We start from the raw sequence: 69,896 nt of genomic DNA, 5'->3' as shown, positions 1-69,896 counted from the left end.
TTGTGAGCAAACAGAGCATAAATCTTTCTAGACTTAGCTGTTGATATTGAATAGAAGATGATGAAAACTTCCAACTGTTTAAAATAAAGGCAGAAGTAGTGAAGTACACCTCAAATTCCAAGCAAAATTCAAATTCCTTACGGTAAAAAATTATGTGAGCCCCACCATGATGTATGTGTTATATCCACATCGTCCATTCATTTTCTTAGATCGTTTTATGGCATGGGCCTAAGAATGAGGTAGATCCAGAGCTCAAATGGACCACACCACAGAAAACAGTGGGTTCAATGGTGGGTGTCATTATTCCCACTACTTCCTTTGTGTGGTCCAATTGAGTTCTGGATCTGTCCCATTTTTAAACGCTTGTTATAAAATAATATGGCAAAATGAATGGACGGAGTGGATAAAACACATATGTCAAGGTGGGGCCCACATAATTTTGACATGGAAGACAGGGTACTTGCGTCACACAAATCAAATAGCCCCTGTCTGTCAGGTCTCACTAGAGAAAATAGGAAAGTAAATAATTATTACTCATTTACACTAAATTTTCAGCAATTATCAAACAGGCCCAAGCCTGTGCCTAAAAAATGAGCAAGGCCGGGTCTTACCCATCCTGGCTTGAAAGTTGATAAAATACATCACTTGAATCACTTGTAAATACTGGTCAGGAAAGTCCATTATACCCAAGCTAAAAAATACCTGTGGTTGTACTAATTCCATCAAATTTCTTAACTTGAAGATGTGTGGATGGAGAGATTCTGATCAATGAATATTATTTTATAAACCCGCGTGCATAATATTACTCTATGTGAATGTCATGCATAAAAACAAAGTATACATTTATCCATTCATGCACTTAACAACTTAATCAATATTAAAATGATCAAATCTTTATTTCGAATCAGTAAAAATAGTAATTTGGATTGCAAATGACTCACAATCTACACTTCATGATTCATAGGTTACGTTTGCAGTGTATAATATGATGAATAGTACTGATGCCTGAGATGTATGCCATTCAATAGTGGGAATAAGGCCCAGGATAGTAGTTTTGAGTGGGACCTCATTCTGAGAGAGAGAGAGAGAGAGAGAGAGAGAGAGAGAGAGAGAGAGGATAGTAGTTTTGAGTGGGACCTCATTCTGAGAGAGAGAGAGAGAGAGAGAGAGAGAGAGAGAGAGAGAGAGGATAGTAGTTTTGAGTGGGACCTCATTCTGAGAGAGAGAGAGAGAGAGATTTGTTGCATGTCGCTTTCAAAGAGTCGTGATCAAAGTTCGGTAACTTACTTGCTATCAGGTCACTTGGCCCATTCTCACCCATTTAATCAAAACATTAGTGAAGAGACTTTAGGTGGAGTGAAACTATAATACTCGGGAAGAGTGTGATGGATGATGTGCAGGCATGTTGCATGCAAGTCAAATTAAACTGTCCAAATAATGGTTTTGGGTTTAGATGTATCGTGAACCCAAAAGCTTATCTATTATCCGACTATTAGATTGGTGGACATTTATTAGATGGTTAAAAATGAAGAACATAGAATGGTATGCATGAAATGATGATTTTAATTTTTTATTGTAGCCCCCATCTCACACACGCACGCCGTGTGTTTCCATTAGGCCATTTCAGGGTCGAACGGCAGAGGTTTGTTTAAGCTTGGCCTGCAGAGTAAAACCCAGACCCAAGTCCCACCGGAGCCATAGCACGCCTAAATGAACAGGACCGAGCATCGCCCGCAATAATTATGGCCTGAGCCCAATCCCGGCCACCCTCTTCTGTGCAAGATCTAGGACTGTTCATTTGCTGTGCCCAATCATTTTAGGACTGGGTCTAGCCCTTGGGCCTAGTATATAGGCCGGAGCCGGGCCAAGACCTAGAGGCCAGCCTGGCTACCCTGGGTTACAAGCAATTCTTGTACTACACCACATGCGCAATTTCTGAGTGGCTGTGTATCAAGTATCAACCCACGCGAGTATTATATAACTCCTTTAGGCAGGTGAGAGTTTCTTAATGTGATTTTAGCACCTCATTTTCAACTCTTTACACCAAGTTGCCACTCAATTCCATCATTTTTTTTTCTTGGCCCCACCAAACCAAGCATGTTTAGATTTTTAATTGTATTTTTTAATACCATTTATAAAACAAATGTGATAGATGAGCATTGAGGATTTAAGGGTGATGATGTAAGAGATGCAACACAATGCCTTGTCGTCTTCTTTCGTCAACCTTCCCACTTGCCTTTTTTTTTTTTTCTTTTTTTCTTTTTTTTTTAGAGGATGTGTTTGGGTGCAACAAATATCACGATATTTTGCACCAAATTAGACTGATTAGTCAAGAAATATCATGGAAATTCTTGATATTTGTTGCGACCAAACGCGGCATAAATCCTTCTAGACTTGACTGTTAATATTAAATAGAAGACTTGGGTTTGGGTTTTAAACATTGACTTTAGAGAAATGAGAGAGAGAGAGAGGTTTTGATAGAACGTGGGCCCTTGCATCACAGCTACCATTCCGGCTAGGGTCTTGTTCCCACCAAGGTTACCAGTGCGTGGTGCAGGAACAGGTGCGCTGTACACTATTTCCAATACGTGCTACACTACAGGGTGGGATCTAGGGGTTGCAATGGGCCTGCCTGGCCAGACACTTAAGGTCCAGGCCCAAGACCAAGCCCAAAATGGATGGGCCCAGGTCCCACCCATCCCTTCCTGAAAGTCAATAAAATTCCCTATTTTCCATTTGAATGTTCCCAATCTATCCATTGATCAAGTCTGCCACACATGCACACCAAATAGATACCCAGAGGAAAAAAATCAATGGTATGCATTCTAGATGTGCGGGTTGCCTAATCAAAGGGTAGAATGGCATATTGACAAGATATGAAAAACGTACATATGAGTCATGGGTTACAACACTGAGGTCATGGGTTTGAGTGCTCATATAATGTGTATGTCAAAAACGGGAAAAGAGAGGAAAAGAAAAAATACACATAAACTCATACGAGCTAAATTGACTTCAGCCCAAGCCCGACCTAGAAATTGATTGGGCCATGCATGCCAAGCCCATGCCCAGCCTGCTAATAGGTCGAGCCCTGGTCTAAAGCGCCCGACCATTGCCATCCCTATTGGAGTGATATGGATTGCTTCAGTACAAACAATAATTCAATATAATTAAATATACAAATCGATATTATAATCAGTATATGAAAAGATAGATATCATATTATAAATACCACGTACGTCCATAGTATTACTTTATATGAATGTCATGCATAAAAACAAAGTATACATTTATCTACACACTTTACAACCTAATCAATATTAAGATTATCAAACCATAGTTTTTGATATTAATAAAAATAGCAATTTGGATTGCATATCATTCACTGTCAATTTATTGCATAACCCTTTTCAAAGAGTGGTGATGAAAGTTTGGTATCCTGCGCGTGGCGTCCGGTTGCTTGGCTTTGCATGCCTGCACACAATTCATGTTATTTAAAGCCCCACTATCTTGTTTTTCAGCTTCAAGAATATTGAGCCTTTGTCTTTGCGACGGCCAACATGACCTCCCTCTCAAATACATGATCATCGAAGCCAAACACCCAAATGCCAGAAATTCAATTCCAGTTCCCATAAAATAACCAAGATCACATGTCACACATCAATAACATTATTGGTGGTGTGCTCCCACCTTTTGATCAATTATATATATATACTTCACTTTATCCTTTTACCGTTTATTAATTTTCCTTCTTTTATTTTGTTTGTTTTCTGCGATATTTTCAAATGTATCCCGACAAAAATCCTAATTTGGAAATATATTAATAAATTCTTCACTGAGAAATAGGGGTGGCAATGGGGCGGGTTGGCCCGATCTTCTTTTGAGGCTACGCTTGGCCAAGCTTTAAATGAGTTGGGGTTGGTTGAACCATCTCCAACCCGCCAATGTAAGTTATTTATGGGTTGGGTGAGATGATCTGGCCAAAACTCTAAACAACTTATAAGAAGGAATGCATATATGATTTTATTTTTTCAATGCATGCATATATCCAGATCCAGTACTGCTCTCAAGTGTAGGTTAAGCTTATCTTATAAAGAGATTGAATTCGCATTTTCACAAGATACTTGTGATAACTCATCTTTCTCATCCTAATTATAGTTATGACACTAGATTTCGGTGGGCATCTTGAATCGTGAAATGGGGCCTGCCTTAATCAAATCTAGTGATCAATGCAGACAATACTTTTGATCCCGTCCTTCTTTGTCATGAGCCAAAAAATGGAGCTAATCCGAGTAATAGGTGAGCTACAAGAGGTGTCAAAAGTGGATAATTTCTTAACCATTAATAGAAATATATCCAGCGTGGTCCACTTAATCAGTATATGTCTCATTTTTATAGAAATATCAAGATATCATTTGTATATTTCAATGGACAACACAGATTATCACAATTACAGTGATGGGCCATACTGACGTTTTTCCAATGACATGACAAGTTGATGAGGAGTAGATCCAGTTGTTGACACTCGTAGCTCGAGGACCATCTTAATTATTTTATATTATATCGACACCATCCACACCATTTTTTCCATTCATTTTAGTACTTAATTAAAAAACTTAAGCTTATCCAAATATCAATTGGACTACACTACTGAAAACTATGGTTAATTAGCATTAAAATGGGTTTTACTCTTCATCTAGGTCTTTATGACCTTATGAAAATTAATTGATAGCGTAGATGTTCGTTACATACATCCTAATTGGTCCCATAGTTATTGTTGAATTTGTTGGAGCTTGGGATCCTCACAAACCTTCTCACCCACCCATGGTGACGAGGAATATTTTATATTGGAATCTGACCTCTGTGCCCCACTATGTTATATGGCATTCACGCCATCTATCAATTTGTCCAAATATTTTTATGGCATTATCGAAAATTTGGGTCATATTCAAATTTAAGGTGGACTATAGTACAGGAAATAGTGGTGATTGAACTCCTAAAAAGTTTTGTTCAGCCTACAGTAATGCCCCACTAGAATGTTTCCTTTAAATCTAACTTGTTAATAAGGTTAAGCAAACCAATCAAGAGAAAACATAAAGATTAACCTACATGGGGCTTGTTTAAGGCACTGAAACTTAGTTCACCTTAATTTGGCTAAGGAGGGATGAAGTGGGGCTACGTAATTGGATGCGAGCTTAGCTTGAGCTTACTCAGAACATGACAGGCTTACTGGAGAAATTTCATCCTGGATTAGGACCGTCCGAGGTGCCAAAATCGGTGTGACCCTTATCGGACTTTAGAGGGGTGAAGTGGGGTGATGCGGTCTTATGTGACCAATACTTAGTTGGATTCGGTTCTAAAAAGGTTTGGAGCTTTCTCAAACCACAACAGGTGTGCTAGATAAAATTTGGCTTGGATGTGGTCCGTTTTGGCATAACAATTGAGTTCACCCTACTTTGTATTTGGAGGGGTGACGTGGGGTAAAGTGGTCCAATGTGAGCTGAACTTGCTCCCATTCATCTAAAATTGGTGTGTAGCTTAATTAAAATATGAAGGCTTGCCAAAGAAATTTAGTCATGGATGGATCTCGTTTAAGGTGGTGAATCTGAGCTTACCCTAATGGGACTCAGAAATGGTGAAGTGGTGTGATGTGACATTATCTTTGTTCGATTTGACTTGATACTTGTATGAAACTTGCTTGGACTATCTTAGGTATGTCCGTAAAATTTTGGCCTGGGTGGGTTCTGTTTGAGCAGTAAAAACTCAGTTCACACTACTTTGGCTTTAGCGGGGTGAAGTGGTGTGGAGTGGTCTGATGCGAGCTTGACTTATTCTGATTTCACTCAAATTTGATGTGGAACTTAGAACATGATGGGGTTGTTGGAGAAATCTCATCTTGGAGGGGTTTCGTTTGAGATGTTGAAACTAAACTCTCTAATATGGCTCGGGATGAGAGATGTGGCGTAACGTGTATTCGGTTGAACATAGTCGGATTGGTTTGAAATAGTATTAAACCTTCATCAGACCATTATAGGCATGCCTGAAAAAATGAGTTCACGCTGCTTTAGCTCTAGAGGAGTGAATTGTCGCGAAGTGGACTGATGTGAGTGTAACTTATTCTGATTTGGCTCAAAAGTGGTTTGGACCTTACTCATATCATAACAGGCTTGTTGGAGAAATTTCAGCATGAATGGGTCTCGTTTGAGGCACAAAAAGAAGCTGAGGAAGTTCTTAACGGTAGGCATTTCTTTGCCCAATTTTCCTTCTCACGTGGCCTTCTTGAGTTTTGGGTCTGCCTCATTTTTCATGGCATGTCTTAAACTAGTTTGTGAATTGGATGGACAGAGTGGATTTGTCACAAAGAAAATGCAATGCCACACCTACCATTGCGAGATATCCTCACATAAGGTGTGGATTAGTTGTTACACCCTTACCATGTGGGTCCCATGTGGGCCAAGATCGAGCCGAGTTCACCATTGAGGCATTCCCACAAACACCTGGACTGCACCTTCAAAATTCATTTGTTTGTGAAATAGAAGCAATGGTTTTACAGGTATTTTATCAAACACCTTTTAAGCAACATAAAAACCAAGAAAAATCAAGAAAAAAAAAAAGAATATTTGTTTCATGTACATACTTTTTTTTTCTTTTTTTTAGAGGGGTGCGCCTAGCCCATGCAATAGTGCAACGCATAGGCAATGCTCAAGGGTCTCAGTAGCAAGCTATTGTGGTGGGCCCTCCCCCACTAGAAATTAATTTAATATCATGTGGACCGATGGCCCACGTATTAGATATTTGTTTCATGTACATACTTTCCTTGCCACCAACCATACTTTGTTGAGTCATTTTATCAAATACTTGGTGAGCAACATCAATGGAAAAGTAAATGAGTCATTGAACTTGTTTGATCCGAGTTCGATTCAAGCTGGATTCAATTCGAATCGGGTCGAGTCGAGCTGGGGCCTACTCGAACTCGGCTCAAACTCATTTTCAAGCTCAAAAAATCAGCTCGACTCGGCTCGGCTTGAACTCAGCTTTGAACCAAGTCAAATCGAGCTTTTTCGAGTCGAGTTGAGCGAGCTAACCGAGCTAGCTAGTTCGCGTACACCCCAAGGTGTTACCTTTTCTGAATGGACCCAATTTCATGAATGTTTCGTATATCAAGGCCGTCCATCTTAATTTAAAAATCACTAAAATTTACATGGACTACTAAAAATTAAGCATATTAAACAAAAAACATACCAAAATTTGATTCATGTGGACCAAATGAATTGATACAGTTTTAATGGCTAACAATGTCTTATAATCTCTCTGTTATCATGGTCCACTAAAATAACTAAATTGACCAAAATTCAGGCCCTGATTTCAAAGTAGGGTGACTCATGGGGTGGTCCAGGTAAATTTTACACATACATCAAGGTGGCCCACCCCAAAGTTTTCATAGCATACTACGCTTTGACCGCCCTGATTGTACCTTTTAAATGCTCCTCATGCAATGCTTTCAAAAGTCAATTGGCACATGTATTTTCTTGCATCCCCATCATGCTTGTTAGGGCCCACCAGGAAGTATGTGTTTATCCATGCCGTCCATCCATTTTAAATTATTAGTTTAGGACATGAAAAAAAAGTCTGATACAAATTTAAGGAAGACCACACTAGAAGAAAATGTTGATTCAATCCCAACCATTAAAAACATCCTAGGGCCTTTCATTTTTACATTGACTATTGTATGATTATAGATAATATAGTTCAACAATTCCATATATCACTAAAAATTAAACATATAGATAAAAAATCACATGCAAAAATAATTTATGTGGGTCACATAAAGTGACACAGTATCAATATCAAGGCTAACGTTGTCTTACACTCTCTCTGTTAAGCAATCCTAATCATTCCATCCATCAGTATGACTCTCGTAGGGTAGCCCATGAAATGTGTACTGGAATCAATGGATGGATCTGATCGATCAATTAAACTATCCAAAGGACCCAGTGCCACTAGGAGCAATATAACTTGAAGTGCTTCTGGGAGCATTGGCGAATTTTCCTTTTTTGTAAAATATGCTATGCTTAGGAATTTTGGAAATTCGACGGTCGGAATTTGGTTTGCACGTGCGCCACGTGTTCGGTGAATTAGTGTCTGCACCCAACTTGCAGCTTTGGCTGATAGCGTCTGGAAACGACTCAAACGAGGTAAAACGAAGGAGATTCGCGCTTGGATAATGGTGACTGGTCATTGAGTGGCTCGGACCTTGAACATGCCCTGTCCTACAAATCTGGCTAATTCCGCATCATGTGAGTCACATGCGTGTGGAGAAAATGGCAGTTAGAAAATCAACAACCACTGATCTACAGTGAAAATGTGTAGCCCACCTGATGATCAGAACAGTCTGAATTTTGGTATAAGAGGATGGTTACATGGACCCACATCTGGTACATGGTTCCGATAACTCACACGTATGATAATTTGACACATACGAAACGATTCACCATTCTACTCTCTACTCGCGCAAATCGCTGTATAGCTCCAACATACTCTGGCGTTGTAAGCTGGATGATACGCGCTACAGGAAGTTTCCATGGGACGAAGCTATCCGTTAGAAATCCATTCCGTTCATCAGTTTCAGGAGCTCAATTTAAATTATGAGCCCAAAAAATGCAGTAAAAAAATCAAGTGGACCACACGAGAGGAAATTGTGGGGGCCGAAACACCTACGGAGGAACTTGTATATGTAAACGTGCAACATACGTAACTCAAATCAACCGTCCATTACTTATATACTAATCGACCATTTAAATCATCATATCCGTACACTAATTATTATTATTTTTTTTTATAAACCACCTATATTCCGTACACTAATTATTATTATTATTTTTATAAACCACCTATATTTGGCCACGTTATCTGGACGGTTTACCTAAATCATGCTACGTATGTAATTTCTGAGTGCCTGCGTATCATCCATGTACCTCTGCCAGTTCATAATCAGTCGAACCGTCGGCGCGTAGGCGTCGCCGCTGTGTACTCGAGTACATGCAGCGGCTGTATGTAAACTTTCAATACAGCCATTTATTTCCCTCATGTGTAGATATACAAAAAGTGGGCCCACGTCACGATGATCAATGGTATAAAAATAAGGCAGATCCATTCTTCGAACGGGACATAAAATCAAAATCATTGTACAGCCAATGGCATAATTCGGAGCAATCATTTGAAGTACGCAATAAGTTAATTGATCTTATTTTATTCATGTTGATCATCATGATGCGGCCCACTTTTTGGACGGATCAGATATTCTACGCATGTGATCCATTGGGGGAAAGAAATGGCTGTATGTAAAGTTCATCTACAGTCCGCTGTCTGTGATCATTTCTCTTCCGTAAAAGAGAAATTTACGACTGTGGACCCCACCTTTTATCCAGTGGTTTTTATGAAATAATGCAAACTTAACCTACGCACTTAGACCTCCTCGTGCAGGCACCGAATTTGAGGACGAAAATACCCCTGCCTTCCTCTAGCTGGCGTGCAGAGACGAGCGCTTACGGAAGGTCCTGCGATGGGAACTTAAGTGGGGCCCAATATGATGTTTGTGAGAAATCTTCTCAGTATAAGTTCATTCGTAGGGTCACAAAGACCTGAATGAAGAGAAAAAACAAATTTAATAATGATCCAAAACTTCTGTAACCCTTAAAAGGGTTTCTTCAATTCCCCACTACGTTTTACAGTGTGGTCCACTTGATAGTTAGATCTATCTTATTTTTCGTCTCAAGCCTTAATATGAGCTCACCAAATAGATGGACGGTTTGGATATAACACGGACCTCATGATTGGACCCACAAAAGCAACACAGCTAAAAAAAAAAAAACACATACTGCCGCGGTACAGCCGCAATGCCGCAACAGTCTGACAGATTTTTTATTTTTTTTTTGTTTTAGGGAGAACTTTTTCCCTCTTACATTTTTATCTAATATATAATTATGTGTGTATATATATATATATATATATATATATTTATATATAAGTATATAAAAATATTTTTCTATCTTCTAATTCATTTCTTTGTCTAGTTATTTAATAAGTATATCTCCCAAACTAGTATGGTTTACATAACGTACCACATATGATTTTGGGGTAGGAGAAGCTAATTTAACCAACCAACCTAGTTATTTTTCAAGATTCCATCAGGTCGATGGTCGAAAATCCATTTCATTCACTTCGTGGTCAATTTCAATCACTTCGCGATCAAACTGGAAATTGAGCAGGGCAAACATGAAATTGAGCGGGGCAAACTAAAAATTGAGCGGGGCAAACATGAAATTCAGGGAGGCAAACTAGAAATTGAGTGGGGCAAACATAAAATTCAGTGGGGCAAACATCAAAATAAGCGGGGCAAATTAGAAATTCAACGGGGCAAACATGAAATTGAGCGGGGCAAACATGAAATTCAGCGGGGTAAACTATAAATTGAGCGGGGCAAACTAGAAATTCAACAGAGCAAATATGAATTTTAGTGGGGCAAACATGAAATTCAACTGGGCAAACATGAGGTCTGTGTTAGGGACCGAATGCATTTTATATAGAGGAGTAGCTATGGGAGAGAGTCCACCCATTGTAGAACTCTTTCATTTACCCACGTCTTCTCAATTTCTCATGTATAAGGAGAGAAGTCATTCTTCAATACAATTCTATCTTGAGTTGTATATAGTACTTCATGCCTATAAAACTGTATATACGTAATGTGATTAATTTAAACTAATTATTGCATTATCAGATGAAAACATGCCATACAAGGCCAATGATTCCAACATTCTCTAACTTGGGATAATCATGATATTCTTCAATATGTAATGTATTATATGGTAATTCATTAACGATCGAGATTCTACTAGATATTTTAATGGATCTTATAAAGTATCCTGAATTATTTGGTCGATTGGAACTATCGACACTAGACCACGACAATCATCACCTCATTTATCAGAGTGGGACTAGGCGTGATCACAATGTCAGCATTTCCAACGACATAAATACTGAAAACATTAGTGTAAAACATGAAAATCTCATGCTAGGTGTAACCGGCATGCACACTTCTAAGTGGTCCAATCATCTCTATCAAGAGATACCTTAGCTTCACTCATAGTCATTCATAACTTTTCATTTCACCTTATGTATGTATAATGAGTATATCTTAATATACAAAAATCGAAACTTTAATCAGCGATTAAATCTTAATTTACTAAAATGCGTATGCCAACTTAATATTTGTATAACATGAGCATCCTACGATATAATTATCAGATAGGGTTTACAAACAATATTTGACAATTACAGATCATCTTTCTTAAAAAGAACATTAGTGTATGCTCATTTGCACTGCATTACCGATTCAAAGACCCGTGAAAAAAATCATATCTTTTTTTTTCTTCAAAAATCCTTTCAAACTCTCCTTCTTTTTTTTCTTTTTTTTTTGGAGGGAGGGTTGCTTGTTAGTATAATCCACTATCAGTGCACACTCCACTATTAGCCACCCCCACTAGGGAATCGATACCAAGACCTCAATGTTGAAACGAGGTATCTTCACTTAGTCTACCACTTGAGATATGGTCCAGGGTGTAATCCTTTTAAACCCTTAAGCATGTCTAGCACTAACCTTAATATCGATTACACCAATATATATAATCAAAACTAGAAATAGAAACAAATTGCATAAAAGCACTAAAAACTGTGTAACCTATATATCCTTCGAGTTAACCAGTCGAAACGCTTTGATCGATCGGGTTGACATGTTAACTAAAGTTTTTGATATGTCGAAAACTCCAAAAATTGTCTAAATTTTTTTGTTAAAAATTTAAATTTCTTTGATAACTTTCAACCTTCATGTTTGCCTCGCCCAATTTTCAATTTGCCCTACTCAATTTTTAGTTTGCCCCGCTCAATTTCATGTTTGCCCCACCCAAACTAGAAATTGAGCAGGGCATACCAAAAATTGAGCAAAGCAAAGTAGAATTTGAGCGGGGCAAACTGAAAATTGAGCGAGACAAACTAGAAATTGAGTGTGTGGGATCCAATTGTAATGCTGCAGCTTTCAAGGTGACTTGAAAGAAGTATAACTATGGTTTAAATGCTGGTTCCTCAGCATTACTTCTAGGAGACGTCATTATCTTGTAAATGTTTACAATTCAATTCATCTATGCATTGATACAATGAGTCCTATACATTTGAAGGTCTGATGACATTTGGGAAATTCGTTGCTGAAATATTGTTTTCTGATGACACCTTGTGTATTCAGGAACTCTAGACTCTCTAATGGTGAGTATTGTGTACTTTAGATAGCTCCTCTCATTGAATAACCAAATTACTTATAGCAATTATTGATGCTTAGTGTGGACACAATGCACAACAAAATACTGCTAAGATGCTTGAGGAGGTTGGGAGGTATGGATAAATATCAACCACATTTTAATACTTGTCTTTTTTAATACATCATATATTAAGTCATTTCAATCAAAATGTTAGGATTCTCAAGGACAGAGGAATCTATGTTCTGGTATGTGTCTTATTCTTTAATCGTTGGAACTTAAGAACTGTTCTTCCTATAAATAGTTCGAGTTAACATATGAGCTGTGTTTAAATGCAAAATGGAAATAGATTGAATTGCAAGCATTAGTTTAATTAAGAAGAAATGGTGAAACTAATGATGTTTTCCATATGTTCATAATGAAGTAGTCCTCCAATTTCTAATTTGCCTTGCTCAATTTCTAGTTTGCCCTGCTCAATTTTTAGTTTGCCCTACTCAATTCCTAGTTTGTCCCGCTCAATTTCTGGTTTACCCCACTCAATATCTAGTTTGCCCCGCTCAATTTCCGGTTTGCCCTGCTCAATTTCTATTTTGCCTCGCTTAATTTTTAGTTCGCCTCGCTCAATTTCTAGTTTGTCTCGCTCAATATTCAGTTTGGCCTGCTCAATTTCTAGTTTGCCTCGCTCAATTTCTGGTTTGCCCCACTCAATTTTCGGTTTGTCTTGCTCAATTTCTAGTTTGCCCCGCTCAATTTTCGGTTTGCCTCGCTCAATTTCTAGTTTGCCCCGCTCTATTTTCAGTTTGCCCCGTTCAAATTCTAGTTTGCCCTGTTCAATTTCTGGTTTGCCCCGCTCAATTTCTAGTTTACCCCACTCAATTTCCGGTTTGCCCCGCTCAATTTTAGTTTACCTCGCTCAATTTTCAGTTTGTCCCACTCAATTTCTAGTTTGCCTCGCTCAATTTTCAGTTTGCCCCGCTCAATTTTCGGTTTGTCCCGCTTAATTTTTAGTTTCCCCCCTCTCAATTTCCGGTTTGTCCCGCTCAATTTCTAGTTTGCCTTGCTCAATTTCCGGTTTACCACGCTCAATTTTAGTTTGCCTCGCTCAATTTTCAGTTTGCCCCGCTTAATTTCTAGTTTGCCTCGCTCAATTTTCAGTTTGCTCCGTTAAAATTTCAGTTTGCCCCGCTCAATTTTTGGTTTGCCCCACTTAATTTTCAGTTTGTCCCGCTCAATTTCTAGTTTGCCCCATTCAATTTCTAGTTTAGCCAGCTCAAATTTCAGTTTATCTCGCTCAATTTACTATTTGACCATGATTTAATTGAAATTGACCGCGAAGAGAATGAAATGGATTTTTGACTATTGACCCGTTGGAATCTTGGAAAATAACTACGTTAGTTGGCTAAATTAGCTTCTCCTACGTCAAAATCATATGTGGTATTTTAAGTAACTCATTCTAATTTAGGAGATATGCTTGTTAAATAAATAGACAAATAAATGAATTAAAAGATAAAAAAATATTTTTATACACTTATATATATATATTTACATAATTATGTATTAGAGAAAAGGGGGAAAAAGTTCTCCCCGTTAAAAAAAATAAAAGAATCTGCCGGACTGCCACGACGGCAATGTGTTTTTTTTTTTTCGCTATGTTGCTTTTGTGGGTCCTATCATGAAGTCTGTGTTATATCCAAACTGTCCATCTATTTGGCGAGCTCATATTAAGGCTTGAGACTAAAAATAAGATAAATCTAACTATCAAATGGACCACATTGTAAAAGGCAATGGAGAATTGAATGTCTACCATTGAAACCCTTTTAAGAGTTACAAAAGTTTTGAATCTTTATGAAATTTCTTTTTTCAGCCAGGTTTTTGTGACCCTGTGAATGAACTTAGAAGGGAAGGATTTCTCACAAACATCACAGTGGGCCCCGCCTGAGTTCCCATCGCAGGACCGTCCGTCAGCGCTCGTCTCTGCACGCCAGCCAGAGGAAGGAGGGGTATTTTCGTAGTCAAATTCGGTGTCCGTACGAGGAGGTCAAAGTGCGTATGTTAAGTTCGCATTTCTTCATAAAAAGCACTGGATAAAAGGTGGGAGCAATAGTCGTAAATTTCTCTCCTAAAAGTCACATGCTAAAGCTACATGCTAAAGCTAGTCGGGCATCTGGAACAGGAAGGAAGTAGAGAGTCTTTATCTCTATAGATACCACCTTTTACTCAGGTTTTTTTCACCCATCCAAAACCTTTGTTATGTACACGTGCAACATACGTAACTCAAATCAACCGTCCATTACTTATCTACTAATCGGCCATTTAAATCATCATATCCGTACACTAATTATTATTATTATTTTTATAAACCACCTATATTTGGCCACATTATCTGGACGGTTTACCTAAATCATGCTACGTATGTAATTTCTGAGTGCCCGCGTATCATCCACGTCCCTCTGCCAGTTCATAATCAGTCGAACCGTCGGCGAGTAGGCGTCGCCGCTGTGTACTCGAGTACATGCAGCGGCTGTATGTAAACTTTCAATACAGCCATTTATTTCCCGCATGTGTAGATATACGAAAAGTGGGCCCACGTCACGATGATCAATGGTATAAAAATAAGGCAGATCCATTCTTCGAACGGGACACAAAATCAAAATCATTGTACAGCCAATGGTATAATTCGGTCCAATCGTTTGAAGTACGTAATAATTTAATTGATCTGATTTATTCATGTTGATCATCATGATCCGGCCCACTTTTTGGACGGATCAGATATTCTACTCATATGACCATTGGGAGGAAAGAAATGGCTGCATGTAAAGTTCATCTACAGCCGCTGTCTGTGATCATTTCTCTTCCTAAAAATCACATGGTCGGGCATCTGGAACTGGAAGGGAGTAGAGAGTCTTTATCACTGTAGATACCACCTTTTACTCAGTTTTTTTTACCCATCCAAAACCTTTATTACGAAAGTAGACTCCTTACGTACGGATTAGCAATTTACGGACGAAAATACCCCTCCTTTTAACAACTTTCGACTCACTTTTGCTTTAAAAAAAAAAAAAAGACTCACTTTTGAAAAAAAAACAGGGGCAATTACGTCCCAAAGTGCAACTTCGTAACGTAAAGTTTGGGGACGTTGCCTAATCAGGCTGGGAAAAAGGCAGCGTCTAAAGCCACAATTGGTTGAGACTAAAATGCCCTTCCATTCCATTGAAACGAGCTTTGCTATAATACATCTCGACGTACTGCTATTTTCTACGCAGCACTGTAGCCGTTGGATCTAGGTTCATGTTGAAATGATCAAAACGGTTCATACGATGGATCACCGTTTATAAGTACGTGCAAAATTTTTTAAAAAAGAAAAACTTCGATACTCTAGCAAAGTGTGATGGATGATACGCAGTCACTTATATTGCCTACACGGATGCCATTAAGTCAAATGTAACTATCGAAACTGTCAGTCTCATTTTACATGTTTCATGAATAAAAAATTAAGAATATATCACTATCTGATTATCAGATTGGTTGACATTTATTGGACGGTTCACATGACAAATATCAAGCTACCCGGATCCTTACTGTTGCTCGGTTGGCAGACTCCAGGGAGTTTCAGGTTAAGGGTTCGAGTATCCATACGTGGTGAAATTCCACTAGCGTGTGTGTGTGCGTGCGTTAAAAAAAAGAAATTAAATTTTTTTTTTTTATCAAGCTACCCTGTTCCAACAAACGAGTGTCCACGAATCATAGGTTAGGATTGTTCCAACAATCTGATTTCAGGACTGCTGCCGAAAAACAGTGGGTTCTACAATTTAGCCGGTCAAATTTGAGTTAATATATGACACGTATGCAAAATCTAATGCCTGATTATCAAGGGAGATCATCTGCAAGAGTATCAAATAACTCCCCTAACTTTCGGTCAGAACCGCCCTAGCGTAACTGTCATCGGTACCTGAACCTAACCTCGGGTGAGGTACCTACCGCTAACCTAGTCACGTGGGTAGAACTTTCATGAGATCCACACCGTTTATCGGATACCCTGCCTCATCTTCACCCTGTAATGGACGGCGTTGATTTTACGCTCTTTTCCCGACGTCTGAGAAAGTTACTCGGGTAGGTACGCACGCGAGGTACGCAAGATTTTTCCGTTCGTCCATGTACAGTCCGAAAACGACAATTTCGACATTCTGGAAATACGGGAGGGGTAATATCGGCATTTTGACTGAAAATACGAACTCCACTGCCATTTTCTCCGTTTTTCCTTCCCCACCCGACATCGCGCTCTTCCTATCATTCTCTCCTTTCTCTCTCTCTCCTTTTTTTTTTGTTTGTTTGTTTGTTTTTTTTATTTTACTAACGGTATGTCTTCCTTCATTTTCCATTTCCCGCTATTTATTGCGTACGACGAACATTAGAAAAAACCTGTTATTTAAGATTCCCGTTTTTTCAGGTTATATATATATATATATATATATATATATATATATATATAATTTTATTTTTATTTTTCTTTTCTGCGGAAACCCTAGATTGAAATTTAAATCGAAGAGTTCTTTCGACTGTCTTGTAATTGATTTCTCTGTTTCATGTTACAGAGAATCGTGAATTGAGGTAACATGGTTTTCTTTCGAAGCGTTTCTGCGCTTTCCAAGCTCCGTTCTCGTCTCGTAAGTAACATGATTATTCTCATATCATAGAATCGTTTTTTATTTTTATTTTTATTTTATTTAAATTCTGTGTTGCTGCACTAAAATTTGAATAATTCATTGGAAGAATAGAGACTGAATAGTGATGGATTATCGAATTTTATCTCTTTGAATTTGTTTGTTTGATTCATTGTTGCAGGTTCAGCAACCTAGTTTTTTAAATGGATCCGTCCGATGGCTGCAAATGCAAAGTTCTTCGGAGCTTGTAAGATTCCGCTTCCTTTTATTTGAAGTGAAAACAGTTTTAAAAAAAGAGAAATCATAGATGTGGAGCGGATTTAAGCTTTTCTTGAAAAATCTGAGAGAAGACTGTGCTGAAATAATGAAGAGGCAATATACAATCGCCGTTCTGAAACAGCTGTGTTTTTTTTCCCCCTTTCTTTCTTTGATTATAGTTCGGGCCAATGCTCCACACAGGCGGGTCTCACCTTTGTCTCTGGTGTGCTTGGCATTTTGGTGGGCAATGCTGCGAAAATACACATGTCAGACCATCCTACCCATCTGATTATTATGCAATAATGGGAGAAGGCCCATCAGTCGGGCTCCATTGCCCATCCATGGTGGGCCCCACCAGACAAAGGTCTGGACCGCTGAGATGCCGCTTTCGTCTGTACTGAGTGCAGGCATGAGCAAAAATGCCGCTGATGTTGCCTGGGCATTCTAAAATACCTCCAACTAAAACATATATACTGATCTTTTCTTCGTTGTGCTTCTGTTCGTCTCCAATTCCTGCTATTTATATGGCTACTGTGAGTGGAAAGCAAACATGGTTATGTGGCTACTTGACTTGGCAATTTTTTGAAACTTGATGTTCATATACTCAGAGGTCTACATTTCAGATTTCGGAAGCTATAACATCCCAATACTTGCAATTTGTTATTGTCAAGCAGCATCTAGGTGGATCAGCATCATACTGTTTTTGATGGTTCTTTGTTTGTCATGCCTTTGTGTGTGAGTGCGGGAATGAACGTCCTTTTTGCTGTCCTCCAAGGCTCTAACCATATTGATCATACAATTTACTTTACACCATGCAGGATCTTCATTCACAATTGAAGGATCTGATTCCAGAACAACAGGTTTGTGTTAGCTCTTTCCACTACAGAAACTTATTCCTGATCTGAGAGGTTCTGATTAGTTGTTCATATATGAGACTTTGAAGAACATTGATTATCTGAGTTCTATTCCTGATTTGTTTATCTTCCACGAGGATTTTAGGTTTTGCTTCATACGGGCGCTTTAGCTCATGGCCATTTCAGCAGTAGAGAAAAATATTTTGCAATTTTGGACTTTCTACTGTTAGTAGAATTGTTGTTGTCCTACAAACAGAGAGTTTGTTGAGTGACTGATTTTGCTCTGTAAAACAAATAAAATAATATTCACACTTTTGTTATAACCCTGTAGTCTAAATTTAGAACTAATGATACAATTATATTCTCCTAATGAAGTGATTTGAGATTCAGCATTAATTCTGTTTGGGAAAAAAAAAATCATGCACAGATCATGCCATTTAGGTCAATATAGAATGATGTAGGGCTTAGCCAAGGATTGCAAGGTTTTATGGATTGAAGGGAGATGAATTGGAACTGCCAGTAAAATACTAAGCCTGGATTCTTTCAGACAACCAGGTGTTCAAGATATGTTTATGTAGTTTATTGAAACATATAAATGCCATGAATTGTTATGGCTTGAAAAAAGTTTGATGTAGAATATTAGACATTTGTTCAGCCATGTATCATTACCCACATATATATTTTTCAACAATGTACATTCTTTTGGAAAAATACTTCAAAAGAATTTGAGGACATCATTGATGTAAGTCTAGCGGTGTTCTGAGCATGATTATTTTACTTTGTGAGAGAAATGTAAAAAGTTTTGTAGGTCTATTTTGCTATCCAACACATTTCAGTGAAGCTGTAACTCTGTGATTCTCTGTTCACTGATGATGATCCCCATTGTATTTCTGTTGCTGCTTTCAGAATACCTGTAACCCTTTCTTTATTTCTTAAATTGCCACAGTTCCGTCTGTGCTTCAATCATGTTTTAAGAGTGTCTAAATAATGCGTTTGAGTTGTATAGTTGGATACTTAACAGGATTGGTGACTTTTAACGCCTTCTTAAAGAACTTCATTTTTTAAAGGATTCTTAAAGAACTTAAAAGTTGAGATATTCGATTTCTCTTCATTTTCTATAACCTCAGTTGACCCATTCTGTTTTGTTACAGGAGCGTCTTAAGAAACTGAAATCAGAACATGGGAAGGTTCAGCTTGGGAACATTACTGTTGATATGGTAAAACCTTATGATAATTTATTATTAATTATTTGGGAACAGGATTGTTGAAGCCACTAATTTCTGCATTAAATTTTTTGTGAATTTACAATCTTAGAGCACCCATTATTTTGATTCTACAACTTCACACTGACTTATTTGTGGTTTGCCACTTTAAAGGTAGTTGGTGGGATGAGAGGAATGACAGGCTTGCTATGGGAAACCTCATTACTTGATCCAGATGAGGTATTCTCTCTCCTATTTCATCTGTGAATACTGTAGGGAATACAAAATCATTGTGATTGGTTTTTAGGTTTACTTGATTTCCTTTGGATGCTCTGAAAGTTGGGCAACCTTTTTATCTTCTGATCAAAATTGTTTACTCTATTTTCTACTCTTCAGGGAATTCGTTTTAGGGGTCTCTCAATTCCTGAATGCCAGAAGGTACTACCAACTGCAAACCCCGGGGGAGAACCGTTGCCTGAGGGCCTGCTATGGCTGCTTCTGACTGGGAAGGTGATCATTTTCCTCGATATCGTTATACTATCTTTAATCTCTTTTTGATTGGGTATACTTTTTGCACAAAACAAATGATGTATGATCACCTTGCTTGACTTCATTATACTATCTTTAATAGCTCATTTTGGTTGGGTATCCTTTCTGCAAATATAAATGATGTATGCTCGATGCCAATCTAAAATGAAGACGAGCTATCTGCTCTGTGGAAAATTTAAATTCATTTGGATGGAGGAATTGTCATGTCCTTTACTAACTAGATGCGTATGCCCAGTCATGGGAAATGTTTCTGTAGGTCTCTTATCATGTTTAAATATGAAACTGAGGACTCGAGCACATCTACTCAGATCTTCTGGTTAGATGATATTGGAGAATGACTTGCATCCATGACATGTTTTGTACCTACGCTATCTATGAGAATTCGCATAATTATATAATAACTTCCTTGTATCTTCATGTAGAGTTAACATGTTTAATACTGGCAACATTTAGACCAGTTCGTTCTCTTTCATGATTCATCCACGACTTCTCTTCTGAGCATTGCATCTGTTTTATAAATATCCTGGCAGGATGCTTGGTCATGGATCTCAATAGTGAAAACTAGATTCTCCATTATTTACCACCTATCTCGCAGTTAAAGTAGCGTTGTCTTTTTGAGAGATCAGGACATGGGAATTACTGGATCCCTCCAATAAAAAGCAACCCTTCATTTGGAAAGCACCACCTTTGCCTTTTCGTCTACCTACTTTCTCCACCCCCTCCACTAGGGTAGGAGATTCTGTTTTCTGCTTCATGAAAGTTAAGCTGATCTTCCCAAAGGTGCATTAAGTGGTTCTTCAATGGTACGCAAACGTTGGGTGGAAGTACATTGGAGAACCCTTTATGATGCCTGTCTGTAGGACATGAATTTGCTGAAGGGGGGGAATTGAATTTTGAAACTTCAGGAAGGTGGGTGTTGAGCAACTTTATATTGACCAAAATATCTAATGGTATCAAGCAATATTATCTCTTAGGTAAGTAGGAAGGAAGAGGACCACTATGAGATTGCTGAAGTTTACAAGAATACCAATAAGAAATAAGAAATAAGTGTGTCACTTTTTCATGGGGGTTTTGAATCCGGTGAGCGACTTGAGCTCAGAAGAATGGAATCCTCCGAAGTTGGCGACCCACGAGCGACTCATGTGAAAATTGGAGCCACCTTTGACAACAAACAAGAGAAGGGAATCCACTTTCTTCTTTCTTACAATGCAATGAAGGCATTTATGATAAACACCCAACCATAATCATTATAGGCCATTCATTCTACATCTTTACTTCTAATCCTAACCATCTACTAAACACCTAATCTTAGTCAGTTAGGTTATTTGTTCTATATCATAACTTCTAATCCTAACAATCTATTTCAACAACATATTGAGTATGACAAAATGAAAATCAATGGTGGAGATTGGTTTAGTCCAGATGCTCGCCTGCATCAGATTGCCATGGTTGGAGAAAACTTGTCATCTAGTTTTGCTTCTGAGGTTGCCATAAAATGTAACGCATGCCATCCCAATTGTGCGGATAGATGGTTGATAATTCATATGCAATCCATGGTGCCATCTGATCTCTTACAAAAGGTGCTAGGCAGCTAGTGTGACATCATCTTCTTCCACAGCGAAATCAGACGCATTGTCGTTTATGTTCTCTTGAACATAGCTATCAATTATTGCGCCAATCGGATGTGAGAATGCGAACACTCCTTGAGTGCCCTTTAATCACACTGATTTTGTTCTTGTGGCTGTTATCATTGATGGTTGAGTCCCTTCGGCTGTCCTTGGCTGAGATCCAAAGCTTTTCATAATTATCAGCACATCTTCAAGCCTGAAGACTTGATCCATTCAGGTTAGAGCTATTTAGGGTTTGATGAATCATATGGACTGGATAGTGAAGGGTGATGAATGATGATGGTATCGACAAGTAGTGGCGGCGGCGGCGGTGATGGGTGCTGAAGATGGTTGATGATGATGATGGAGGTGAAGGAAGAATGGAGGATAAACAGGTACCTAGATGTGACTCTACTTTGATACCACTTAATGCAACGGAGGATGAGGTAAATCCACTACATGAGTGGCTGTGAGCGAGGACTTTGAATCCGGCAAGCGACTTGAGCATAGAAGAATGGAATCCACCAAGGATGGGATACCTGCAGCAATGCAGGCGAAGATCGAACCCAACTTGAAGAACAAGAGAAGGTGATCCACCCTCTTGTTCTTCCTTTTTTCTCAAAGAGAAAACTTTAATTCATTAATTCAAAAACCATGAAGTATAATGCAAAGAAGGTATTTATACTAAACACCTGACCCTAATCAATCAAGGCCATTCATTGTACATCCTAACTTCTAATCCCTTCAATATATTTCATTAAAATATTGTAAATGACAAAAAACATGCCTTAACTCCATCGCGACCACACAAACATGCAGAAAATTAGCCATAACTTAGTAATACAGTGTTGGAATTGCATGATCTTACACTCATTACAATGCTAACTTAATATGCTTTCAAACGGGTCAATTTCATGTTGTTTTGACGCCGTTTGATATCTCAATGTGAGCCGAAAGATAAGTGATGGAAACAGTAATTAGGACATTTTTAATGGTAATTAGCACATTTGAATTTGATTCTAAGTAACTCAAAAGTAGGAGAAAATATCTCTAAAAGAAACTAGCATGAGTTGGGAGTCACTCAACCATAGGACTCCTCATGTGGGGCCAACAATGGCCCGCTCTTCACACGATCAAGATAATGGTCCTCTAGGGACAAAAATTGACGATCCATGAATGAATCCTTGATAATTTCGGCTGTTGAACAGTTTGATTGTGGGTTGTGTGAAAATCAACAGTGGATATTGGTTCAATTTGGATGCTGCTTGTATTAGTTGTGTAACTGACAAGAAACCAGGGGAAAGTTTTGCAAGCCAGTGTAGTAATTTTGCACTATTGGCTGCTCTACCTTTTTTGGTGTTGGGTAGCCTGTATGTATTCTGTCTTCAACATATCCTTTTGCCTTTGGGAAAAAAGTTGAGGAAGAAAAAGTAAACAAAAGAAATGGCCATTTTACTTGAACATGCTATGCAAATCTTTTGTTTGCACTTGATACAAATCATTATCTCAACTATCTTATCTTACGCATTTAACCTTCCTATCTTGCACAAAGGATTTGACGTGCCTGCTACACAACTCTGATTTGTACTTGTCCTGAAATTGGCTAATCTTACCTTGTTTGGTGGAGTTAATGCAGGGAATATATTCACCATATCTTCCTTACATTGTTTGAACTAAGCAATTTCTTTCTGTAATGTAGTTACCGAGCAAAGAGCAAGTCAATGCACTGTCCAAAGAATTGCAAAATCGTGCGACTGTTCCAGGTTTGTTAGCCAATCATCTTGTCATATATTCCTCAAAGTTTAGTTCTTTTTTATAAATAAGTAGTCATTGCTTAGATTCTTGTGAATTAGTTGTGTATGGGTGAGAGGGGCTTTCTCTTGGGGATTCTAAATAATGTATTTAAGGAAATTAGAGCAAATTCTGTTGGTTTAAACTGTTTGTTTTCCTATAGGAATTTTGAACCCCCCTTTCCCATATTCGAAAAAAGATTGTTCTGCAACTAGCTGGAAGACAAAGAAAGTCGCCCAGTAATGAACCTATTTACTTGACTATTAAATAGCTTGATTGTAATAAACTCTATTACATTTTGCTTGTGGGCGTTTCGTGCTCTTATTGCTGTCCCAAGCTTGCATAAAGAAGGGTTGTGTCAGGTCGGCAGCTGCTGTCAAACTCATGCCATAACTTCTATCATGAATTTGAACAATCTGACAGATGATGGACGGCATAAACACAACTAGATATGGATGGATGCTTTAAAATCTAATGGATTTAAAATTAGCTGGATTAAAACAGAATATATGGAGTGCAATGGTAACAATAGGAGTGAAAATGAGGAATTAGTTAAGATCGTTGACCAAGGAGTTTCCCAAAATGACCACTTATGATACCTTGGGTCAATAGTTCATGAGAGTGGAGAGATTGAAAAAGATGGAATTCAAGTTGGGTGGAAGATATGGAGAGGTGCCTCTGGAGATTTTTGTGATTGTCATGTACCACTCAAAACTGTAAGGGAAAATTTATATGATAGTGATAAGACCAACCATGCTTTATGCAACAAGATGTTGGGCAGTTAAAGAACATCTTCATAGGATGAGTGTGGCAAAAATGAGGATGTTGAGATACATGAGTGGCAAGACGAGGGGGGATGGAAATAGAAATGAATGCATTTGAGGGAACCTATGAGTGGTACCGATCAGTAATAAGATGAGGGAAAGTAGACTGAGGTGGTTTGGTCATGTGCAACGGAGACCAAGAATTGTGCCGGGTAGAAGTGAGTTGGTACAAGTTGAAGGCTCTAAAAGGGCAAGGGGTAGGCCCAAAAGGACGTGGACGGAGGTGTTAAGAAAAGACTTGATGATCTATCATCTCACATAGGTCTGGCCGTTGATAGAGTGGAATGATGGAACATGATTCATGTAGCCAACCCCAATTAATTGGGATAAGGCTGAGATGATGATGGTGGTGGTGGTGGGTTTACACATCACTGCTCCTGCACACCATTGCTACTAGGCTTTCTTTTCAGCCTTCATTTGCTGGTGCTAGCCTAACTATTTAGGGCTTTTTGGCATTGACTCGGCCTCCTCATATAATATGATAAGGCCCATCAAAGTCAGTTTGTTTGAAGGGAAAGGCCCAACCAATGCTCATCCATAAGAGGGAGGGAGATTTACTGCCAATCATGGATTTATAGTGTTTTCGGAGTGCGACTTGCATGGGGACCAAATATGCTAGGACTCACCTTCGCTTGTCCATTTTGGTTGGTCTTGGTTGGCTTGGGTACTTGTTTGGTCTGGTGACTCATTTGGTTGCAGACTGTAACTGATAGAACTTGGATGAAATCAAGTCATGCTGGAAACAAAATTTAAACCTTGTTTATCAGTGCAGCTGTACAATTGGGACATATATGCGTGGTGCGGGAAATGGAAATGAGGTGTTTGACCTGACAACCTGTAAAAACCTTTTGAGTTAAAATGTTCTTACTCATCATCTCGTCATTTTATTGGTGTTTGCTAAAGTAATGTAATGATGTAAACATGAAGTTCACAAAAATATGTAAAGATACATGCTAAGACCATGTCTGGATATGATGGCAAATAGTTAACATATTACAAGAATACCAAAGTACGAGAAAATGTTTGTTCATGGTAAGTGTTCGCCACATAAATATGCATTTATATCTAATTCCCTTTTCGCTTTTATGATACTCGTGGGGGTGTTTTTCATTTATTTTTGCTTTGATGCAGGACATGGAAAATTAAATATGATATGCAAGATTGTAGGCTTAGATCACACCAATTCAGAAACAATCACACAAATTCCACATCCCACATGAAAATCCAAACATTCAATTAAAGGGGAATCTATGCGGGTCCAAGCTGACACAGGCTAAGACTGGACTAATAAAATTATAAACCAAACAATGTCAAAGGGAAATAAAATCAACTACTCATGCATAAAAATCAGTCCCTAATCCAAGGGATTCCCTAATTTCAATTCAAGGAACCCTAAGGTGATAAAAAGGGGCAAATCAATTAGGGATCATGTAATATAGGGTTAGGATTCATGAAAAAAACGGCTATGAGAGGATAAAAGAAGATAAAAACCTGAACCAAAAGATGATCCCGCGTGTGGACAGCAACAATGGTCCAGATGGACGTGTGTGATCCTGGTCGCACGTGTGTGGGGCCCACTATTCAGAAAAAGGCCACCTTGGCCCTGGTCGGCCAGGGATGGACTCCAAAACCTCCAAATTTCAGCTCGATCCGATGTACGGTTTGTGCGTAGTGCTCCGCCGAAGTTTCAGCTCGCCTGCGGGCTGAAATCTGAAAACCTGCTTCAATGAAGAAATCTGATGCAACAAAAGGACAAATTTGACATATGGATGGTGGAGGAAGATGAAAAAAAAAAGATGATGGAAGATGGGGGTGAATTGGGATCGATGTGGCTTCGCACCACGGTAGTTAGCCCTTCGAAAAGGGAGGGCTTCACACCCACTTTTGAATTCTTCCACAACTCACGAAGAGAGCAGAAAAATAAAGCAGGAATTTTTTTATTAACTTCAATGAATGAAAAGAACTACAAAGGGTGCCTATTTATAGGGAGAACCCTATACCCAAAAACTCGCACCATGTGCGACACCTATTACTTGGCGATTAAGTAAACTAAAATAAAAATCAAACAAGAAAATCTAAAGCGTTCACGATGTTCTAAATAATAACAATAAGCAAAACTTAAAATATAAAACCAATCCGACGAGTGGGCCACGATTATGAGATCTCATGGTGGGCTTTTCTTGACTATCGGGCCACTTTTCTGAACCAAAACTTGTCTTCTAGCTAGGAGGCCCTCCCTGGACGTCGTCATCGAGCCAGATCGATGGTGGGGTCCTCCTTCTGCGTACGTACGTGCGTAGGGGTGGTGGTGTGCGGGCGTGCGTGTGCACGATGTCCTCATCAACTCTCCCCGGCTGCGAAGATTTCGCCACTGGCGAAATAAAACTCCTAAACCGCTCTAGGATGTCTGGATCAAGTCTCTGAAGCTCCTCCTCAGTGAGCCACGTGCTGTCCGAAGTTGGGCGTGACTTCCATTTAACTAGGTATTTCTGAAACCCGCCATCCGACGTGGAAATTATCTCATGGTCCAAGATATCCTCTATTTCCTCTCTGGGTGTGTGAAGGCTAGGTATGGAAGGCAGAGGCTGAGATGAAAGGTCGGGAAGAGGCCATGGATCAAAGGGTAAGGTTGGGACATCAGGATGGGTGGGCGAAGGGCTGGACAAAGTATCCGTGGGTCCCTGAAAAGCAACTAGATCCTCCACGTTGAATGTGGAACTAATTCCCATGGAAGGTGGAAGATCTACCTCATACGCATTGAGACCGTTTCGCTTTATAATTTTGAAGGGCCCAGCGCTACGCGCGTGTAACTTACGAATGGCCCCTGGAGGGTACCGCTCGGGCTTGATACGGACCATCACAGAGTCCCCAATATTGAACTCTTTGAAACGTTTATGTAGGTCTGCAGAAAATTTGTAATGCTCATTACTAGTAGTGATCTTTTGCCTAATTTCTTGATGCAATGAATGTATGTGATGCGCAAAAGACTCTACAGACTCTGATGGCCTATGAGACAATGACATGGGGATAAGATCAATAGGTTTCCTAGGCTTATAACCAGTAACGACTTCAAAAGGACTTAGACCTGTGGACCTATTGACAGAACTATTGTATGCAAACTCGGCTATGGGTAGTACGGCGTCCCATGTCCTGGTATGCTCCCCCACTAAACATCGAAGTAAACTCCCTAGGCTCCTATTAACCACCTCAGTCTGGCCATCGGTCTGAGGGTGGTAGGCAGAAGAAAATTGGAGCCTAGTATTCATCATGTGCCATAGTGTCTTCCAAAAGTAACTCATAAATCTCACGTCACGGTCAGACACTATGGTTTTTGGTAACCCATGCAGTTTGACAACCTCACTAAAGAATAGCTTGGCAACATGAGAGGCGTCGGAGGTCTTAGAACAAGGAATGAAGTGGGCCATTTTAGAGAAACGGTCCACGACAACGAATATGGAGTCATGCTTTCGAATAGTCTTTGGAAGTCCAAGCATGAAGTCCATACTGATGTCCTGCCAAGGGATGAATGGGACTAGCAAAGGTGTATATAATCCTGTATTCTGTTTCCTTTGCTTTGCCAGTTGACAAGTACGACATTGCCCTATAATTTTGGCCACGTCCCGCTTGAGGCTTGGCCAATGAAATCTATCCTCCACTAGGGCAATGGTCTTGTCACGACCGAAATGACCTGCAACCCCCCCTGAATGTAACTCCCAGACAAGAAAATCACGAAGGGAGGTGCGTGGTATGCACAAGTGGTCACTCCTAAACAAATATCCGTCCAAAATCAAATACTCACTGTTAGCTCCTGATGGACTCTCTGATAAAGACGTATACACAACTCCAAAATCTGGACAGTCAGAATACTCTTCTTTGATGCGCTCAAGGCCCGTAACTTCAACGTTCATGGAGTTGAGTAATGCGACTCGACGACTCAACGCGTCGGCAGGTTTATTCTCTACACCGGCCTTGTGCTTAAGCACAAAAGTGTACTCTTGAAGGAATTGAACCCACTTAGTGTGCCTGGGGCTTAATTTCTTTTGAGAGTTTAAGTATTTTAAGGCCTCGTGATCTGAGAATAAGACGAATTCTTGCGGTAATAGGTAATGTCGCTAATGGCGTAGTGATTGCACTACCGCGTAGAATTCCTTGTCATAGGTGGAATATCTTTGCTTCGCCTCATTCAGTTTCTCACTAAAAAAGGCGACAGGGTGCCCTTCCTGGCTAAGTACTCCTATGCCGACTCCTGACGCGTCACATGCGACTTCAAAAGCTTTTGAAAAATTTGGAAGTCGCGTGACTGGAGCTTCGGTCATCTTGACCTTTATCTCCTTGAAAGCCTTCGAGGCGGCCTTTGTCCATTGAAACTCTCCCTTTTTTATGCAGTCCGTGATGGGAGCCACAATGGAACTGAAGCCTCGAATGAACCGCCTATAAAAGGTGGCTAAGCCATGAAAGCTGCGCACCTCATGAATATTGCGGGGTTCAGGCCAATTAACGATGGCCTTGACCTTCTCAGGATCCGCCGATACGCCCTCAGCTGACACAATAAAACCTAAGAAGATCACACTACTAGACAAGAACGCGCACTTCTTTAGGTTGGCGTACAACTTCTCGGCCCTAAGGATCCCACAAACCTGCCTCAAATGGTTGAGGTGTTGCTCCTTAGTCATGCTATAAATCAAGATATCATCAAAGTATACGACCAGGAACTTCCCCATGAAGGGTCTCAACACTTGGGTCATCACACGCATGAAAGTGCTTGGGGCATTAGTTAACCCAAAAGGCATAACTAGCCACTCATATAGCCCATCCTTCGTCTTGAAGGCCGTCTTCCACTCATCACCAGGGCGTATACGGATTTGGTGATACCCACTTTTGAGGTCGATTTTTGAGAAGATAGTAGCATTAGCCATCATATCTAGCATGTCATCAAGACGCGGTATGGGAAATCGATACTTGATTGTAATTTTGTTGATGGCCCTACTATCAACACACATCCTCCATGTGCCATCCTTCTTAGGTGTAAGAAGGGCGGGCACGGCACACGGACTCATGCTCTCTCGAATGAAACCCTTCTCTAGGAGTTCATCAATCTGCCTCTTCAACTCAGCGTGCTCCTTCGGGTTCATTCTGTAATGTGGGAGGTTTGGTAGAGTTGCCCCAGGGATTAAATCAATGGCATGCTGTATATCCCTCATAGGGGGAAGCTCATTCGGTAAATCATCAGGAAAAACATCACGAAACTCATGTACTACCTGAATGGCCTCAGTGGGTAACTCTACGCTAGTATCTGGTACACTCTCCCTAGCCACAAGGGCGTATATCATCGAGTCCGCCTCCGTCTCTCGCTCAAAGTCTTTGGCATTCAAAATATGGAGTGGTTTGGACTTGGACTTCGACTCCTTCACTTCTTTTGGGCCGCTCACACCACTCTGTGTGGTGAACTCCTTTCCAGTTGTATTCTTGGGTGGTAGAGGATTTAGCTTGACCTTCTTGCCCTCAAACCAGAATGTACACACATTTGAACGACCAAATATGGTAACATCCCTGTCATAGAGCCACGGCCTACCCAGAATGACATGGCCCACATCCATAGGAACAACATCACACCAAATTGTGTCTTTATAAGATCCGAACTGAATAGGGACAAGACAGCGGTGCGAGACTGGAATGGATGTTTCATCAACCCAGGAGACTCTATAGGGCTGAGGATGGGCTTCCAGCTTCAAGCCCAAACGACTCACAGTGCTAGTGGATGCCACGTTGGCACAACTACCACTATCCACGATCATCTTACAGCTCTTTTCCCCACATTTTGCATAAGTGTAGAAGATCGTGTTGTGGCGCCAGTCATCAGTGTTCTTGGCTTGAGCTAGGGTGCAACGCACAATTGCGAGGGTCAAAGACTCTTGTGCTCCCTTTTCCTCATCACTAGGGGTTCCGACTGGCTCATATTCCTCCTCCTCACTATCACTCTCTGGGGGCACTACTTCTACTTGCCCATCAATAAGGAGTACTTTGGTGCCCTCTCTCGTGCCGCACTGGTGAGCAAAGTGACCAAACCCCTAACACCTAAAACACCTAGTGGCCCTACTTCCACGTGAACTAGACCCGACAATCTCTTTACCCTTATCATCCTTAGGTCTGGGCTGAACATTAGGGGAATGTTTGTTTTGGAATCCTGTGTTAGGTCTAGCCCCAGAGGGGTTGGCCTTAGTACCAGATTCTTGAAAGTCAAACCGCCTTCCCACAGATGCTTTAAGGTATTGCTCGACATCTAACACTAGTTGGTACAACTGTTCGATAGTGTCTATGTCTTTGGCGAGCAATTCTCTCCTAATGTCAGGACGGAGGCCCATTTTAAAACGAGCAAGGGTGAGTACGGGGTCCTCATCAACCTCACAGCGGGTCGAGTACTCTTCAAATTTCTCAATATAGTCAGCAACACTCATGGAACCCTGTCGAAGAGACTGCCACTCCTCAATCAACCGCATGCGATAAGAGAAAGGGAGGTACTTCTCTTTCAACGTTTCTTTCATTTCTCCCCAATGGACTATTGGAAGTTCCCTCGCTCTTTCTTTTTTTCGCTCAACCGTCGCCCAAAACCTCTTTGCTTGACCCACAAGCTTCATCTTGGCGAATCGGACTCGTCGAGCATCCGACATATCATACCACTCAAAATAGTGGTCTTTATGTCTCTCATGGGGTGGGTGTCCGGGTGCACACCCATAATTGATTCCTTGACCAACTCCATTCATTAGTGTATCCTCCAGGCCACCTGCTTGAGATTGGACATCTACCCCAATGGTGGGGTTTGTCCTAGCGATGGTCTTTAGTCTGGTAATGTGTACATCAAGCTGTTCACAGCATTGGTCCATTTCCAAGCGCTTAATCATAGACTCCAACGTCTGAGATATCTTGTTTAGTGACTCTTGCAATTGTTCCATGTTTAGTGTAGGGTGCAAACCGAAACTGCGACCCGTACGTGTGGGCATATAGTGACTTGCTCAACCTAAAGATCTTCTATGACAACTATATGCGTCTAAAAACTAAATGACCCTACGAGACTCTATATGAAGGAGACTACATACTATTACTAAAATTCAGCTATATATGATGGACTGAATGCATGAAGGACTCAAACAAACTAAACCCTAAATATGTGGTGAATTCCCCTATAAGAACCCTAGGCTCTGATACCAAATTTGATGCAGGACATGGAAAATTAAATATGATATGCAAGATTGCAGGCTTAGATCACACCAATTCAGAAACAATCACACAAATTCCACATCCCACATGAAAATCCAAACATTCAATTAAAGGGGAATCTATGCGGGTCCAAGCCGACACAGGCTAGGACTGGACCAATAAAATTATAAACCAAACAATGTCAAAGGGAAATAAAATCAACTACTCATGCATAAAAATCAGTCCCTAATCCAAGGGATTCCCTAATTTCAATTTAAGGAACCCTAAGGTGATAAAAAGGGGCAAATCAATTAGGGATCATGTAATATAGGGTTAGGATTCATGAAAAAAACGGCTATGAGAGGATAAAAGAAGATAAAAACCTGAACCAAAAGATGATCCCGCGTGTGGACAGCAACAATGTCCAGATGGACGTGTGTGTGATCCCGGCCGCACGTGTGTGGGGCCTACTATTCGAAAAAGGCCACCTTGGCCCCTGGTCGGCCAGGATGGACTCCAAAACCTCCAAATTTCAGCTCGATCCAGACGGTTTGTGCGTAGTGCTCCGCCGAAGTTTAAGCCCTCGAAATCTGAAAACCCGCTTCAATGAAGAAATCGATGCAACAAAAGGCCAAATTTGACATATGGATGGTGGGGGAAGATGAAAAAAAAAGATGATGGAAGATGGGGGTGAATTGGGATCGATGTGGCTTCGCACCACGGTAGTTAGCCCTTCGAAAAGGGAAGGCTTCACACCCACTTTTGAATTCTTCCACAACTCACGAAGAGAGCAGAAAAATAAAGCAGGAATTTTTTTATTAACTTCAATGAATGAAAAGAACTACAAAGGGTGCCTATTTATAGGGAGAACCCTATACCCAAAAACTCGTACCATGTGCGACACCTATTACTTGGCGATTAAGTAAACTAAAATAAAAATCAAACAAGAAAATCTAAAGCGTTCACGATGTTCTAAATAATAACAATAAGCAAAACTTAAAATATAAAACCAATCCGACGAGTGGGCCACGATCATGAGATCTCATGGTGGGCTTTTCTTGACTATCGGGCCACTTTTCTGAACCAAAACTTGTCTTCTAGCTAGGAGGCCCTCCCTGGACGTCGTCATCGAGCCAGATTGATGGTGGGGTCCTCCTTCTGCGTACGTACGTGCGTAGGGGTGGTGGTGTGCGGGCGTGCGTGTGCACGATGTCCTCATCATGCTTGCTTGAGAGTTGAGAGTTTCCTCTCTTGATTGTCTGTTTGGAAGTGATGTTTGTTCTTATAGTTCATGCTAATAAAAGGAAACCATGTTACCTTTCAAAAAGAATAAAAAAATTAAAAGGTAACTATGTTTATATATATATATATATATATGTATGTATGTATATATATATATATATATATATATATATATATATATATATATATATATATATATGTATGTATGTATATAATGATCATGAAGGTTTTAATGGGTGGGTAACCCCTCTAAACTGTTGTATGTAGTGTGGCCCACCTAAGTCATGGATTCAATCTGATTTTTAAGCCTGTGGCCCACCATGGAATGGTGCACCTGACTGATGGGGTAGATGTTCGGCACACATCACGGTGGGGTCCACACAGCTCCATCTCATGGGAAGTTCCCATGAAGTCGACCTCATAGTACCACCATTTCCCATATATATATATATAGAGAGAGAGAGAGAGAGAGAGAGAGAGAGAGAGAGAGAGAGAGAGAGAGATGCTCACACACAACTAGTTGGACAATTCAAATTGGTCCAGCTAGCTATGCATTAAATTACTGATATATATATATATATATATATATATATATATTATCTACATGTAATGCCTACTTATGAAGGCCACCTGACACCAAGTATTACATGGGTATGTTGGGAACACGTGTCAAAGATCTAGCTCGTTTATCAAACATGACCCACTAATTAAATTTTATTTGCCAAAAATTAGTAAACGGACGTTATAGTTGAATCCACACATGTAAGTTGAAACTAGATTCTCGAAATGGGTTTCTAACAACCCACTTTTCTTGTATAAAAATATTATGTACTATTGATTAGAAAAATTGTATTTTATACCTTTTATATACGTACAAAGAACTCTATTTGATTAACGGATTGGATTTCTTACACATTTGATTCATTATCCAAACCCATCACATGTGCACACCTTCTATAGTTATCTCACTTTTTTTTGGAAACAAACCTCTTCCTTCTTCCTCTCTCTCCACATTTAATGTTCTCCCTCTGTGTCGCTGGAAACGGACGTCAATTGCCTCTTAGCCTTCCGTAACTTCCTGCCATAGGAAGCTAGTGTATCCCGTATCGGTATCGGTTGGCGTAACGGTGTCCTCCAAAACCGATACGGATACGGGGGCGTAACGGTGATACGGGGGCGTAACGGCCCGTAACGGCGCAAAAATTTTTTTTTGCCAAAAAAATATGAAAAAATATGGATTAAATCCAGAATATTCTAAGCATTCCAAATATGCATTCATTTATAAATTGGAACATGTTTATGGTGGTGTAACGGTCCACTCTTTGGTGAGAAGTTGTATCGGACTGTCTGATGAATTTATGAACCAGATAACCTGAATTTGACTACAAAATTCATATATTTAATTTTCTAACTATCTACTATCAATGATAGATATATTAGAATGAATGTAAAATGAAAATATCTTACATCAGGTGTTTGCAATTATTTTTGAGGAATTTCTCGAACATACCTGTGGTCCTGTGCAGTGTGGTGCACGTGACTGTGATAGTGTGATTCCTGTCTATGACCTGTCATCCTCAAGTCAAGAATATTAAAAAAAAAAATTAGTAGTGTCTGATATACTCCCCTGCAACTTGATTAAGGATTACTTGATTGGTTGTCAGGGGAGCTATTTTAAATACAAGTTCGGCAGTGTCAAGTGTGTGCATGGCTTCTTGCAATAATACTGTTGTGAGCTGTCTGCTGCAACAAATACTTACCTTAACACAAATATATACTCACAAGTCACAATCACAAGTCACCACCAAAATGAAAATCGCTTTTTGTGGTTGCTCGACCTCCACATCATCGTCATCGTCACCATCAGGCCGAGGCTATCCAATAGGTGTAGGTGCTACATATCCATAATATCCAACACCGGAAGGAAATACTAGATCAACGAAACTAGAGGATGATTGATCCTAACTAGGCAACGACTCGACCGGAATAAGGATATCCACCATTGCGTCGAATAGCCATATTGGTGCCCATACTCAGGCTGTTGAGAATCTTGAGATTGAGAGTGCGTCTGCTGTGATGAGTAACTTGGATTTGGATCTGGATATCTATAATCATATGGATATTGATCAGGAGGGCTACTCCAACATGAATGTGATGGAACAGGCTCAGTATAACCATCATAATTCAATTCACCATAAGAATATCCATCATAATAACCAAGACCATGAGCCTGCTGATGTTCCGAACCTCTCGGACCCGGTGCACCACTAGATGTACCCACATGCTGGCTGTATCGTGACTCGGTACACTCATAAGTCCGACCTCGTGTACCACCTCGTCGCTGTTCATCGACATCGTGATCTGTAGACGGCTGTATAGGGCACTGAGCAACACCAGAAGTGCCAGCACCAGGGGCAGGGGGGTCATTGTCTATATCCGACACGGTCACGCTACCACTGCTCGTACTCTTTTGTTGATCTTGAGCCGTATCTGTACGTGGTATAAACGCTGCCCCTCTTACTGGGTCCAACACATCTGCACGACTATCTTGTTGCGCTCTGCGTATTTCTGGGTCATCAATTTCCAATTCTTCACTATCCTCTTCAATTTGTTTTTCCCTTGTTTCCAACCAAGGTAGAAGTGGGTCATCCTCATCATAAATATTATCCAAGTTTATTGGACAGTAGTCTCCGTCATCAGTAGCTGTAATGCTCCTATGATGTCGTCGCATTCTTAGTTTTATATTGTAGTGCATGAAGACAAGTCTATCTAATGTTCTAGTCTGCAATCTATTCCTATTCTTTGAATGAATGAGCGCAAAACAACTCCAATTCCTTTCGCAGTTAGAGGAAGATGTTGTCTGGCTCAAAACTTTTACTGCAATTTTTTGGAGAGCCTTCGTACTCTCTCCGAAATTAATTCACCATTCGGCCGGTTGCAATCTAGATACTGCATGCCGTGCAAGAGCATCTCCAAAGCTACCAAGGCGATTTCCAAATGTATCTAATTCATTTAATACCTTTATTTGCAGATCTAAGTCAGGCTCTAATCTCTTTATCACATTTTTTAGCCCGACACGAACTTCATCATCCGCAACAAATGATTGGGCATATCTATACCTAGGATTTAGGTAGTAACCTGCTGCATGAAGATCGTGATGGAGTTGGTTTGTCCATCTCTTGTCGATCATCTTCCAATAAGTCTGCCAACTTCTACAATTACGTTGAATTGCAAGTTTTACCTTATCCATGGCATCATATAGGAAGCCCATGGTAGGTGCTTCATCGGATTCAACAAGACGGAGTACCCTCATTAGTGGCTCCATCACCTTTAGGATCGCCTTGACCTTCTTCCAATATTTGTTGTCCCGTATGGTGTTCACAACTTCGACCGGTATTCCTGATGTCTTCTTCCCATGTTTTGTGTTGAGCCATTCTCGGGAAGCGAACATCTCACTCAACTCTTCTCTATGCTGGAATAAACTCTCTAATGCTATAAAGTTTGTTGCGAATCTAGTCGCCGCAGGCCTCAACAACTCTCGTCCTTTCGTAAACTTTCTCATTATTGCAACTACTTGATTATGGTTGTAAATAAACGTCGTCACTTCCCTTGCCCTTTCGACCATTTCCTTAACATTCTTCTTCTTCCCAATATCTTCCAATATAAGATCAATACAATGGGCAGCACATGGTGACCAAAAAAGATGTTTTCTCTTATCCATCAACATGTCCTGCAAGCTTATATGTTGCTTCATTATCTGTCACAATCTGCACTATATTCTCCTCTCCAATCTCGTCCACAACTTTATCCATTAGTCCATTAATATAAGTAGAATTTTTTGTTGCCTCTGAGGCATCAATTGACTTGTGGTATATAGTTCTTAAGTGGCTACACCATAAAGTTGATCATGCTGCGTCTGGTTAGGCCAGTCCAACCATCACACATGATTGTGCATCCTCTGGTTTGTCATACAGGTTTAAAGGTAGTCACGTATGCTTTTACATCCGTATACTCTGCATCTGTCCATTTCTCTCTAATCTCCTTAGCCGTGGGAGCTTTTATTCCTTCACCTGCTTCTGCTGCTGCATCAATTACCACCTGCCATATGGAGAATTGGCTACGTTAGGAGGTATGTTGGCATGTATAAATAACTTTGCTGTTGCTCTACCTAATTTCTCAACGGAAGTTCTACTCCACATTCGTTTTATCTTCTTTTGTTTAGTTGATTCTTTCTTAAATAGGATTGGATCAATAGAGGGTCTCCTAGGCTCATTTACTTCTTCATCCAAACGTATAGGGGCATCACTTGAAGATGTTTGTCATCGGCTCCCAAACATACGTCGTAACCCACCAAACCTACTCCCCCACCACTACCGTTGCACTTCCAGTTGCACTCCCACTCCCACTCCTACTGCCCCCCTTATCACGCATTGACCCATACGTGCCAAACATGCGGCGACGTTCTTCCTCTTCACGAGCTAGACGCAAGCTCTCTCTCCTAGCTATAGTAAGTTCTCGATCTGAATCTTCGTCAGAATCAATAATATCTTCATCACGAATGCCCATATATTCAGGACCAAACACTTTCTGTCAAGCTGCATCCAAAATATCATCTTTCTTCTTTTGTACAGCAGCACGTTTACCCTTCGACTCAGCCAGACTAGCTTGCATTAAAAGCATTATCTCTTTCGGTACTCTACTACATGGCGTAACTTGACCCTTTCGATGTGCCAAATGTTGTTTGAGACGGGTAATTCCACTAGTCACTAGTCTATCACAATACTTGCACTTCATTTGGTGCCTAGTACCACCAACCCTCTCACAATGTTGCCATCCAATATCATCACTTACTTGTTGTTGGCCAGATCCAGACATTTCTTTAGGCTTAGGTAGACACTAGATAATTAGATTTGAGTATGAGTGTATGACCTATGTTAATAAAGATGATTTTATATTCTAACTAAACCCTAAGAAGCTCCAAGGCAAAACCTGTCCAATATAAGCAAATAAAAACATAAAGTCACTAATTCAAAAATAGAAAAAAATTATAAAATGACACCCCAAATCTGTAAAATACACATTAACATGTTCTACTATGATTAACATATCACATGGCATGATTAAAACAGTAAAACAATCATTAAAAAATTATTTTTTAAATTTAAAAAAGAAGGGCCATAATTAATGCGTAAATAGAAAAAAATATTAAAAAATTATAAAATGGCACCCCAAATCTGTAAAATGCACATTAACATATTCTACTATGATTAACACATCATATGGCATGATTAAAACAGTAATACAACCATTAAAAATTGATTTTTCGAATTTTTAAAAAAAGGGGCAAAATTCATGCGTAAATAGAAAAAAATATTTAAAAAATATAAAATGAACCCCAAATCTGTAAAATGCACATTAACATGTTCTACTATGATTAACACATCATATGGAGTGATTAAAACAGCAAAACAATCATTAAAAATTGATTTTTCGAATTTTAAAAAAAAGGGGCAAAATTCATGCGTAAATAGAAAAAAATATTTAAAAATATAAAATGGGACCCCAAATCTGTAAAATGCACATTAACATGTTCTACTATGATTAAAACATCATATGGAGTGATTAAAACAGCAAAACAATCATTAAAAATTGATTTTTTGAATTTTAAAAAAAGGGGCAAAATTCATGCGTAAATAGAAAAAAATATTTAAAAATATAAAATGGGACCCCAAATCTGTAAAATGCACATTAACATGTTCTACTATGATTAACACATCATATGGAGTGATTAAAACAGCAAAACAATCATTAAAAATTGATTTTTTGAATTTTAAAAAAAGGGGCAAAATTCATGCGTAAATAGAAAAAAATATTTAAAAATATAAAATGGGTCCCCAAATCTGTAAAATGCACATTAACATGTTCTACTATGATTAACACATCATATGGAGTGATTAAAACAGCAAAACAATCATTAAAAATTGATTTTTTGAATTTTAAAAAAAAGGGGCAAAATTCATGCGTAAATAGAAAAAAATATTAAAAAAATATTAAATGGTACCCCAAATCTGTAAAATGCATATTAACATGTTCTACTATGATTAACACATCATATGAGATAATTAAAACAGCAAAACATATTAAAAAAAGTATAAATACCTATTTTTGACAAATTTATGAAAAATGGCCCACCAAGCTTTGATTCAACAAAATCCGCCAATATAATGTGTTTTTTCCTCAAATATCCAGCCAAGGTTGGACGAAATTAGCAGTAGAAGGAGTGAGAAGGAGTTTGGAAGCAAGAAGTTTCGAAAAAACATCAAAAACGGACCTTAAAATGCAAAAAAAAATGGCCGTTTTTCGACCGTTACGGCGCTGACCGTTACGGGTGACCGTTACGCCCGTATCGGCCCCGTATCGGCCGATACGGGTACAAAAATTGGAATCGGCCGTTTCGGCCCTGAATCGGGTAACGGTGCGTACCGTTACCATTACGTATCGGCCGTATCGGCCGATACGTAACCGATTTGGCATTCCCTGAGTGGGGCCCACTATGATGTTTGGGATAAATCTATCCCATCCATCAGTTTTTCTATATCATGTTAGGACATGGGCCCAAAAATAAGACAAATCCAAAACTCTAGTGGCCACACAATAGGAATAACTGCATACTGAACATCCATTGTTGAAACATTCGTCGGGCCACAAAAGTTTTGGATCAAGCTAATATTTTTGTATTTTCAATTCATCCTAGTAGGAAATGACCTTATGAACAGTATGGATGGTATATAAACATCATGGTGTGGACCTATGGAGGTTTCAACATAGGCTTTTCTCTTAACCACTTTACCCTGTCGCACAACCCATATGAGCCGTGGATCTACCTTATTTTTCGGCCCCTGTCCTACCATGATCTGGTATAACAGTGGATAGGGTCTTTGAGTGCATGGTACTCTTCTAGAGTGTTTTCAAAGGGGAGTGGATTGGATGTTACCTTGACCGTGGGGCCCACCTTGATAAACATGCTATAAATCCACCCTATCCATTAGTTTTTATTGATCATTTTAGGACTTGTTCTCAACACTTAAGCAGATCCAAATCTCAAGTGGACAACATCATTGGAAACATTGTTTATTTAATGCTCACCATAAAAAACTACTTAGGAACCACCTATGGCCCACTGCAATGTTTATTTTCCATCTAACCTTTTGATAAGGTCAGATAGACCTGGATGAAGGAAAAATACAAAGATCAACCTAATCTAAAAATTTATGGTCCACAGTAAGTTTTTAATGGTCAATCACCATTGTTTCTAGTTGTGTAGTCCACTTTAGGTTTGGATCTTCTTAAGTTTCGGGATCAAGCCATAAAATGCGATGAAAGAATGGATGGACAACATGGATATACAATAACATTCATCAAGGTGGGCCCCATATGGTCAGGGTAACACCCACTCATGTACTACCCGGTGACACCTAATCCACTCTCATTTGGACAGAAGTGTAAAAGAGGGCGCGGATTGGGTATTACCCCCACTGGACCTATCTAAGACGGATGGTCATGTCAAAGGCTCTTTGAGCCCAACGTGATCTATATATTTTATCAACTCCGTTCATCGATTTTCATAGATCATTTTATCCCATGATCCAAAAGAAAAAAAGGTAGATTGGACGCTCAAGTGGACCACATTACATGAAGTAGTGGGGATTGAACTCTTAGTATTGAAAACTTCCTAAGACCCACCGTCATGTTTATTTGCCATCCAACCTGTTCACAAGGTCACATAGACCTTTACGAAGGGAAAACATAAATATCAGCTTGATCTAAAACTTTTGTGGCCCCCAACAGGTTTTCAATGGTAGGCTATAAATCCCTTCTACTCATGTGGTGTGGTCCACTTAATCCTTTGATATTCCTCTTTTTTTAGCCCATGTCTTAACACGATCTAGAAAAACTGATGGACGGGATAGATTTGTCACAAACGTCATAGTGGGCCCCACCTAGCTTCCTATAGCTTAGGGGTAGAGATGACATTAATTGAGAAGAGATAACATTAAATGAAGAGAGATAGAGAGGAGGAAGAGGCTTTTTCCCAAAGAAAATAGGATGAGGAGACAAGCACTACATGCGTGAGGTATTTGAGTAATGCACCACGTGTGTAAAAAAATCTAGTTCGTTAATTAGGTAAGGTTGTTTGCAAGCATGTGAATGACATAAAATATTATTTTTTGCAATCAATAGTATGATATATTTATACTAGAAAAGTAAGTTGTTAAAAATCCATTCTATTCAAATTCAACTTGCATATATGAATCCGATGGTAAGGTTCATTTACTAATTTTTTGCAAATAAAATTTAATTAGTAGTTCATATTTGATGAACAGTGTAGATCTTTGGCACATATTCTTCTTGTTATACCTATATAAGACTTGGATGTTACATACTCTCTCATGAGTGGGCATTATATGTAAATAAAGAAGGATATTTATGTAATTTAATGTACAACTAGTTGGACCAATTTGAGTGGTCCAACTAGTCGTGCGTGAGCATTTCTCATATATATATATATATATATGAGAAATGCTCACACACAACTAGATATATATATATATATATATATATGATATATATATATATATATATATATATATATATATATATATATATATATATATATATATATATGAGAAATGCTCACACACAACTAGTTGGATGTCCGACTAGTTACCTAATTTAGGAATCAAATCAATGTTAGTGAATGTCGGGGAGAGAAGTTATTTCACATCACTTTGCAAATGGAGTGGCTGGCTTGGGTGGGCCCGACCATAGCGTTAATGTGAAATCCACCCCAACCATCAAGTGAGTCACCCCATGCTTGACCTAAGGCTCAAAAATCAGTCCCATCTGTGGTTCAGTTGGACCACACGATTGGTAAGTGTACCGGGAAAAACTCACCCTCCGCATTGCTTCCCTTAGTGTGGCCCACTTGAATTGTGTATGAGCTTGATTTTCGGGCCTTAGGCCTAGCTTTTGGTGTCGAATGGATTTTAGATACTCATCACAGTGGGCCCTGTAAAATTCAAGGGTGGACGTCTCTCTCCCAACCCTTCCCTTTGGTGTGCCCCAATCGAATCATAGATCATCCTGAATTTTTGGCTCTAGGCTTAGCATGGGATTACACATTTAATGGTCAGAGTGGATCTCACATACACCTCATGGTGGTCTCATGAAAAAATCATTGATGGCATCCGTCTCGCATCAATTCCAAGAAAACAACACCAGTTTTGAGAAAAGACCCATATATTCCAAAAGGAGCTTGGATTGCATAGTGTAGAACGCAACACTGATGGATATACATGGCAAAGCTCTGTAGGCTCCACCATGATGTATGTGTTTTATGCATTACGTCCATCCATTTTGCTAGATCATTTGAGGGCACGAGCCCATAAATGAGGTTGATCCAAACCTTAAGTGGATCACACCACGGAAAACAATGGGGGCAATGATGCCCGCAAATGAAACCTTCCTAGGGCCCACCATGATGTTTATTTGCCATCCAACCATTCATAAGGTCATATAGACCTAGATGAAGGGAATACACAAATATCAGCTTGATCAAAAACTTTTGTGGCCCCCAAGAAGTTTTCAATGGTAGGCGTTCAGTCCCCATTGTTTCATGTGGCGTGGTTCACTTGAGCTTTGGATCTGCCTCATGTTTGGGCTCATGCCCTAAAATGATGTGGAAATATGGATGGTGGAGGTTGTATCTATTAGTGGGGTTGTGGGTTCTTTGGAAGGAAAGAAATTTCCAATGCTTCTGGGACATCGGTAGAGATCCTATAGGGGTGTTTTGTTCTACTAGGTCCCTTGTTTTTCAGTGGATGGTGGTCCATCCTTGGACCGAGGATTGTGGGTGGGGGTGGGTGTGTTGGGCCTTGTAGTGGGGGTTTCTTGTTGTATTTGCTTGTTTTTCTTTTCTTTTGTATTCTTTCGGTCTTGCCGCTTTTTAATAAATTGTCATCCTTCAAAAAAAAGAAAAAGAAGAAGACCACATTGTTACAAGATATGCCTAACCTATGCTAAGACATCATATTTCTGCAAACTTGGATATAATTGAGAATTTGTTGCTTTGGCTGCAGATCATGTCTATAAAGCCATCAATGCTCTACCTGTAACAGCTCATCCTATGACGCAATTTGCAACAGGCATTATGGCACTTCAGGTTAATAAATAAACTTGTCGTTTTGTCTAGTTTTATGTTGTTGCAAATTATTGAGTTAACGTTTGAGTGCATTTGTGCATGATTGGGTACATAAGCATCTGTTAGCATGCTGGCTGGCAGACATATTTGCCTTCTCTGGGGCAAGTAATCACATGCTACTGCTCATGCATGTGTGCCTGCATCTGACCATGCATGCACCCCTCCCCCCCCCGGTGAATCTGTAGATTGGAAAGACGAATAAACCTTTATCTCTGTTAAAAACTGGAATTGATGGACAGATAAATAATTATGCATAAGAGCTGTCCAATTGACACGTTGCAAAATGCAAGTTGCTCCACTCATCTATGGACCACAATTTACATAGAGCATTGACACCTTAATGTTCATTAATTTCAATGGAAGGCCTGATGATCAAAACCTGATCTTCTAGCCTGGTTATTTTGATGGTGAACCCATTGAAAAAACAAACCGATATGATAAATAATACTGCCAATATATAGTCTTCAATTTGTTCTTACTCTTGGGGTGACTGGTGAGACAGGTTAAGTTTAGAGTAGTTATCTTAAGTGTTTACTCATGGACACAGAATGGTAGAATGGGAGCAAAAATAGCAGACGTGTAGGAAGAGGAGAATAAATAGAAAAGTCGAACTTGAGAGATGTTTGGGGAATTATTTCATATTATACTCTAGCATTTGTGCGGTAAATAGTGGGTACAACACCTCAAATATGTTGGGTCCACTTTGTCATGTGCTTGACATCCACTCCATCCATCATGTGCGAGCCTCAATTGTATGCACTAGGTCAAAAATTATTTCTGTTCCAAACCTCGGGTGGGCCACACAACACAGAAAATGAAGAGGGGCCACCAAGTATAGGTTTGTGTCCAGGGCCCACCATGGTGTATACATTTCATCCAACCTATTCATCGAATGCAACACGATGAAGGGATGGTCTAAAAAATCGGGCTGATACAAAACATAAGGGTGCTACATTGCATGAACTTTAAGAGGTTTTAGATGTGAGTTTACACTATCTCCTTGGTGAGGCAATCTGAGCTGTCTTTCATGGGGGTCTTTGGTCCTTAAGATGAGCATAATGAGGCATGACTGATGGATGGCATAGATGTAACACCACAGCAAAGCAGGCCCCACAAACTCATGTGTCCTAAATCCTCTGTAATTGTTGTAGAGGATTCCAGTCTGCGAGTGCATGCGTGAGGTGGAGAAGGGGAGTGCAGATATAAAAAAAGGAAAAAAGCAGAATGGAGAGGCTACGCAAGGTTTCTTGGAGGGCATGCCATGGTGTTTATATGTCAGAAAATCAGCCTGATTCAAATGTCAAGACAGCCACACACTGAGTGAACTTTAATGTTTTAGGCGTGATTTACATTGTTTCTTATGAAGTGGCCCACCTGAGTTTTAGATCAAGTTGGTTTTTTATATGTATGGCAAACATGAGAAGACGCTCTTGAGAGCGGAGTGGATGTTACAGTTACCACATTGTATGCCAAACAATGTAACATGTTGAGCAGTTCATGTGTAGAACGTGCGTGTTTGGGATGATTTCAGTGAGAAGAGAGAGGAAAGGGGAGAGCATAAAGAAGAAAATCTTAAAAATTCTTAAAAAAGTATTCTCGAAGGGTAAGGATGCCATGCCACACCGACAGCCATGTCCTTGAACCCTATTTCTCTTCTAGTATTTAGATTAGGTGGCATATCTGTGAGAAATTATGGTTCTTTGACTCTTTCAGTTGAGTAAAAAATATAGAACTAAGGGTCTTAAGTACCAAGAACAGGGTGTCCCTTTACCATATTTCTCCAATTGGGATCTCATTAACATATGGAACTCATCCTTCTTGCATCATACTTCAAAAAATGGAAAAGGGTTCGATATGGAAGTCTGGTATACTTATGTGCTAAAGATATGCATATAGATCTTTCTTTTATTCACATGTAAGAAATTGATGCATGCACTCGCATTTCAAACAAAGTCCTCATGAGAAAGCCAATTGAAATTCATCCATTTCATAGTGTGCCGTAATGGCCATTATGGAGCCATAAAGGCCGTTTCGTAACGGTCAATGGCAACCATTACACGTTACATGGTCATAAAGGCCGTAATGGAAAAAATGACCCGCAACAGCTGTTACGTAACAGTCACAGTGGCAACCATTACGCGTTACAGGGTCGTAACGGCCGTTACAGAAAAAAAGACCCGCAATGGCTGTTACAACTCCTGTAACGGCCTGTTACACTCCTCATAAAGGCCGTAATGATTCCGTGACGTCCATTATGTGGTCGATACATGCTTTTCCAGTTTTTTTTTTTCAATAAAAAAAGACTGTAACGGCCATTACAGGGGCCATTACGGCTGTTACAGCCCATATCGTAAAGGCAATGGTGATGGCCATTATGGCCACCGTTACCGTTAGTGAATACCTTGAATTCCATTCGCATATCAGATACCCTGGAATTACATTCCATTTTGGATTTAACTACCCAAAACCAGTGTAACCCATCAGGATATACGATATCTATTGGCACAGCCATGCAAATCCAACTGAAGTATCCTGCTAATGAAGTGTAAGAGAAAAAAGTGCATTGGTTTGCGATGAACCAAATTGCTTTACACATGTCCATCAGGTGTCATATATACTGTGAGAGTTTCATATCTTATTCATACATTATAGTCAAGCAAGGTAGAAAATATCATCATAGCCTCATAGGTGCACTTATAAATATCAACCCTCCATTTTCTTTGAAGGAGTAGAGATACATAGTATCTTTTTATCCCTGTCGGCATTGATACTCTTGAATGTTCTCCTAGCATAACTATCAATGGTCTTTCTTCATTTGCTATCCATCTTTCAGGTGCAAAGTGAATTTCAGAAGGCATATGAGAAGGGGATTCATAAATCAAAGTTAGTATCTGAACAGGTGTTCTTACAGCTTATCCATCTTCAAGTGGTACATTAAGCTTTTACCTAACTTATTCTTCTTATTTGTTTTAGGTTTTGGGAGCCCACATATGAGGACTCCCTCAATTTAATTGCTCAAGTCCCAGTTGTGGCTTCTTTTGTTTATCGAAGGTAAATAAAACTGGTTTACCACATTTGCCATTCTCATCCCATATGTTTTCAACATGGTTATTTCATGAACAAATAATTTGCACACACGAATTTGTTCAGATGAAAATTGATGTGAAGCTCACAAAGCTTACATCAAAGCTGATTTTATTTAAGGGTTTTTACCAGAAAATTCCCTTTAAATATCAATTTTACCATAAAATGCCTTTAAATGGTATATTCACCAAATCATGCTTCCTACTTTATAGGTGGGTGTAAAAAGACATCCTTTTGCCTCTCCATTCTCATCCATCCACTCACCCGGAGATTGCTACACTCGAATCGTGCTAGCTAGATTTGTAAATCATGCCAGCTAGACTTGTAAAGGCCTAAAGGGTTTCCCAAAGGGGTCGGCTGTGTGGGGTGGGACCCGTTTCCAAAATCCACTTCAACCATCAAGTGCTGGACCCATTTTTAGGTGTAGGGCTCAAAACTTAGCCCTATCTATGATTGAGGTGGACCATATGATTGGAAACAATGTATAGGTCGGTGTGGCCCACTTAAATCACGAATTGTCTTGATTTTTGGGCCCTCAGCCTAAATTATTTTGTGGCATCTAATGGTTTGAGTGGATTTCACATGTTGACCATTACAGTGTGCCCTATAAAAATTCAAAAATGGAGATGTCTCTCTCCTAACCATTTCCTTTGGTGTGGCCCATCTGAATCACATGCCAGCTTGATTTTATGGACTTAAGCCTAACATGGGATTACGCATCTAATGGTCAGAGTGGATTTCACATACACATCAAGGGTGCGCTCGGGTGGGTGTATATATATATATATATAAAACATAGGACGGAAATCTTTGAAGTGGATTGCCTTCAGCGCCCGCCAAAAGGATATCCATGTGGCTAGATGTGGGCCAAACTATGTGGGGCCCACCATGATGTATTTTTTTTATCATGCCGTCCAATTCTTTTGCCAGATCATTTTAGGGCATGAGCCCAAAAATGATGTAGATCTAAACCTCAAAAAGACCACGCCACAGAAAACAGTGGGGATTGAACGCCCACCGTTGAAAACTTCATGTGGGCCACAAAGTTTTTAAATCGAGTCCCTTCATCCAGGTCTTTGTGACCTTATGAACAGGTTGGATGGCAAATTAAACATCACGATGGGCCTCAAGGTTTCAATGGTGGACATGCAATTCCCACTATTTTTTCGTGGTGTGGTCCACTTGAGCTTTGTATCTACATCATTATTGGGCTTATGCCCTAGAATGAGTTGGAAAAACATATGGATGGTGTGGATAAAACCAATACATCATGATGGGACCTGAGCTTGGGTCATGTCACCACAAGATATCCCCGCAGCGGGTGCTACACACAATTCCTCTTGAAAATCTCGTCAAACACCTCGGAGAGGGACCCTCCACCCACTTTTGGCTAGGCCCACCGAGTATGTGAAATCCATTCCAACTATTAGATATGTATACCCACATTAGGTTTGCGACCAGAAGATCAAGAGAACCTGTGGTTCAAATGGGTCATACCAAAGGAGACAATTGGGAGAGAGATGTCCACCGTTGATTTTCTACGGAGCCCACGTTGATGATTATGTGAAATACACTCGAACCATTAGATGCCAAAAAAAAACATTCAAGCTAGGGGTCCAAAATTCATGACAATCTGTGATTCGGGTGGGCCACACTAAGGGAAGCACTTTGAAGGGTGGATCGTCTTGTGCATTGTTTCCAATCATATAGATCACCTGAATCACAGATGGGGCTGGGTTTTGAGATCTGCACATAAAATTGGGCTATGTGACTAGTGATTGGATTCGATTTCAAAAACACATCAGGTTAGGACCCAAATAGGGTTCATTTTTCATAGTCCTAATTATCCTCAACGCTTGGTGAGGCTTTTGGGTCCGCTAATTCCTTATGTGGGTAAATTAGACTTTTAACCCACCATCCGTACTGCTATAGGAATGTTTTGGTAAATATGAAAAGGCAAAGCACGTTTTTGGAATATCATATACTCGGAGGAATTTTTGAGTAAAAACCCCTTTTATTGATAAGGAAAGCTTGGAAGGACGTTCCAACAATGGTACTTGGATGTGGCACAGGTGCCAAGTGCCGAAGTGTACCGAAGTGTCTAACATGGCAAACTTTAAAAGTCTTGGCACGGGGATGCTTCCATGCACAAACAAATTAATTTATTTAAACAAATAAAATAAAATAGGAAAAAGAAATGGAAACATTAAAATGAATGAAAATTTGAAAATGATATTCATATAGTTCCAATAAAATCCAATTACTTTCAGTATAAACTAATAGATAATTGACAAACAAAACATCGAAAATCATGCATGATCATCTCAAGAATTTTTTATTTTTATTTTTTGTGCAAGCATAACTCTTTAAAATTGTCGAAAACCCGAATGAAAGAACAAAAAATTAACAAGGATGGACAATGTAAATTGGTGTTTTTTCAGGGTCGCCATTATATACAGATGACTTACATTCTGAGTAACTTCTTGTGTGGTTTTGAAGGGCCTATAAGGATGGACAAATTATACCTGCAGATGATTCTCTAGATTACGGTGGAAACTTCTCTCACATGCTTGGATTTGATAGTCCCAAAATGCAGGAGCTTATGCGACTGTATGTCACTATCCACAGGTGGGTGTTTCCCATGTCACTGCCGATGCCCAAATAATCATTATGTTGCTGCAGACTTCTAAAAAAACAGAGAGAAAAACAGACAAGAAAAAAAGCTGCAGGCTTGTTTCATTAGTTATCTTCTTCTTTCCCTCCAAAGGCTTCTTATACATGCACTGGGATGATTTAACTTCAATTCATGACTGCAAACCAACACTTTTCATCTGATTTTTATTTCGCAGTGACCATGAAGGTGGCAACGTTAGTGCTCATACTGCCCATCTGGTAAGTCATGCTGAACTTGATGAGTATGGTAACAATTTGTTTGACCACACTGCATCTGTCCTCTGTATGTTCGAACATTTCATATTCCTGACAATTCAGTTATGTTCTTGGTAGTAAGATAACATAAAGCCGGAAGCTATACTCCATTTGCTTCTCATGTTCTTAGCATTTGGATCTTGATATGTTTGATGGTTGTGCTGTATGCACACACTGTTACATTCATACGTAAATTCAGTTAAGCATATCTGTGTCTTCTGAAACCATGCTGAATTTGCATTTGCAGGTTGCTAGTGCCCTTTCAGATCCCTACCTCTCGTTTGCAGCTGCTCTAAATGGTTTAGCTGGGCCACTCCATGGCTTGGCCAATCAGGTACTTCAATCTCTATTGGTGCACTTTTCCTTTTTCTTTTTTATAATTCTTACCGATGTGTTATCTTGACACAGTTTTTTTTTTTCCCTTATAACTATTGATATTTCATTTGTTGAAACATTTTGTCAAATACATTGAGGCGGAACATCATTCACCAATTCTCCATCTGCGTGCACTAGAGAGTTTCAGAAACACGATGGCAATCATGCAGAGTTCAAGACCTTGGACTTTTCTGGGAAAACATGTGTTTCTGGGTGATTGTTGTGATGTCCTCCAGGGCCTGTTAGTCACAATGTGGTTTCTCTTGCAAGCAGTTTCATAAATATAACCACTCCTATGTTAGATTGGAGCTTCTGGTTGTAAAACTTTTGCCCAAAAATCATAAGAATCTGTGTTGAGTATGTTGGTGATACAAATTCAGAAAAACCAACGCCAAATAGATAGGACAGGGCTAGGTGATGATGATGATATCGTATTTATGCTGTATCTTTACTTGCGGTGTACTTGGATTACAGGAAGTCTTATTATGGATCAAATCTGTAGTGGAGGAGTGTGGGGATAACATAACGACTGAAGAGTTGAAGGAATATGTCTGGAAAACATTAAATAGCGGCAAGGTATGGAATGATCACTTCTGCTCAACTCGTATTCCATTGATTCAATAGCTTAGTTAAGCATTTACATGGCTGCATTTTACTTAGCTAATGTTCATTGGGTACAAGGTATTCGAGAACAGTTATGTAGCGGCTGTTACAATCGTTTTGTAATGGTAAGGGTAGGAAACATTACGCAGTACTGGGCCGTAACAGCCATTACGGAGAAATAGCCCGTAACTGGGCCGATGCAGTTTGTTTTTTTCAAATGGCTGTAACGGCCAGTATCATAACAGTAATCACAGGTAACCGTTACCATTATTGAATACCTTGATTGGGTATGCTAACTTCTAATACAACCATGTTCTACCATATGAGGATAAGTCGTCATGAAATTTATCGTTCTTCAAATGGTATGCTTGTGGGGTCAAGTGACCCACATGGTGGAAGCCATTTGGGAATTTTTTTTATGATGGGCGGAAGACATTATGAGATCTGGTCTTAAGATCTCCAGTAGGTAACCTATCATGTTTAGGAATTTCAGCAATTTCAATGCGTGTTTTTTTGGTTCTCATTGGAAGTGATGTTTACAAATTTTTGTTGACATCATGTTCTGTTTGCAACCTAATTTCCATCTAAAACATTAAAAATGTTTGACATAGGTTGTTCCTGGATTTGGGCATGGAGTTTTGCGTAAAACAGATCCGAGATACACTTGCCAGAGGGAGTTTGCATTGAAGCACTTGCCTGATGACCCGCTTTTCCAGCTGGTATACTATTTGATCCTTCCATTATTTAAGCGCTGCATTGACTTACTTTATATCTGATTTTCTGGTACTTGAGGCTATTTTTTCCCCCCTTTACAGGTCTCAAAGCTTTATGAAGTTGTTCCTCCAATACTTACTGAGCTAGGCAAGGTAAAATTATCGAATGGGTATTGGTTTTCTTCTCATTCTTTAAGGGAAGGGAATCTACATATTGTTCTGTTTTGTTATTGTGGCTTGTTGTTTTAACATGTGATAACTGATTAAGGCGTTTTAAATGTTTGATCTCATGTTGGTAAATTTTCATAATCTTCAATTATCTGAAGACAAAAAATAACAATCCTCTTTTTTCTTTTATTACCAGGACCTGATTCTTTTAGAGGTTTGTGATTAACTTGCCACCACTTGGGGTGCTTAAATAATGAAAAGTAATTTGTTTGCTTCGGATGCACTATTCCTATGGGATTTACATGCTTCTCCTAATTAGATCTGTTAGAAATCGATGTTAATACATCAAGGGGGTAGATACTACAGGTGAAAAAGTATCTCCTCTGCAAGGGTTCTTCAAGAGCACCGCACCCACTATAGAGGAAAACTGTACAGAGGTTAGGCCCGTAGCTCAATGGATGGCTGATGCAAGAAAGACCGTTTGATCAATGCTTAGGGTCCACTAGCGGACCCACTGATATTCGAGAAAGATCGGTCCATTATTTGTGGTCAGATTGGACTGTGGGCCCACAGTCCAATCTGGTGAACCATCCCATGTTCCTTTTGATATGTGGGGCTGGATATAATGTTTTGGTTATATATGCATGCCATACAGCTTAATACACCATATGGTTGTGTATACGCAACCCATATGGTAGGAGAAAAGCTCCAGTGCTCTCAGAGCAGTATTAGTTATAGTGCTCCTAGTTGCATCTTCACTTGGACAGTCCAACCAATCAATTTGAACTGTGCATTAAGTTTAGAACACATTTCACGGGCTACCATGCCAAAATCACTGATTAAATGATCCAATCCATTCTTGATTTGGCCTTATTTTCTATAGCCATCCTTTTTCCAAGCCATGGATGAGATGGCTAGATTGCCTGACAGAAGTGATTCTTTAAAATCATAAGCAATCCATAATAGTTTCTCGCACATAGATGGATCAAATTGTTGCTTAGACATATTTTTATGTAAATGACCTTGACCATCTATATTTAAGGCCATTTATCAAATGGTCAATATGTCATATCAGTGCAATGTTTTAGAGGTAGCCCATAAAATGTACCTTGGACTTGATGAACAGTCTAAACCTATGGATTAGACTGTCCAAGTGTCCCAATGCAACTAGGAGCATTATAACTTATAGTGCTCTGAGAGCACTGGAGCATTAGAATTTGGACTTATCTTTAAATTTCCTTATTTTGACACTTTGAATTCAAGTTGAGATATTTTAGGAGAGTTTTATGTGTGAGCGGAGGGGGTTGTAATATCAGTTGATTTGAGTTAGCAGTTAGCACTCAGTACTTTTTGTATGGTTTTAAAGTCAGTTATTAGATCATGATGTTGTTTCTGAGTGAATAAATTGGTTTTTCTTGTTTCCTGCAATGAGCTTCAAAACCCTACAGTAGTGATTCTTCTAGAAACCCTTCGGTTTTATTCCTTGGGCCCTCCTGCAAACTGAGATGGCACATTTATTTTTATTTGCTGTTATTTCCTCATTTCTTGGCGACTATTGGATTAATTGGAAACATATTGGAGCATCTAATGTGAAATCGATCATGTCATCCAGATCTCCATTTTGAGTTTCAGCTCCTTATTTTGACAAAAGGATATTCCTTGGGCTTCATGCAGGTAAAAAATCCATGGCCTAATGTCGATGCTCATAGCGGGGTGTTGCTGAACCATTTTGGTTTAACAGAGGCAAGGTAAGCAGTTCCAAACCTCTCTTAACAGAGGAGATTCAGAAGGGTAAAAAAAAAAGAACCAAAGAAACAAGGAAAAGATCAAACTATTAGAAGTTGGGTATGATTTCTGGTGACAGTGTGCACTAAGAGTTGGTGCACAACCTAAAAATGATAGGTTATATGAAGAAAAAATGGCGATGGGATTTTAAAAATCTATTTTTGAAATACATTTAGGGCCTCTTTGTTAGCCACTCTCAAAAAGAATTTTTTTGATGCATATTTCTATGAAAAGCAAATTATGAAAACTTAGTTCCAGAAATTTGATTTTATTTTGAAGGTTGTTTGGTTGGCACTGCTTATTTTTCTGTCTTCATAGACATTGATCAAAAGCATCATCCATTATGATCAATAAGGACATCCATTTTGAGTCCATGATTGGATTCTTAGGATCATCAAGTGTTGTGGCAAATTCATGTCCCTCCTGAATCCAAATGATCCCAACATGATTCAGGTTATTTGGATTCAACATGGACTGTCCATTGCCTTCTGTCCCACCAAGCATGATCTAGGTCATTAATATGTAAAAGCTACCACCTAGGGTCTACAAGAATCTTGATGGCCTCTGTCCATATCAATGTGAATTAGGAATAACGATTGAGATTACAACACGTATACATCGATAATGACGGTGTTTTTAATCACTGAAAGTTTAGTCAGAGAAACAATTTAGGTGGGATCTGACAAATGAGCAGTCTGGATCATCTCTTGGCAGAAGGGGAGCCTTGTGGGAAATCTAAAAAAAGTATATAGGGTAGGATTTTGGAAAGCTGTACGTGAATTTCCAAGAACTCTTAGCACGTGTAACAAAAAGTAATGCGGGGCCTACTGTGATGTTTCTGTGACACCTATTCCATCCATCAGCTGTCCCAGCTTATGTTAGGATATGAGCCCAAAAGCAGGCAAATCCAGAACTCTAGTGGGCCACACCACAGGAAACAGTGGGGGATGGAAACTCCCACCATTGGAACCTTTCTAGTGCTTGCCATGATGTTTATATGCCATCCAATCCATTAACAAGTTTGACTCCCACAAGGATGAAGGGCAAAACACAATCAGCCTGATACAAAACTTCTGTAGGGCCCAAGAAGGTTTGGACGGTGGGTGTTCAATCCTTCTTTTGGTGCGACTCAATTGAGTTTTGGATCTGCCTATTTTTGGGCTCACCTCCTAATATGAGCTGGAGAAACTGAGGGATGCAGTGGATGTCATACAGAAATTGCAGTGGCCCCATGACGCTTTTGAGTTACATGGCCTCCATTAAAATGGTGACACCAAAACGCACTTGCAAGGAGGCACTCGCTGTTTTTATCACATCCAATTTTAATGTTATGTTTAAACAAATATGTCAAGTATAGAAAGTGGCTACCAAACGTAATGCTTTCAGAAAATTAGTTTCGGAGAAAGGCGAAAAAGCAGGGAGCACATTTTTAGGCATCTACCAAACAAGCCGTTATGATTCCTGCCTATCATTTGTAGGCAGTGGTAGATATGTGCACAACAGCTCTTGGGTCCTATCTGTGCACACAAACATCTCTAAAATTTCATCAATTTAGGCTGCATTTGGATGCCGTAGCAAATTAAATTAACAACATTCAGTTAAGTCGATGTGCACAAAAGCTAATGATGTTTCCTAGTAGTCATGGCAAGTTTGCCCCAACTTGCAGTTAGACGTTCCTTTCATTTCCAAATTGAAACTACCATAACTGCAATTTGGAGCCAAGATCTTCAATATGAATGCCATGGAAGATTACAATTTGGTTAATTCCCCTTTCTAACCAATTACTGCAATCGAATTTGATTGTGCATCCAAACACACCCTTGCTGCAATTGAATACCTAAAATGCTAATGCATCTTTCTTTCCTAATTCCATTCTCGTAACTTGAATCAAAGACGATACTGCAATTAAATACCAAAAATGCATATGCATTATTCCTTTTCTAACTCTATTCTTGTAACTTCAATCAAAGATGGTAACATCATTGTGCAATCGTGTCATGGGCAGATACTTCACTGTTCTGTTTGGCGTATCAAGAAGCATAGGAATATGCTCCCAGGTACTTGTGATCCCTTCAGTTTTCCTTTTCCTTCTTTTCAGCTGATCATTTAACAGATGAAAAGGGTCATTTTCTTCTCTATTAGTCTAAGATCGATGATCCTGGTGCAGCTAATATGGGACCGTGCTCTTGGCTTGGCGCTTGAAAGGCCAAAAAGTGTGACAATGGACTGGCTTGACAGTTACTGCAAGAAGGCGGCTTGAGGCCGAAAGCAAAGCAACTGAAGCTGAATCATTGTATTGATTTTCCCAAGCAATAATAGCGAGAAGAGAGGACACGTTGGAAGTGGGCCATGTTGGTGTGCTTTGGCCTGTAAGATGGTCCGACCTCATTCTTTTTTAGTGTTTCTTCTCAGATTTTGAAAGGCTTCTATTGTGATTGTTATTTGAATTGGTCATACCAAACTGATATATTGCTGACGGGCCAGGGGAGCTTCAAAGCTAATACAATTTATTTATTTTGTGGTCATTGAAATAAAAGAAAAACAGCAAAAAAATCAACGGAAGGTTGCTACGTCTTTCTTGCATATAAGTAAATTTGAGCACCTGTGCTGAATGAATGTATGTGTTTGAGATGGAAAAATAAATTGCAACAAAGTAAAACAAAGAAAAAGGAGATTTAAAACTCAAGTGGGCTACACGACAAGAAATAATGGGGATCGGACATCCCCTATTGAAACCTTTGTAGGACCTACAGAATTTTTTGGATTGGCTGATCTTTGTGCTTTCCCTTCATCTTAGTGGGCAGTGATTAAAATATCAATATTGGCTGATACTATTGATATTGTACGTTGCTGATGTGATATACAAGGGAAGTTATTAAATTCTCCTGTATTTCACAAAATATCGCAATTGCTGATATATTGCGATACATCAATACATCGCTATATTTTTCCAAAAATCCTTAATAAAAGTCCCTTGTATCCTTGGTACATGCAATGCATTCTCCTATCAAAAATTCAATAATAATAATAATAAACAACTAAAATTCACAAAAACCTCAATAAATATTCATTTCCTCTTAATTTTATTTGGGGACCGTACAAAAGAAGCTTATGTGCATGCTTCTTCTTTTTTTTTTTGTGATTATTTATTTATCTTATTAATTCAAGTGTGTAATCTTGTCTCTCTCAATATAGCCTAAAGTTTTATTGAAAAATTCCACTAGTTTAGAATCCTCCCTCAAACAGCCATACATTCACCGATTCATGCAATATTTCCCATGCGATACCAATATGTTTCTGTATCCCAGGGTGCAATAAGTTCATTGCTACCTATATTTAAATCACTGCTAGTAGGAACAACCTAATTAGTGGGTTGGATCGCATACAAACAGAATGTGCATTTTGTACATGTACTGAATACGGTGAATGGTTGTGGTTCACATGGCAGGCTGCAGGTAGGGCTTTTTTATATTAATGGCCTAAAAGATAAGCATTTATGGCACTGGACCAAAAGACTGGTTTTACATATGAAACCCCTAAAATATAGAATTGCTGTGTTCATAGGAAACACACAAAGGGATGAGCTTTATTTTTATTTTTATTTTGTTTATATGTGCAATGGCACAGGGAGGTTTAAGGTTTAGTGGTTGATCCAGCACGCCTCATCATGGAATGGACCCACCTGAATATCTTCCCTATTAAGCCATTGTAGCCATCTAATGAAAATGGACGAACAGTTACCACCAATGGTCCACATTTAACAGAATCCAGTAGGATGAATCAGATCATCTGATAGGGATTTTTTTTATTTTTTATTTGGAATATCCCATCTACCATGAGGCCCATCTTGCAACAGATTTGAGTCATCAGTTGGGTGGACCCAAGTACTGTTGAGGTCCTGTAGATAACAGTTATTTGGGAGTCCGACTCCCAATCCGTCCTCTTGCAGGTGAATCAGAAGTAGAGTATGCTGAGATGAATTTCGTTGCACTTATTTCCTTGTGAGAAAAGCTTACAAGGAATTTATTGGATTATGAGTGGATGCGAATTTCCTATAGCACTTGATGTAAGGTGCCATGCAAAAAATAAAAAAAGAAAGAAAACTTTGGGGCCCACCATTATGTCTGTGTGACTTTTTTCCGTTCATCAGTTTTGCCAGCTCATGTTATTTTGTAAGTGAAAAATAGGCCTATCTAGAGCTTACGCAAACCACACCATGGAATAGTGAATGAGGATGCGCACCTTTCAAACCTTCCTAATGCCTGTGATGATACTTGTATGTAGAGCTGGGCACAGGATGACTCGACTCGGCAGACTTCACTTGTCCAACTTGTTTAGACCCGACTGTACCTGAACCAAGTGGGTGATTCGATTCGAACGGAGTAGATTTCTTTCAATCCGAACTCAAACCAAGTCGAGTTTGGGTCACCCAGTGACTCGACTCAACTCGACCTGAAATCCTTCTCGACACTAACTTGACTCAATAAGAAACCTGACTTGTAAATTTTTTTTAAAAAAACCCAGATTTGACGTTTCAGATCTGAGATGCCATGTAGCTGATGGGGAGGCTGCAATTCCGGCAGGTGCACCTAGGTTCTGAGTTGTGATTTCAGCCCGTGGATACCCGCCACACCCGACCTGACTCGGTGCTGACTCGACCCAACTCACTACCAAGTAGGGTCAAGTTCGGGTCAGGTCTATTTCAAACCAGGTCGAGTCGGGTCAGCCATAACTCAGTCCGACTCAACTTGGGCATATACCATCTAACTCCATGAGGTGATCTGTGTGTGGCCATATGCTTTATTATTTCTTCACTAAAAGGTAGCAGAATGAGACTCCTACAATAATTGGGAAAGACTTGGTCAAGTAAGAAAATGATCGAATACAACTTCTTCAGTCGGCAACATTTATGAACCTTAATTAATGGCTAGAATCCTACATCTATATAAACCAAGTGCACATATATACCATAATTCTGTATCTATATAAACAAATGCACATAGCCAGCGGGGTGTGATATAAACATAAAAAGGGAGTGCTTGTGTTAAGTTAGAATACTAGCTTGAGGGAAAACTGTCTAACTGGCGATCCAACGCCCAACAACAATCCAGCTTCTTTCGACCATTGATCTTTGATCAAGTTTCCTTCTAAACTTGTTGTAATTGAAACCCCATATATACTACTCAAAGATGCAGCTCATCCCTCGTATAATTCCCAGGCCAAATTAAACTTATCTGTGGATTTTGATTCTCTGAACTGTACATCTCTCGATTGCTTATAATAGGTGGGAATCATGGTTAAAAGACTCTGATGAATCGGTCTAAATCAGCCTGACTTGTTCAATGAGAATTGAATCGTTGGGGTGACTCATGGTGATAGTCAGATCGAGTCTGATTGAGTCTGAGTGAGCTTGGACAAGTCGCATTCAACTTGCCTGAGTCTATAAACCATGGCGGGAAGCAAGCCTCTCCTCATGGGTCTGTCTATAGTGCCTTTTCAAGTGGTAGACTGAGTGAAAGATACCATGTTTCAACACTGAGGTCATGGTATCGATTCCCGAGTGGGGGTGGCTAACAGTGAAGTGTGAACTCACAGTAGGTTTACTAACAAGCTAACAAAAAAAAAATAAAAAATAGTGCCTTTTGGGCTTACTAGAAGAAATATTACAATATTTCAACAGGTTTTGAAAGTGGACCTCCCCTGCCATACTAATATTATTTTATTATGATGGGTGAAAACTCAAAAAGGCATCCAATAAAGATTGTGTCATGGAGTTTAAACGAAAAGCAATTGTGTTTTTCAAAATTATTTCAAAGAAATGAGAGATAAGACCTAAGAGAGATTTAGAGGGAAAAAATGGTACATGTAATATAGAAAGACAATGAAAAAGAGCGTGTGCTAGCTACATGGACACAGAGAGAAAAGATAATGAATTAAATCGAGCAAGTAAAATTTTAACTAAAAAAAACTTAATTGTAAGTTGACAAGCAATGATATTCTTTAAGTTATCAAAATACCTTTTATCTTTAATTTAAATGTCTTTTTATATCATTTATATGTTTGAAGTTTAGTGCTTTTAGAAAACTAATTGCGTGGATAGAATCATGTATTGCTGCTTGTATTATATGTACTAGAAATTGTTTTCCTTCTGATTGAAAGGGATACCTTCGAATGATAAAGGCCCTTAAGAATGCAAGGCTAGCCCATTGGAGATTGTTAATGAAATGTATGATTGCATGGACTATTCTTACACACGGTTTTGGACGAGAGAGAGAGAGAGAGAGAGAGAGAGAGAGAGAGAGAGTTCTCTTTTCGACTCTGACTCTCTAACTCCAGTTATTACTTTTCTTTATGTTATTTTCAAAATAATTACTTTAGCTTTTTCACTCTGTCCTCCACTCTTCACTTTGGTGTGGCCCACCTGAGTTATTGATCAGACTGGATTTCCTAAATTATTAGGGCTGTTAATGGGCCGGGCCAGGCAATATTGTAATTTTGACTAGGCCCAACTCATACGGCCCATTAACAGCCCTAGAAATTATGCCTAACATGGGTTGCATCGAATAAACGGGTTGGATGGCACTCAAATATCATGGTCGGGCCCACATAGCTCGGACCTACGTGTGTGATCATTCCCCTCTTTGGGTCTTGGGTCATGGGTCTATGCATGGTAAGATCCATTAGATCACAGTATTAAGATAGATGTTGGTATGGGTACAACCGTCCAATTGATTTGGCTCATCTCTTAGTTATTGTTAAGATATAGACCGTTCATATATTTTGTGATTCTCTCAACACAATGCATCTGAGCCATTTACTATGTGGCCCCCACAATCATCACAAGAACGTGGCCCACCTGTACTGTCCTGATCCCACCCTTGTGTAAATAACTCTTTCATGCATCATTGCTTTTATTTAAATATCTACATATTTCCATGCATACATGAAGAGGAAGAAGAAGGAAAAAAAAAGAAGAAAAAGTTCTGGAATGTTTTACAGCCTCAAGCTCAAATCCAATCCGTCAGGTTTCACTTCAGTGGCCCCGATATTACTGCCTTCCATTGGAGGCCCAGGCACAACCCAAGGACCCGAAACAACCCTCCTCTCCAACTGGTCCAGATGCATGTGCATGTATACATTCGCACGTGGCATGTACGATCTATCCCGGCCCTCCACTTGTCTCAGTCCATCACCAACCATCAGGCCCGAATCGGGTCCAAACCCATGTTCGGGTCGGGGTCGGAGTCTAGGCCCGTGCATGGTAGGTTCAGGTACTGACCCGGGTCGGCACGAGGGTGTGAGCGCGTGTGGGGTGATCTTGGGTGGTCCGGAGTTGTAAAGTTCCTCGTTGTAGGCTTTCATGCGCGCGTCTCTCTCCTTTCGGTGCGAGTTCTGGTGGCCACCCATGGCTTGTGGGCTCTTGAAGGTTCTTGGGCAAAACGGGCATGGCCAGTCCACCATCAGTCGATGGTATTCGTTTGATATTCCTCCACCTAACGCTGGTGGCCCACTTGGGTGGGACCCAGATTCGTCACTCGGGCCTGGGCTAGAACCATTGGAGGCTTTGGCTTCCATGGTATTGGTGGGTGGGGAGAGAGCGAGAGAGACTGTCAATGGAATCGGCCTTACCATTTCGATTTAGAAAAATACATCAAATACAGAAAAATATGACTAGTACTCGTTTCCTTGCACCAGTCTTTGAAATGATAGTGACTCATCCACTGTACACGTGGCGGCAAAGTAAAGTTAATCCAGACGGTCCAAACTCTGGGCACATTATGGATGGAGTGGGTGGGACCCCTGACTGTGGGGCCTACTGTAATTTTTTGACTATATCCACGCCGTCCATCCTGTACTATGGTTCATCTGGGATTTGGAACTGCTTCATTTTTTGAATCATGCAATAAAATAAGCTTTAAAAATGGTTGGACGGTGTGGATACATCACTGTGGATCCGGGCTCTCACCTATTCCGCTCCCGGATGGAGCATACCCTCAAATTTTACACTGATTTAAGTCAATCCAGACGGTCCAAAATCTGGGCCAATTGTGGATGGAGCTTACACCTAAATTTACAGCGATTGAAGTCAATCCAGACGGTCCAAACTCTGGGCCAATTGTGGATGGAGCATGCCTCTAAAATTTATACCGATTAAAATCAATCCAGACGGTCCAAACTCTGGGCCAACCGTGGATGGAGGATACCCCTAAAATTGACACCGACTGAAGTAAGTCAATCCAGACAATCCAAACTCTGGAACCATCGTGGATGGAGCATACCCACCGATTGAATTATCCTAAGCTTCCAACTCGCAGCCATCAAGTGGTCACAGTTTCAAATCTAGGAAAAATCAGACGGTTAAGATCATCGAATCAGTATGGTTTCCAGGGTGTGATCCAACCAAAATGGGCCCCACAGTATGTACGGTCTGGATTTTTCCACATGAATGCCACTAGCACATTTTGATGAAGATCACCACCATTTACAAAACAGCACCCATGACTAACGTCGACATCCCCAATGACTGATAAATACCCACTCTAGTCTACTGATGGTAAAACAAATATTCATATTTGTACCACTGTATATGACCAAAAGTGATAAAGATGGGTGTGGTTGTCAATCAGTCTGGGCTCCTTTTTCCTCTACGATTAGGTGGCTGAAGCTCATTTGAGTATTTGATAGTGTATCTGGACGGTGAGCAGATATGGACATTCAAAATCAATGGTTGTATTTGCATGGGAAACAAGTGTTGATGAGCAGATAGAATCTTATCTTTGAAAAGGGATGTATCTCCAAATTTAATTAAAATTGAATGCACAGGCACTTCCATGCTACACGTTTGAGTTGTAGTTAAAAACGGCTAAATGGTCACAATCCAGTATCTTGGATTTTTTTGGAAATTGATATGTACAACTAACTTTTTTGGTCTACATACATACATTTTACCTTTTGAGAATTGAAATAGTACATCTTTTTAAGAATAATCTAAGCGACAGTTTCCCCCTTTAGAGTAGTCTCCTTACCTTTTACCCCTTCAATGGGCTACTCCCCTTCCCAAGCTTTGGAAGCATAAAGTTCATATTGGCTGAGAATTTTTAGTAATTAAGTAGTGGGGTTTGCGATGATAAGTGAATTAAAAAAAAAAAAAAAAGATAATTATGTTGGATTACTCCTGTCATTTTCAACTGCTTCCGCGTATAAATAGTACATCTTTTTGAGAATAATCTAAGTGACAGTTTCCCTTCCAAAGAGTAGTCTCCTTACATATAACACCTTTTTGCCCCTTCAATGGGGCTACTCCCCCTCTCAAGTTTGAAAAGCGTAAAAGTTCATATTGACAGTAAAATTTTAGAAATTAAGCAGAGGGGTCTGCAATAGAAAGTAAATTTTGAAAATAGATAATTATTGGATGACCCTTTTTATTTTTAACTACTTGAGCACGTAAATAGTACATCTTTTAAACAATAATCTAAGTGACAGTTTCCCTCCTAAGAGTATTCTCTTTTCATATAGCACCTTTTGCCCCTTCAATGGACTACTCCCCCCTCTCAAGCTTAGAAAGCGTATAAATTTAGCTTTGCAGTGAATTTTTAGTAATTAAGTAGCGGGGTTTGCAATAGCAAGTGAATTTTAAAAAAGATAATTAATAAATGACCCTTTTATTTTCACCTATTTGGGTAAATTTCTTGCCTTTGTAGGATCTCATCAAATGTCTCCAAAGCTTTTAAATGATACATGAAATTCTAAGAATTAGGTTGACCTGATAGGTCATGAGACCTGACCTAAATTAAATGAGTGTGGGTCTGAAATTTGGACCCATGAAGCATGTCTAGGTCCAGTTGGGGACCTCCCAAATCAACTCGATCTGGATTCAGTTTGTAAATGAATTTAATTTAGACAATTCTAAAATGGACCAACCCGCAGCACAGAGAAAGTAATTAGTTACTTCAAGTTTAGGAAACCGTTTGTAGTTTATAAGTTTAATTAAAAGAATTAAGTGGGAATTGAAAATTTATAATTAATTAATTAGTGGACAGATTAACAGGATCATAAGTTATCATGTGCACATTTAACATGTTGGCAAGAAAGAAATAGAAGGCCATGAAAGTTCACATACAAAAACATCCATTTACAGAATGAATAAATAGAAATAGTAAAAATAACCAGCCCAAGGAATGTCATTGCTAGGTGGGTGTAAATGTAAAATTATCATGAGAGGGGGACTTCAAATGACACACATGCCAGTAATGCACACGTGTGTGGATTTGAGCAATCCATTACATAAATGTCATTGTAGGAACACCTTGGCCAACCTAGACTCAGCCCAAGCTTGACCCTTTGCATATGGGTCAGGTCTAGATCCTGCTATGGCTCGAACCATTTAATAAATGTGTTGGCCTGTTGGACGTGAATAAAACTTTAAACCTATTGGTTTATTGGACCCAAATAAAATTTGAGGGGGTAGGGTAATACAAACCCAATCAATCCAACCTGACCATGTGCATCCCTACATGGAACTGCAATGTATCGATCATGGTAGTCCATTCATTCGTACCATTTTTAGAGACAAGCAATAGTGAAAAACCATGTGATTGGATGATCATAGCCATGTGATTAATAGGATAAAAAATGGATGGCTAAGATCAAATGGAGAAATAAAATGATCCAATCATCTTGTGATACTAACCATCCACATTCAAATGGCTAGGATAATACAATATGCATGATTTTTTGCACCATGGCTCACCTATGGTGGTATGGATGAAAAATCAAAATCATTGATTGTCCACCGTGTATGTCATCAGAAGGCTTTGGCGATACTTTGGGGACTCCCATGTCAGTACACCCACTCCATGTTAGCCACCCCCACTAGGGATTGATACCAAGACCCCAAGTGTTGAAACAAGGTATCTCCGCTCAGTATGCCAGTTGAGCTATGGATCTGGGTGTAGCTTTGGGGATACTGCCAATGTTGCATGTTAGCATCCCCACATGGGGTCATCCTGACGTGTGCAGATCTGAGCCAAATGTGAACATGCAGTCTTCTGAAATCCAGGTCATTTATCATTGGGTTGCATCTATTGGAGTAAGGTTGTCCATGGACACCTGCATTCTAATTACCTAAGAAGATGGACACCAGAGTTCTATTTTTTATTTTTTATTTGGTGGACAGTCATGTCCAGTGGACACCATTTGATGTGAGAAATGCATCCAATGAAAAATCTACATATCTTTCTCCTAATTGTACAATAACTACGATGGACGGATTGGAGACTGTTAGTACGAACGTATCAAACGGTGGAAACCTTTGAGAAATATCACGGTGCTCCGCGTGTCGAAACCAGGCCAAAATTGGATAGGGTTGGTTTAGTTTCCGTCGCGACTCAGAAATCTGTGTGTTTCGCCGCCCACTGGGTCTCATATTCTCAGTGGTATGATGATCGGAACCTTCTATGTTGTGGAGTCTATGCAATAAGGGTGGGTCACTGTAGGAAAGGTACGATGATCTATAGATGAATTTAGAACAATAAAAAGATGAATTTTAATGGATCCTGTTCAACTTTACAATCAAAGGCTGAGATCATCTCTGAAACGTGATTATAGGAAAATTTCTTATTTTTAGTATAGTAAAGAGAACATGGGCGGTTGAAATCAAAGGACCATCTCATCACCAGGGGCCAGTGGTGGCGACACATGCTGGATAATGAATCGCAACAGAGGGAAAACTAACTCAATTGCGCATGTACTTCATGCATTAGGGTTAGGGTTAAGAGATGCAAAATCTTCTTTCAGAGATCTTGCGGACACCGCGACGAACGGGGTAAATGTCCATCTCCATCGCCCTTTCAAAATTCTAGCTTTCCAGTCAAAATTAATGAAACCAATTTTTACAGTTTTAATATAGAGAAATGCTCCAGTGCTCTCCGAGCACTATAAGTTATAGTACTCCTAATTGCGTCAGTTCACTTGTACACTAAATCGGTCAATCTGAACCGTCCATTGTGTCCAGAACACATTCCATGGGCTATGATGCAAAAAATGGCTTTGACTAGGTGATCCAATCTATCCTTGATTTGGCCCTATTTTTACAGCCATCCATTTTCCAAGCCACGGATATATGGGATGGTTATAATTTCCTTTAAAACCACGCCATGATGGGTCCTACCATATAGACAATCAGTTGGTTAGTGGACTGAATGATGCTATTGATCAAACGGTTATATTTGTCAAATAAGTGTGGTATTTGCATGGTAGTCCATGAAATGTGCATTGGAGCTGATGAACAGTCTGGATCAATGGATTGAAGTGTCTCTGTGTCCCAATGCAACCAGGAGCACTATAACTTACAGTGCTCGTTAGAGCACTGGATCATTTCTCTTTACTATAAGTGAATCACATTTATGCCCACTGTTTCGCTGCATGCGGCTTCATGCACTTTTACACGGAGTACACGTGCCAACCTGGCAAGCATGTTGAACATCTGGCCCTTTGAAGTGGGCCCCACCGTGAAGATGACTATATGGAAAAATCATTCTTGTCCATTAATCCATCAGTGAAAACATGCATGTTGAATGTGAAGTACTCTAAACAACTTTATTTGAACCATCCATTCCTTCCGTATACTGGTGGCCCACCTGATGAGCGGACCACCCTGACTTTTTTTGTATCGGCCACCTTGTGCTTGGTCCAGATGACCCATTACCAGACTGGCACGTTTGCATGTAGAAATGCATGTTGGGCTAAGCAAAACAACTAAGTTAAATATTTGAAAAGACAGTAACAACAAGGTAAATTAAAACAAGACCAGATACATCCTGCATGTTGCCCTAACAAGTTCTAAGACAGCTTGGAGCTGATGACAGTAAATAATTACATCATTGCCAAGCAGACATGAACCTGAGCATTGAACACGAAGGAAACCCTAAGACAAACAACAACCAAAGCACTAAAAAGAAAAACATAGAAAGATAATATTGCATTAGAGCTTCAATGTCAAATCCGGTTCGTCTTGAGGTTGGAAGGGAGCCAAGGTCAGATCCAGCTGGGGTGACCTTAAATTCAGCTTAGAGGTCACTTCTTCTTCTTCTCGATGCCCGCCGAGCCGCAGGCTCAGATCAAGCTCTACATTGTGAGCGTTGGTTGGCGGCGTGGTCCAGTTTCCTGGGCCCATCATGTGATGTGGGGCCCTGATCCTTCTCTCAGCATTGCTTCGGAATGGGGGACGTACCACCTGGTGGTGGATTATTGGGCGGTAGTTCATCGGTGGGAAGGACGGAGTTACCGGGACCATGCGGGCCCTGGACGTGGTTGCTGTCCTGAACATGGGCCGTGGCAGCGGTGCGATTGCCATGAGCTTCCTTCTAGCATTGGCTATAGCTCTCCTCTCTCTCCTTGCCTCATATCTCTCCTGTCTGTGGGCATTGATGTGGCCACCCAAGGCCTGAGAGCAGTTGAACCTCTTAGGGCAGTAGGGACATACAAAAGGAAAGGCTCTTGCAAGGTCACCTGCGTGAGTCTTGAACTTGATTGAACTAATGGATGCTTTGTTTGCCATGGTAAACTAGGGAAGAGAAGGGCAAAGAGGAAGATGGGAAGAAGTGAAGAAAAGGGTCTTGGGAGTATTGAGTTTTTAAAGAGGGGGTTGGAGGAGTTTCGTTCCAGTGTATTTTCCTTATCTTAGGGTTTGGAATCTTATGAGGTGGAAGATAGGGTTACTTGCAACGTTTTTGGTTATTTTTAGATAGCGCATGGCATGTGTTAAGGGAGAAGAAATCAGCAAAAAAGAGTAAAATGGGAAAACCCCAAATTGAATATATGACTAGGATTTTAAAATATAAGAGAAATATGTGGGGCCCATATTGGACCCATTTGTGACTGGGTTCCTATTTGTTGTGTGGCATAAGACCTTGAAATGTTAGCCAGTTGAGTTTAATTTCACAGAGAAATTAAGAAAACCAAGTTAATTAATGGCATGAAAGCAAGTTCGAGTTTTTAAAAAAAAATTAATTAGCATTTTTGATATAGGATTTTATATCTTTTCATTTTCAATACTATTAATTAATATGCTTATGCAATTGATGCTTAAGGGCACATTTGTGATGTTTTATAAGGTAATCAAGATGTTATTTTCCACTAAGCATGGTCATTTTTCTACGCTTTTCTCTCCCCCTTTTTTACTAGTATAAATGGTCAGGTTCTTAAACTCAATGGTAATAGGAAACAAGATACTCTGGTTCAATATTAAAGACTCCAAGATAAAATTTATGATGGAAGTTCCATGTAATTCCACTAAATTATCAAAAGAAGATGAATGGAGATTGTTATAAGGCTCATTGAACTTTTATACTTTCATTCTCTCAATCTAGCTTATAAGAAATCCCAAGTTCTAATTTTTATTTTTATTTTTAAATATTCCACGTATACGAAACAAAAAATCAATGTCGAATTGATTTATGGGGGAAGTTAGTAGGCATAATTACTAAGTAAATTTGGTATCACAATATGGTACGTACATTATATGTTTTAGGGTTTGATTTGTCACATGAACCTAAAAAAAAGAAGCACTTACTAAGTAAATTATGGTATCAAAATATGGTAAATTATTATGTTTTAAGGTTTGATTTGTCACATGAACAAAAAAAGCACTTACTATGTAAATTATGGTATCAAAATATGATAAATTATTATGTTTTAGGATTTGATTAGTCACATGAACAAAAGAACAATTACTAGGTAGATTATGGTATCAAAATATGGTACATTATATGTGTAGGGTTTCAATGGTCACATGAACGAAAGAATATATTGATAATGGATAACCACCGTTGGTAGTTATAACCACCTCCATGTCGGTGTTGGGGGTTATTGCTTTATGCATTTTCTCTTTATTTTCCCCGACAAAGTAAGATTTAGCTTTTTGGACAACTTGTAAGATTTAGCTTTTCGGACAACTTGTTAGCGTGGCTATAATAATTACGGTTTGTTAGAAGTTGTCTAATAACAACGACATTCAATTTTATTTTATTTTTTGTTGGATAGATTGTTAGATGATATTTTGGACAAATATACACTTGTATAGAATGCCTTTCATACATCACACGTGCTTTTCCCCAATTTTGTAGTTTTCATTTTAAGTTACCATTGACTTACTATTATGTTTTCTAGTCACATATGTACATGTATACTAAGGGTATGGCACATGCGATGCACGTAAGAAGAGGAAGGGAGAGAGAAAAGGAAACCTACGAGCTACACACAAATGTTGAAATAAATGTTCAATGATGGATGACTCACCTCAACTTTTTCCAATTCTATGATCCACTCAAGCTTTAAATTTTCATACGTTTTGTCTAACATCTTAATATGAACCAGCACAATAGATGTATGGAATGAATGTCACATAGCCATTAAGATGGGGCTACATACAGCCTTCATCACACATGCTAAGGTTTGATTTAATGTGCATGAACAAAAATCAATTACTAAGTAAATGATGGTATCAAAATATGGTACGTTATATGTTTTAGGGTTTCATTAGTCACATGGATAAAAGAATATATAGATAACGGTTAACCGCCTGATAATTGTTATAACCCCCGCCATGTTGGGGGTTGTCGCTTTATGCTTTTTCTTTGACAAAAGCAAGATTTAGCTTTTTTGGATGTATTAGCGTGGCTATAATAATGATAGTTTGTCGAAAGTTGTCTAATAACGGTAGCATTCAATTTTTTTTGTCAGATATACCGTTAGACGACATTTTATGCAAATGTACACTGCTATGGAATGTCTTTCATACTCCGCATGTACTTTTTCCTAATTTTGTCATTTTCGCTTTAACTTAGTATTGGCTAACTATCATGTTTTTCAATCACATATGTACATATATATAAAGGGTATGGCACATGAGATACATGTAAGAAGGGGAAGGGATATTAACTAAAGAAAACATGCAGGCTACACACAAACATTGAAATAAGGGTTTAATGGTGGATGACCCACCTCAACTTTTTCTAATTCCAAGGTTCATTCAAGCTTTAGATTTTCATACTTTTTTTTGTATAATATTTTAATATGAGCCAACACAACAAATGTATGAAATGGATGTCACATAGCCATTAAGATGGGGCCACATAAACCTTTATCACACATGCTAAGGTTTAATTTAGTGGAAATGAACAAAAGATCAATTATAAGTAAATGATGGTATCAAAATATGGTACATTATATGTTTTAAGGTTTCATTAGTCACATGGATAAAAGAATATATTGATAACGGTCAACTGCCTGGTAGTTGTTATAACTTTCGCCATATCAGGAGTTGTCGTTTTGTGCACTTTCTCTGACAAAGCAAGATTTAGCTTTTTTGGACGTATTAGCTTGGCTATAATAATGATAGTTTGTCGGAAGTTATCTAATAATAGTAGCATTCAAAATTTTTTTTTGTCGGATAGACCGTTAGACGACATTTTCGGAAAACGTACACTGCTATGGAATGTCTTTCATACTCCGCACGCACTTTTTCCTAATTTTGTCATTTTCGCTTTACTTATTAATGGCTTACTATTATGTTTTCCAATCACATATGTACATGCATATAAAGGGTATGACACATGAGATACATGTAAGAAGAGGAAGGGAGATTGACGAAAGAAAACCTGTAGGCTACACACAAACATTGAAATAAGAGTTTAACGATAGATGACTGATCTCAACTTTTTTCAATTCCATGGTTCACTCAAGCTTTAGATTTTTATACTTTTTTGTATAATATCTTAATATGAGCCAACATAACAAACGTATGAAATGGATGTCACATAGCCATTAAGATGGGGCCACATAAACCTTTATCATACATGTTAAGGTTTAATTTAGTGCACATGAATAAAAGATCAATTATAAGTAAATGATGGTATCAAAATATGGTACATTATATGTTTTAGGGTTTCATTAGTTACATGGATAAAAGAATATATTGATAACGGTTAACCGCCTGGTAGTTGTTATAACTTTCGCCATATCAGGAGTTGTCGTTTTGTGCACTTTTTCTGACAAAGTAAGATTTAGTTTTTTGGACGTATTAGCTTGGCTATAATAATGATAGTTTGTCGGAAGTTGTCTAATAATAGTAGCATTCAATTTTTTTGTCGGATAGACCGTTAGACAACATTTTGGGAAAATGTACACTGCTATGGAATGTCTTTCATACTCCGCACGCACTTTTTCCTAATTTTGTCGTTTTCACTTTAACTTATTAATGACTTACTATTATGTTTTCGAATTACATATATACATGTATACAAAGGGTATGACACATGAGATACATGTAAGAAGAGGAAGGGAGATTGACGAAAGAAAACCTGTAGGCTACACACAAACATTGAAATAAGAGTTTAACAGTAGATGACCCATCTCAACTTTTTCCAATTCCATGGTTCACTTAGGCTTTAGATTTTCATACTTTTTTGTATAATATCTTAATATGAGCTAATACA

At 39.3% G+C, this 69,896-nt stretch overlaps 2 protein-coding genes across 2 annotated transcripts; one reads left to right on the top strand and one right to left on the bottom strand.

Annotated features, from left to right (window-relative positions):
- The first annotated feature begins 16,676 nt into the window (after window positions 1-16,676).
- Window positions 16,677-54,971, top strand: LOC131222378 (citrate synthase, mitochondrial). Its single transcript, XM_058217419.1, has 20 exons — window positions 16,677-16,749; window positions 16,895-16,966; window positions 17,145-17,210; window positions 18,040-18,081; window positions 19,227-19,292; window positions 19,452-19,517; window positions 19,674-19,787; window positions 23,133-23,196; window positions 42,624-42,706; window positions 45,579-45,628; window positions 45,719-45,796; window positions 48,329-48,457; window positions 48,679-48,721; window positions 49,005-49,091; window positions 49,607-49,708; window positions 50,347-50,454; window positions 50,551-50,601; window positions 52,291-52,364; window positions 54,407-54,458; window positions 54,569-54,971. The coding sequence occupies exons 2-20, from the start codon at window positions 16,916-16,918 to the stop codon at window positions 54,659-54,661; spliced, it is 1,419 nt and encodes a 472-aa protein (XP_058073402.1). The 5' UTR covers window positions 16,677-16,749; window positions 16,895-16,915; the 3' UTR covers window positions 54,662-54,971.
- Window positions 54,972-65,383: 10,412 nt separating this feature from the next.
- LOC131223953 (protein LATE FLOWERING-like) lies at window positions 65,384-65,959 on the bottom strand. The gene has a single exon (XM_058219550.1). The coding sequence runs from the start codon at window positions 65,957-65,959 to the stop codon at window positions 65,384-65,386; it is 576 nt and encodes a 191-aa protein (XP_058075533.1).
- Between the last annotated feature and the right edge of the window lie 3,937 nt (window positions 65,960-69,896).

Source organism: Magnolia sinica, chromosome 13 (assembly GCF_029962835.1).
Source record: "Magnolia sinica isolate HGM2019 chromosome 13, MsV1, whole genome shotgun sequence".
Lineage (NCBI taxonomy): Eukaryota > Viridiplantae > Streptophyta > Magnoliopsida > Magnoliales > Magnoliaceae > Magnolia > Magnolia sinica.
Note: the sequence above shows the minus strand (reverse complement) of the source record. Positions and strands in the feature narration are given on the sequence as shown.

Excerpts from the sequence above, each read along its gene's own strand:
- LOC131222378 (XM_058217419.1), top strand. The coding sequence starts at position 16,916 with ATGGTTTTCTTTCGAAGCGTTTCTGCGCTTTCCAAGCTCCGTTCTCGT. Across the intron at positions 19,518-19,673 it reads CATTACTTGATCCAGATGAG|GGAATTCGTTTTAGGGGTCT; the intron begins GTATTCTCTCTC and ends TCTACTCTTCAG. Across the intron at positions 49,709-50,346 it reads AAACATTAAATAGCGGCAAG|GTTGTTCCTGGATTTGGGCA; the intron begins GTATGGAATGAT and ends TGTTTGACATAG.
- LOC131223953 (XM_058219550.1), bottom strand. The coding sequence starts at position 65,959 with ATGGCAAACAAAGCATCCATTAGTTCAATCAAGTTCAAGACTCACGCA.